Source organism: Gossypium raimondii, chromosome 4, assembly GCF_025698545.1.
Source record: "Gossypium raimondii isolate GPD5lz chromosome 4, ASM2569854v1, whole genome shotgun sequence".
NCBI lineage: Eukaryota > Viridiplantae > Streptophyta > Magnoliopsida > Malvales > Malvaceae > Gossypium > Gossypium raimondii.
In genome coordinates, this window is record NC_068568.1 from 48,264,644 (window position 1) to 48,336,732 (window position 72,089).

Consider the following 72,089-nt stretch of genomic DNA (forward strand, 5'->3'; position numbering starts at 1 on the left):
TGATCTCAAACTCAATCAAAAGTTTTATGTATACAAGCATAGTAATATTGTATATTTCAAACAGCTACTTGGGTTCCGCTTGGATTTCATAATTTAGATGCTTCAATATTGTGCCTTTTTATATTTACCATTATTCTTTACCACAAAATTTTGACAGCTGCTTCTAAACTAGTAAACTTTGAAATCTAAATGTCTATGTGGGCTCATGTCTCTAGTGTATCAATGATAATGTAATTTAATCCCTGGAATTGATGTTCGGAAACTCATTTTAGATTGAAAAACTGAAATTTTCTATGCATTCATAACCCAAAGGTCACGATAATCTTGACAGTTAATCAGGTGGTGGATGTTCTTACACACAGAAGTCGGCAAACTGTTTCTCTAAGTGCTTACTGTTTGGAATGAAATGGTGCAATGCATTTTGAACCATCAATATAGTGGGGCATGTGTGTTTTTTAAGTTATTGACCGGTTGGAAGAAGTCAGTGCTCTTTTCATCATTCTATTTTCTCATCTTTCACATTACATTCATGATTTATTAGTTGAAATCTAATGATGCCAGGCTAAGGTCAGTGATACTACCATAAAATTCTGAAAAAAAGGGGTGGGTATGAGTTATTTTATAGGCTGGATAACCTGCTTTGCAGCAAATTTTTTTTGGATAGATTCACATTCACTTAGACTTCAATGGAGAAAAGCTGAGTTGTAGTTTTTAACCTAAGAAACAAATGATTGTAGTTCTTTTTTATACTGTGACGGACTGACATAATTGGTGTATATATATAAGTTAAAAGAAAATTGAGGGTTTATGTGCTTTTGTAGGTAGTAGTTAGAGGAATAGTGAGAAAGTGTTTTAGTGGCATCTGTTTTTCTCCCTCGTGTTTCAATGTCCAACACCTTTTAACATATATACAAGGATGTCCAACTCATATTTATGTTTAAATTTTCACTAGTAGCTACTGTGTTCATGAGTTTTACTATATTTGTTGCTTTGCATACGTTATTGAGATTGCTTTCTCCCTTTATTTCAAATTCTGTTTTTTTCTTCTCATTTTTGTACTACCTGGAGTGTGTCCATTTATTGGTTCTGCCATGCAGGTACCTTATTGGCTGACATACGACTTCCCACCAGAAGTCAGGGAAAAACTGAAACATCAGTGGGGATCAGACTGGAAAGGTCAAGCTCAAAAGTGGTGAGTGCTTGAATCAGCCTTAACGTACATAATTTGCACTACATGTATGGACTGGAAGGCGAAATATTAAGTTGGCTGTATTAGGTTTGTAGAGAATGAGGCAACTCGTAAATGGTATGCTTTCTCAAATATGCATCAATAAGCCTCAATGTCCAAATATATATATATGTAGTAATGTAACTACACACACACAGCATGCATGTGGCCATGCACTTTTTCTGTGTCACTGTCTGTCTTAGACATCATAAAGCTTAACTTTTGATGAGTGAAGTTAGATTAGACCAATCATTCCATTGCGTCTTAAATTGGATTTTGGTAGAGAGCAGAAGCAAGTTGGAACCTGGCAACAGCTTTCCAAGTTTATTCCATAATTATATAGTAGATGCATGATGGCAGTGGTTTCAAAAGTGAGATGTCCAACTATTGATATAATATTCCCTGTTTGTTTGATTTTCGATGCCATGTGAAATAACAAACAGGTTTCTCCTTAAATTCACGGGGAAAGAAGAAGAAATCAATCTTCTGGGTGATGGGACTGAGAAACCTGAGTTTGGTGAATGGTCTTGGATGACACCAGAGCAAATAGTTGAGCATGTGAGTACTCCACTACTACTAAGTTAGTCCTGCCATTAGAGGCAGATTTTGGCTATTGAATAGTTTATTTGCTCATGTTGTTTCAGGCAGTGGATTTCAAGAAACCTGTTTACAATAAGGTTTTGGAAGTTTTCACTCCCTACCTCCATTGATATTTGCAAACATCACCATTTCTAATGTGTTGAGATCATAGTTGGATACAATAATTTGGATTCAGAGTCAGGATTGAGCACGATTACTACGGTTTGATGGTAAGAGGTTAGTTCTTACTATCTGTAAAATAAATGCTCCATGAATTTTGGAATCTAGACCTTGGCCCGGTTGGTTGGTGTTTATTTTACTTGGACTTGGATGTGTAATTTTTCTTTTCAAGTTCTTCCATGAAATTGGAAAGTCATTGGAGGTTCATATCTCCATACTTATGTTGGACACAAATATTGAATATGGGTACTTAAAAAAGAATTACACAGAGAGTTGGAACAACATAGGTTCATATAATCACCATTTTACTTTTTTAAATTTAAAAAATTCATTAAGTTGTTACCACAATTAAAATTATTCTGTTAAATTTATTAGTTTTATATTTTTTTTAAAAAACATTCACTTGGTAGTGATGAAGTAAAAAATAATATTGAAAATATTGATATGGATTTTTAAAAAAAAATTAAAACACTATTTGATTTCATCATTAACGGCAGCCATTATCACAATGTGCTACTCATCTCTTCCAAATTCATAGAAATAGTAAGTCCTCACATGAATCAAGCACTTTAGTAGCATAAATTTTGTAACTTTATAGCTACTGCAACATATATGAATGATGGTTATTTGTCATCTAAGGTGCATACTGCAACATTCAGTAGAAAACCAGCAGCAACAGCAGAGAGGGAGAGGGGGGATGGGATGGATTTTTATTTTATTTAATATTAATATAACTATATTTATTTAAAGATAATATAAATATTAAAATAACATTTAAATTTATTATATATTTTTAAAATTTTTTATTTTGATATGTTTTTTGAATTTCTTATTATATTTTTTGAATTTTTAAAATTAAAATCAAATTAATTAAAATCATTTGTAAATTTTGAGGATTAATTTTTTAAAAGTATAACTAAATCAATATAATACTCAGTATTGATTAATATTTTGAGGATTAAATTTTGATGACTAAAATTATTATTGTATTGATATTTTTTTTACTGCCACGTCACCAATTAGGCATTTGCAAAAGCTTTGTTAATTCTCCAATACTCAGTAGGCGAAAGGAAGCATACCTGTTAAATCCTTTTTGCTGCAAACCAAAAAAAATAAAGCGTTGCCTAAAACGAAGAACCCAAACAAGGAACACAATTTATTAACCCAACAACTGCTAACTGTTTTGAAGTTGTTACACATCAACATGTTGCACTAATATTACTTCTTTAACATACGTAAACCAGACTGTCCTTCTGATTATCATTATTAGATAATGAACAAAGCGTGAAGCAGAAATTTATTATACCCTTCTTCCACCATACACTACGTTTGTCTTGTACCTACTACATCTTTGACCAGAATCGGCTCAAGCTAGCTTCAATCGATCCGTGAGGTTCGTCCGTCGGAAGATATACATCATCATTGAACTGCACAAAGTCATCGCATGATAGCTTCATTTTCCGTATAAGTTTTGACAAAACCACAAAAACAAAATGATTTATGTATCTCCTACTTTTCCATTCTCGCTAAATAAGAGGATTCCAACTATTAGAAGCAATTGCATTTTCAGGTAGAAATTAATGAACTTCAACAAAATATAACGTCCAAATATTAAAAGAAAAATGGAAAATGTAAAAGCAGCAAGTGGACTACAGAAGTAGGTTAGGTGATTAAACAGGGCTATGAACTTGAGACTCCATTTGAACTTTCTATCCGACTTAACTCGAAAACTTCTTTATCTGCTTAGATTGCCAAATATCATTATCTGGAGATCTCTTCGATCCACTGCGTTATTTTTCATTATCAATTCCTTGTATTCTGAGTTCTACCAAACACCCCACACTCTATTCTTTCACAGCTCTTTAGGATGATCAGTTTACTTGCATTCTAATACCTATTATCTGGCAAAGAGTCGTACCTTTACAATGCTGCCGTGATCCTTGCTTGATATATTAACAGGTAAGAAATGGATATTCGGCATTTTTAGTTTAACTGATGATATGTCACCGAACCTAAAAACCATTAAAACAAAAGATGAAATCAGTTCGAGCATGTATGTGCAAGCAGGAGTTCACATGAGATGACGCATGAGAGTACACACAATATGTGCATATGTATGTGTATGTGAGAGAGAACCTGCCAAGTACAGCCTTTGCCATCTGCAAAAGAGTGCTTTGAACAGATGCACTATATACACCCCGTTCAGGAGGACCAAAGAAAGTATCAACCAAAACCTTTTTCACATTCAAGTATTGCTCATTGAAGTAGAGCGACTTTTGAGGAATGCTAGAGACAGATTCATAAGAATACCTGCTCCACAAATCACATTTACAGTTTACTTGGGTCAATAACTTACTCTCAAACAAAACGCCTAAGAATCAAGGCAACAAGCATGTTAAAAGCTATCTTTAGGAAAAGACTTTGACTGTAGCATATACTTGATAACAAATTACCCACATATACCTTCTTAAACTTAGCATCAATATTAACAAATAGAAAAGATATTTCACCTCCAAGAAGCTGTGACCTCTGTTGCCAGCATCCTTTCTCGTGTTTCAGGAAGTGCTGTGTATTTGTCCCTGATGAATCCTTCAAATCCCGACTGTTCATATTCAAATATGCCAAAAATCAGCAAAGAAAAAAAGATGTTTAGCTTAAGGGATAAAAATGAAAAGAATACCACTGAACCAAGTATTGGATCTTAGAGTCCTCAAATACCAAAAAAAAAATTTGTTGCAAGATGCAGCAAATGAGATAAAAAAAGGTCAGCAACAATGATTGCTTCAATGGGTTCCACATGGAGGCCACTTAAATAAAAAAAATAACCAGTGCATCTATGTAGCAATAGAGGATAAGGGGAAGTACTGAAACCCAATTGCAGATCAGCATTCGAGGACATATTTCACGTGATGAATTAGTAGATCCCATATAAGAGAAACTGCCCACTCATGCACTATGTTTTTTCACTTTGTAATTGCTTAGCCCAAGAAACTGCACCCTTGTGCACTATTGGCACAAGCCTTATTAAGGCTACAAGGTTAAATACCAGGAGTAAAGGAGGAAACAGATAAGAAGATACAGAATATTATCATTTAATAAACACAAATTTTTTGACAAATATATACATACTATTCTTCGGTTACTCGACAAGAAGAAGAGAAATATCTTATGAAAATAATAAAGCTCAGAATAGAACTACAAGTTTCTTCCTTATCACACAAATGAGGAGCTTGTTATAAGATCTAAGTTTATCAACCTACTTCATGTTGAGAAGACATTCTATTTGCCAATTTTTTGAAAAACGCAATAAACAAATGTTACATTCAGAAGATTTCACTAAGATCCAATAAATCATTGCCATGAGAAAACAAACTCTTTTTAGAAGAAAGATAGGAAGACCGGGAATGAGTTTCCTGATTCAGATGCAATAACCATTTATTGTTTGAGGGCACTTTTGCAATGTAACCAAAAAGATCCATCTGAGAATTATATAAAATCTAATTGCTTGACTACCATAATCTAAGTGAATTTTGTTCCCATTAGAGTCTGTAAGCAGATGAAGGTCTCATTATTGCTAAATACAGGTCATTAATAATGGCTACATTTGAATTTAGAGATGCTCATTTCATTTCTGCTACCATGGAACTGTGTTTCAACATTATATATTGATAATGAATGGATACTGCAATTTCTAAATAGCATTGGAGAGGAAACAGCAAGCAGCTTGTCTAGCAAAAAAAAAAAAAAACACTAGGAGGAAAACTATAGAAATTGCAACAATTTTATATTCCCTGGAGACAAGACCATGTTAAGAAATATAATTACTTTTACAAGAAGGTGCCTTTTTTTCCTGCTCAGGTAAAGGGATATTTAAAAATACAAGAACCAACCTATCATAAAAAAAGACTGACAACTTTACCTGGGTTGTCTTCAGCAAAGACAGGCCTTCAACACCAGAAGTCAGCTGTAAAACACCAGACTTCTGTACAATCGCTTCCGTTGTATGCTTTTCCGATCCCAGTTTAAAGCCTTCAATAAATAAGATACCAAAACAAATATCAAGTGGAACTATTGATGGAAGTTGATCCCAAAAGAAATTCATCAGATATTATGCAGAACAACTGCAACCTCGCCAAAAGTTAGGAAGACTAACCATGTTCATGTGGTTGACCATTGACAGAAATGCGTTCCCATGGCTTTTCCACTATCTTTACTATCGCAGTAAAAACCTACAAAAAAGTGATAACAAACATAGGCATCAGTCAAATAGCAAGCAGTATGCGGAACTATTAATGTGATACAGCCAAGAGTTATACATAGAGCTTAATGCTTCAAAAAGAAAAAGACATAAAAGGAATCAAGAAACTTGTCAACAAGCCAAGCAAGGCTAAAATTAAGATGGTCAACTACCAAATCAAGTTTATATAAATCATATGCTCAACAAATACCAAAATATTGTGAGATAGGCACTTTTTACACTCACAAGAAACTACTCAATATCAATTTTATAATAAAAAGAAGTCACAGAGAAGCATTTAAAGATGCATAAATTTGTAGAAGTACACATGAAAAAGAGATGGAAAGTGTGACAGGAAGAAGCAGATTTAATCCAATGTCAAGCTGAAGCTCTATTTAAAATAATGAGATGGAGGTCAAGAAAGAAAGTTTCGTCAGCTCATTCATAGACATCACCGACAATTTTAAGGTAACATATAGAAGTATATTCCTACTGAAATGCTCATCATACTGTGGCTAAAAGCAAACAAATAAAGCATATACTTTATTTTAAAAAGGACTTGATGAACCCAACAATGCTTTGTATATTATTTTAGGGTACAAAAGAAAATGAATTCCAGAAGTCTCTATGCTTATAGACGTAGGAAATTTAGTAATGAAAAATTATTTTGTAATGAAGCCCAAATAAGAATACATAAAAGATTCATTCTCAAACACTTAGCCAACGATTATCACTATTCATGATAAACACTTAGCCAACGATACTGAACTCAAAAGCCGGAATGCACATCTGTTATAAATCCTCAAACCTCAAATTGCCCAATCCACCAAATAGGATGCATTTGTAGCCTCTGTAAGAGAACTATGATACTTTGGTTTCTTCCAAATGTAGGGAATACATTACCCTACTGAAAAGCAAACTGAATTATCCTCATACTAAGAAAGAGAAGGAATCATCCAGCTCCTGACTACTTTCTTCATAAGATTAAAATAAATTTTTAAGCATCAAGAAACTACCTGTGGATAAAATGATGTGAAGTGCTTGCCAAGTAGAATAGCAAACTCCTCTGCTGAAAGTTGTTCTGAACATTCCTTTGCTTTGACATAAACCTGTATTAGTTTCAACAATTACTCAGATGGCGTAGCAACAATGCTGTTATACGAAGAATTTCTCAATCAACATGACTGCAAATATTGATAAATACTTAAGAAATTATCATTTGAAGATTAATTTTTATAGGGAGATACATTACCATAATCATTCTCCCTTCCCCCCCCCCCCCCACCGTCCTTTATCCTGAAGCTGATTTCTAAACTGAATTCAAAGAGTATCTTGTATTTACAAGATTATTTATTATTTTAAAATTTTAATTTCATTCTCTCTAGGTTTTCAACCACCACAAGCCATCCATATCCACTTTTTCATATTTCCTACCAAGCATGCTAATAAAAGAAAAATACATATTTTCTTCTCATTTTTCTGTCCTAATTTTATAGTACGTTTCTAAGCAAAAGGTTAGGAACTTTGAAAAGAAACATAATAAAGAGTGAACAGAGCGAACATAAAAAGTATCATGAACTGAAACGATAGAGAATTACAATACTTTGAAAGGGAAATCATGCTAAAATAATATAACAAAATTTCCATGAACTAGTAAAATGAAAAAAAGCTTCACGATTTAGCTAATTAAAAAAAAAAAGGAAAGCAGTTTAAGCTTACAGTGTTTTTCATGGTGTCAGTAGCGACGATGTCAGAGTTGTCATCGCGGACATAAGCGGCAACGCAATTGGAAAGCAAGCTGATGTTAACATTCCATTCGACCATGAAGTGGCGGCATCCATCTTTGCTCCTCCAAACTCTGCCCACTCTCACCCTCGCCTTTCCATGCCTTTGCTCGAAATTGAATCCTTCCAACTCCTTCGCCATTGATCTGCTTCTTCTTCAACAACTGGCCTTATAGACCTATTTCAAATTTTTTATGGGCAAAAAACTTGCACTTTTTCTGTCTTTCCGCCTGCTCCCATGTTGCCTTTAAATCTGCAATACAAACACTAATATTTTATTCATGATTAAGTCATCCTGTTTATTGTTTTCACGTTTACCGGTTTTGGTCGCGTGTATGAATCATAGCTTGCTTAGATGCTTAAATAGATCAAAAATTTACTGGTAGGTAGGTAGTTTTTTTTAAAAGCATTATCCACCAACTTTATAAAAAAAATTTATTTTATTCCTTTATTTAATTTTTCTCTTTTAATCCTTAAATTTATATTTTTGTCAAATTAACCAAAAATAGATGAAAAATTAAAATTTGTTAACTTTAGTGACATAACATACATACAAATTGCCATATAGATGACATATCAACATTTAATTAATTTTTTAAATTTAAAATTCAAAAACTTATAAAACTATTTTTAAAATTTAAAATTATTAAAATTGTAAATACTTAATTTAAATTATTTTAATTACATAGGGTATTTTCAGTAACAACTAAATTGGTGACCCAGTTGAAAGTGACGTCAATTCAGTTAAACACTTAAATAATAGTAAGTATAGATGTACAATTGATGGAAATTATAAAGTGTGCATAATAAAATAAAAATGTATAAGAATATTAAAATAAAGTTTTAGTTGAGTGGTAAATTAAAAGTTTTATTGATGCAATTAACATGACATAATTTTATTGATTTGTAATAAAAATATTAAAATATCCTCGAATAATATAACTTTTTAATTACAAAAGGGTATTTTCATAATTTAACAATTGAGTTGGTGACTCGTTTGAGGTGACACCAACTCAATAAAACACTTAAATAATAGTAAGTATAGATATACAATTGATGAATGTGATAAAATGTGCATAATAAAATAAAAACATAGAAAAATATCAAAACAAAGCTTTAGTTGAGTGGTAAATTAAACGTTTTATTGATGCAATCAACACGGGTCACCATATTGGTTTTTTTAAATGAAAAAATTAAAATACCCTTGAATAATATAACTTTCTTAATTACGGAGAGTATTCCCGTAATTTAACAATTGAGTTGGTGACTCGATTGAAGGTAATACCAACTCAATAAAACACTTAAATAATAATATAGATATTAACTAATATATAAAATTATAATATAGTTAATTTTATGGATAAAATATATTATTATATATTTTAAATATATTTAATATATTGTGGTATTAATATTCAGCTTAATATGTGTACATTTTTAATCATATATATTGGTTAAATAAATTTTATCTCTTTTATATTCCAAATATTAAATATATTTTAATAAATCAGATTATAATATAAATTTATTTTATACATAATTTAATAAGAAAAATAGTTATTTAAGTTGATATATTAACTAATTAACATAAAATTTATTATAGCTAATATATAATTAAATAAAAAATACTTAAATTAAATCAAACGAATAAATTATTTTATCTAATTAACTATTTATTTTAAATATAAACTATTTTAATTTAATGGATAATAAAATTATAGAAATTATCTTTCCAAAATATATAAATTATATAAAAGAAATATAATTACATTACTTATCGTATACGTTATATATATATATATATATATATATAAAAATAGAGTTGAGAGTTTTAAGATAAGATTGGATCCACGTGCATGAATTTATTAAAATGAGAAGAAAATCTGCAGAGATTGATGCATGAATGTGACAAAGGAAAAAAATTACAACAACAAAATTGACCCATATTTCATAGTCTTACCATCATTTCCCTTTTCAATTTTCTTACACAATAACAAAATATCTAAAATTATCCATAATCTTTTTAATTTATAGATAAGAGGATAATACGCCTCAACTATGTCCTTCTCGCATTAATAATAATACTTATATTTAATTTTAAATTACAAATTAAAAATTCAATTATAAAATACTGATATTCTTTTTACAATAATGATTCAATTTAAATTATTTTTGTAATAAACAAACGCACTATCAATAAACTATAATTTGGGTGTAATTATTTACCTTCTTTTAATACATTACCATTTACATTTACACTTTTACCGATTTGATGATTATTATTTATTATTTCATCATAATTTTTAAAATAGAAAATATGTATATTCCAATCTTCTAATGACATGCTTTTCAATATTTTAAAAATTAAGTCATTATATTAGAAATTAACTTATATAAAATCACCATATTGATATGGAATACAATCGATCTGTGTATCATATTTGTATGCATATCTGCCGCTAAGAGTAAGAGTTTCACGAGTTTGACGGGTAATGTTAGTCATTAAAATGGTAAATTTTAATTTAAGTTCTTATAATTTATAATATTTTAATTTAGTAATGGTAAAATTGTATTTTGCTCTATCAAAATAATAAAAATTTGATTACCCTTTAAAAATTATAAAAATATAGGCTATTAAAATAATAAAATTATATTTTTTTACTATCATAAAATATACAATTTAATTCCAACTCTCCCAAAAAAATTTCTAACTCTACCACTAGTTATATAGATAATTCTGGAATAACTTTTTTTAATTAGTCTACTTTAAAAGAGTAGTGCTACATATGCAATTATATCATTCTTTTTGTAAATGTATTTTTGTCTACTTTTTCTTCAAATTCTGCTCACAGTTTTGATGGTTAACTATGGGCACATAATAGATTTAATTTTATAAAATAAAGTTATTGGTTGATATCACCTTCAACTAGGTCATCAATTTGATTAAGAAATTATGGAAATGTCTTTTCATAATTAAAATATATATTATTCAAGAATATTTTAGTCATTAAAAATTTATATTATTTGAGGGTATTTTAGTCTTTTATTTTAATAAAACTAATTAAAATATAAACATGCGCTAATTAAAATTACTTAAACCTTAAATTTACCACTTAACTAAAGTTTCATTTTAATGTATTTTATACATTTTTGTTTTAACATGCACAAATTATCATTTCTATCAATTGTATATATGTACTTACTATTTATTAAGTCCCTCACAGAGTTAATGTCACTCTCAATCGCGTCACCTGTAGCAACCCGGTTTTTAACGATGTCATAACATTCAGTTACAGACTAGATTAACTGAGTTGAGTTAGTAAATAATTCAAAATAAAATAATTACAAATCACTTACAAATCGGAGAGGTCAAGTAATAAAGTGTTATTGAATTAAATCGATTAATAAAAATAGTATAAAGACTAAATTTATAAAAAAATACTAATAAAATTTAAATTTAAGAAAATGGAGAAAGAACTAGTTAGAAATTAAACTAGAATAAATAGAAGGGTTGACCTCGTAAAACGAAAAATTGTTTATTTAGGCCTTTTCAAAAATTTAAAATTTAAATTAGTAAAAGTAAAATTACACTTTGGCCCCTAAAATGATAAAAATTGATTTAATCCGATAAAATTTTATTTAATCATTTAAAAATTATAAATATATAGACTATTAAAATTAAAACTTAATTTCAACCACTAAAAATTTTCTGACTTGGCCTCTATTATTAACATTAATTAATAATTTCATGTTAATTGATTAATATAGATTAAGTAAACTTAAACACTTTCCTAATCCTTTTATATATATTTGTGTAAATAGTGGAAAGAAAAGAAAGGCATTTCTCTTCTCCACATTCGGCTAGGATGAACAAAACTAGAGAAAGGAAATTTTTCTCTCAATTTCTCACCATTGTCGAATCTTCATTAAACAAATTGTAAGTTCTTTCTTTTAAAATTTCAATAGAATTTTGGTTATAGATGTTAGATGTTGAGGACCCATTAATTCAATTTGATAAATTAGTGAAATTAAGTGTAAACTTCCATTCATGCATTTATAATGTTAAGTTGGGTAATGGAAAAACATGTTAAATTTATGAAAAAAATATCAAACTAAGTTTAAATCCTTTCATTAATTGTGAATTATTAGGGATGAAATTGTAAAAGATAAAAATTTTGAGGTTGGTAATAATTAATGGTTTTAGGAGGTTCATGTACTATATTTATTAAGCCAATTTAAATTTGATCGGTAAAATTGTCAAAAACAAGTGTTTTTGATATTAGGGTATGTAGGAACTAAATATAATAAAATGCATTCATGTGTATAATGTTTTTTTTTTGTGTATTTAAATTGTGTGATTAATGGATTTCCTATATCTGAATTTATTGTACGTAGCTAAAGACGACGTCGGGATGTTGAAAAGCAAAGGGAAAGGCAAAGTTGTTGATGAATGGTTAATCTAATTTGTGCTCTCATAATTCGAGTTTGTCACATATCTAAATATATTTGCTTGATTTGTTAAGTGATCAGAAATAGTAAACAATCAACATTATTATGTTTGAAAGGTACGTATATACCTAACTAAGTGATTTGTGGTTGTTGGTATGTGATTTGTATACATAAATGCTTGTTTGATGATATATGGACATTAATAATGAAATTTTCACTGTTAACATTATCAAATAGAGTTATGGGTATAGTTGACATATCATAGGGTCAATTTGATAGGTGGGAGTTTCAGTGCTTTACACGTGTTATATCAGCCCTTTGTGCATGTTACATTTAGCGCTATATGCGTGTTATATTTAGCACCTTGTGCGTGTTATATTCAGTGTTTTATGCATGTTATATTGGTGTGATTGGTGGGATCAATATTTTATTTCTGACTAACACTTTGATGTGTAATTGGTGTGTTGGTGGTTTGATTTGTGTATTCGTCATCTAATTCGAGTCAGTTAATAAGGGCCAAATAATGAATTGAATGCGATATGTGATAAGATACCCAAATTTGATAATAAGGATTAATAAGTGATATTATTATTTGTGTATACATGTGTGACTAAAAATGAGAAATAAATGTTGAATGATACATGGTTTGATTCCGATGAAATAGATGCAAATATAATAAGGGTGCATCGAAATTATATTGTGTAAACAGTATCTATATGTAATAAATAAAATTGATAAATAATGAATTATTGATTTAATGGTATATACTTATCAATGATATTGATATTGATATTGAATGATTTGTGATTTATATGTTTATGTTTGATATTTAGCAGCTTATAGGATTTTAGTTATGTTATATTTGAATTCGAATTATGTTAGCATTATTGAGTTTACTTTACTCAGCGTACAATTATTTTTGTTTCCATATGCCAGTTTGGGGTAAAAGTTAGAGTATATTCAAGGTCGTCAAGCATTCAACTCGAAAGCTCAACTCGGAAATCAACTTGTTTTCATTTTGTACGTAGATATGTGTTTTGGGTCATATGACATGTACTTAAGTTGATTTTGGTTAGTTGTTAAGCTAATGTTTTGATACCTTTAGTTTTATGACCTCTAATGTTTTGGTCAATGAATTTCATCTCTTGATTTGGAGTTAAATATACATGTTTTTAGGTGTTTGATTGCATAACTAGTTTAGTTATGTCTTGATGAAATAGATTTTAAGTTTTGGTTGGCGATTGAATGTGTTTATGTATGTTATATGGATGATTTTGCATTGATGCTAGGTGTGAGTATGTTTTAGGTACAAATTGGCATGATTTGAATAGTAAAAAATGTGCATTTAGGGTCATTTTTCCTTTGAGTCTCGAGACAACAAGAACATGTCTCGAGACCATTGGAATAAAATTTATCATATTGTACATTGGATTGCTTGATGTCTCCAGACTTGCCATGTTAGTCTCGAGATAATCTCAACGAGATTTGAGACAAAGTGGTCTTTGTCTCAAGGCAAAGATACATAGAAGCTAAATAAATCTTGCCTTTCTCTAGGTCTTAAGACAAGAACCCCTTGTCTCGAGACATCCAAACATTGAAGCAAAAATAAGAAAACATTGGAGGCTAGTATCGAGACCTAGTCCTGAGACATAAGAGACCTTGCCTCGAGACACATATATTAATGTCTCATGACAAGTTAACATTGAAGATAAAATTCCTAAAATAAACAAGTGAGTTTGGATTAGGGTCCTAAATTTAGTTTTAACTTAGCATGACCTTGTAATTAGATGAAATAAGATCTTAAACCATTATGCCGATAAGTGTGGATGATTTTATTAAACGTTTTATTTGTCAAGCTATTGATAAGTGTGAATTAAACCTGGTGTTATTATGTTGAAATAGCATGTGTTGCTCCAACAACGTAATGTGATGTCACATCCTTGGATCCGACAACCGAGTTGGGTGTGGGGTGTCACATCACCAACTTGGTCAGGAAAATTATGGAAATGTCCTATTGTAATTAAAAAAAATTATATTATTCGAGGGTATTTTAGTCTTTTCATTTTAACAAAAAACCAATTAAATTATGAATATGGTGGATTTGAACCCATGTCAATTGGAGTACTAAAACTTTAAATGTAACACTCCTATACTTGACTCGACCGTCAGGTCAAGTTATTGGAATGTTCTATTTGTTGCTGGAGCAACAAACAGTCAAATTCAATATATTTTAAACATTTACCCTAATCAGAATTAGGTCTATATGTATTTCTATATACCTCGTAATGATTTTCGAGCTCTATCTGGTTTATAATAGTTTTCTGAATAGTCTAGAGTCAAATAGGGACTAAATTGTAAAATTTACAAAAATTTTTGATTAGAAAATAATTTCATCTTGCTACCAGGGTTAAAGTATCAATAACCCTATCTGGTATCGATACCATTTTGAGCTTCTATGTTTAGAAAAAATTGAACAAAGATAAAAAAAAAAAATCGATACCATTAACAAAGTATCTATACCTTAGTCAAAATATTGGTACTATTTTACAATTCAATATTTTAAAAAATTAAGGGAAAATTTACCTGAGCAATCCACACAATTTTAACCAATCTAGCCCCTGATCAAAACTCGCAATTTAACTAGTCCAGATTACAATTCAAACATATAAACTCAACTACAATTCCAATAATCTCATAATTCATCAAAATCAGTTAATTATGATGAAGTTTATAAAACTAGCAAAATTAATATTAAAGTTTTTCAATTTATTACTTTCATCAATTGTATATCTATACTACTATTATTTAAGTGTTTTCTTGAGTTGGTGTCACCTCAACCGAGTTGGTAAAACTTTTAATTTACCACTTAACTAAAACTTTATTTTGATAGTTTTATACCTTTTTTATTTTATTATGCACACTTTATTAACTTCATCGGTTGTATTTTTATCTATACTTACTATTATTTAAATTTTTATTGAGTTGGTATCACCTTCAACCGAGTCACCAACTCAATTGTTAAATTATGAAAATATCCTCCCGTAATTAAAATAAGTTAATGTTATTCGAGGGTACTGTAGTATTTTTCATTTAAAAAAATCAATAAAAATATGCTTTTGGTGGGATTCAAACCCATGTCGATTGCATTAATAAAACATTTAATTTACCATCCAACTAAAACTTTATTTGCTGATTAAGCATTAGCTCAATTGGCATGAGTATTGACGCATTGTTGCCAATGTAGGAGAACGTGGGTTTGAGTGCGCTGAAGCGTATTATCTTCCTATTTATGGGTTGAGGAAGGGCAATGGGTAGTTCTAGACATTTTGTCAAAAAGAGCAGATATGATTAAAACTTATAATAAGAATGTTAAAAAATAAATAAAGTTTTATTTTGATATTTTCATACATTTTTATTTTGTTATGCACACTCTATTACCTCTATCAGTTTTATATATATATATATATATATTAATAATGTATTTGATTGAGTTGGTGTCACAGTTAACTCGACACCGGCTCAAAATTGATGACGATACCATGATAAACAATTTAATCTATTTTTTCATTTTAATAGCGTACATATTTTAGTGTTATTATTAATTAATTTCAAACCATAAATTTTATTATTTATTGTATATTATTTTTAAACACACATTTGTGTTTTAAATCTGTGGTTTCCCCACACATACTCGTGTGATAGGATTTCTAGTATCAATAATATTGTCAATTGAGTTAGTGTTACAAGCCCACTTGGCACTAACTCACAATTGATGACAATACCATAATAAATAATTGTAGTGTATTCAGTATTATTTATCAAATGTATTTATGTATTTAAATGTTGTTTTACCCATAATTAAATCTTTTTTATTTTAATAGCGTACATATTAATGTGTTAGTATGATTAATTAATTTCAAACTATACATTTTATTATTTGTTATATATTATTTTTAGACACATATTTATATTCTAAGGTTTCTAGTAATTTTATATTTCACAATTTTAATGTAATATTTTAATATATTTATATCATATTTTAAATAATTTTATAATTTACTCAAAAGAGACATTTTGCCAGGTAATACGAGGGAAGGATAGACTTGTCTCGAGTCAAAATGATATAAATATATATATATATATATATATATATATATTTTTTTTTTTGTTTTCTAATTATTTTTATAAAGAATATTTTCTTTAGATAACTACTTATATTTATTTTCGTTTTTTTCTCATGCATATTTACTTTATAATACTTTACCATAAATATTTGGTATCACTTCAAATCTGTTTTTTTTATATTTAATTTTCTTTTCTTGATTGAGTCTTAACGGTATTATTCTTAATGTATAAAGACGTGAGTTTGAGTATACTAAAACACACTATTTACCTATTTATAAATTATGAATAATTTTAAACATTTTATCAAAAAATAAATATAATCAAAACCTACAATAAAATTATTAAAAATATTATTCTTTGTTTTAAGCTCATTTAAGAAAAAAGAAATGTCTTTCTAGTCTACATTTCTTCAAATCCTACCCACAGTTTTGACAGTTAACTAGCGGCAAGCACGTGATTTAAGTTAGAAAAAGAATAAATTTTATCATGTTGCTATTTTTATGCAAAATATTATAAATTTGTATAACTCTTTCATAAGTTAATAATTTATTTTATACATAACAAACAATAGAGTACAATTAACAATTTCATACCTTAATCGTGAATACTTAAAACCGAATTAAATTATATTTTTATAAGATAATGAAAATATTATTTTGAAAATATTTATGAAAAAATTAAATTTTAAGAATAATATTCAAAATTTATAAAAAAGAAACTCATTTTATTTAAATAAATTTAAAATTCAAAACAAAAAAAATAATATAAAAATATCTAACCTATCCAAATCGAATTATAATCTAACATTTCTCAAAAATCTTTCTTCATTTACCCATCTACAACATTGAATTTTATTTCAATAAATAAACCTATTGTTAATATTTCTCGTCAACAAGAACCAGTGGTCTAGTGGTAGGATAGTACCCTGCCACGGTACGGACCCGAGTTCGATTCCCGGCTGGTGTAACCTTCAATGAAGCTGTGACGATAGCTGCGCTCAAGCGAAGATTGGGTTCTTCGCAATCGTCTGATTCCAAGACGATATCAACTGCGCTTCTGAGCTTCTTGATTTTTATTTACTGATGATGTTTAGTCTCTTACATAGCAAATCCATGGACCAACTCAAGCAAATCCCTTGCCGAGCCCTAACAAGAACACCCATTTTTTTTTTTTACTGAACTTTGATGTTCTTGTATAAATAAACTTGGTGACATGGACCATGTACTCAAAGTGTTCGATCAAATTCCGAACCGAAAACTGTCTTCCTTGGGAACACAATGACCAAAGATTACTGTAGGATAGATTGTCCAAAAAATGGGATTTCAATGTGTTAAAACTGACTGTTAAGCCTGATATTTACACCTTTCCAAAATATGGCATTTCAATGTGTCCAAAAAATACACTCATTTTATATTTCCATTTAATTTTTTTTCTCTCTTTTAAGCCTTAAACGTCAAATCATCCCATTGTCAGGAGAGGAATTAACTTACGTAGTGTAAAATTTAGAATAGTTTTACATGCTTCTGTAATTATTTATATGATTAATATTTAATAATCTAACCATTGAATATATCAATATAATTGCACTTATGCATATAAATTTTCAAATCGATTTGATATCTCTATCATAATGATATAAAATACTCTATATATTACTATATATTCAACGGTTAGAAATTATTTTACATACCGTCTAAGGAGAAATTATTAGATAAATCCATTCTCATATGTAGCACATTGTACCTTCACATAGACAATTTTTTTACATTTTCAATCTTCCCTTTTTCAGCCAAGCTCTTTCTCAGTTTGTGCTTCAATCATTGTCTGGTTTTTGTTAGTTGTTAATTTACAGAAAATGGAACAAAATCAAATATCTAAAAGTTTGGGATTGTGTTATGTGGTTCTACTTTTTCTAATTTCAAGTTTTGCAAATTATATAAATAATGAACAAAAACCCAGATGATGATTGAAGCAAGAAGCAGGAAGGAATGAGATTAAAGCCTTTGTAAATTCAAGTTTTGTGGTCTATATCAAAATCCAGACTGTAATTGATTTTGAAGCACAAAACCAGACTTTGATTGAAGCAAGAAGCTTGGGTGAAAAATACAAAGCTTCGATGAGATTAAAGTCTTCTTTACTATCATTGTATCACAAAATCGTATCGAGTATGGAATCAAACAACGCAAACTAAATCACAAAAAAAAAAATGATGTAATTACTTTCGATAGGAAAGGAAATTCTCTCTATAAAAACTAATAAATATCGTAATTCCTATAAAATAAAATTCATTCTAAGTAAATTTCATGATTTTTTGACAAAATAACTATCAATCTAATAGTATGAAGTGTCCTTTTTTAAGTCAACTGATGCTCTCTAAGGAAAGCTACAAGAATCTTGGTTGAATAGGACTTTAATAAATAATAGAATTTAAATAGAAAATACACTTCACTCTAATTAAAGTAGGGAGGGGCAGCGCACCCTTAATAATATTATTGGGGTTATTATCTTTACACAAGAACTAAGTCGAACTTTTTATGTATTGAGTCCAATTAATGTAATATTTTAATATTTTAATTATTTTAATATATTTATGTCATATTTTAATTAAATTTATAATTTACTTAAAAGACATTTTGCCATGTAATAGGAGGGAAGGATAGACTTGTCTCAAGTCAAAATGATAAATATATATATTTGTATCTAATTATTTTATAATTAGAAATTAAAGATTATTTTTTGGATAACTACTTATATTTATTTTTGTATATTTTAATAGTTTTTTTCTCATGCATATGGCAATTTTATTACGACTTAATTCACAAGTAGTCGCTTCAAATCTATTTTTATATTTAATTTTTTATTGGTGAAGTATTGAAAGTTGCAGAATAATGTGAGTTTGAGCATATTGAAACGTATTATCTACCTATTTACAATATCTATCAATAATTTTAAGCATTTTATAAAACAACAACTTATATAATCAAAACCCACAATAAAATTATTAAAAAAAATTATTCTTTCTTCTCATTTAAATGTCTTTCTGGCCTACATTTCTTCAAATCCTGCCCACAGTTTTGACAGTTAACTAGCGGCAAGCACGTGATTTAAGTTAGAAAAAAGAATAATTTTTTATCATGTTGTTATTTTTATTCAAAATATTATAAATTTGTATAACTCTTTCATAATTTAATAATTTATTTTATACATAACAAACAATAGAGTAGTAAGTAACAATTTCATACCTTAATGGTGATTACTTAAAATCGATTTGAATTATATTTTATAAAATAATAAAACTGGTTACTTTTTAAAATATGAATGAAAAAGTTTTAAATTTTAAAATAATATTCAAAAGTTATAAAACAAAACTCATTTTATTTAAATAAATTTAAAATTTAAAATAAAAAATGAATATAAAAATATTGAACTGAACCAAATCGAATTATATTCTAACATTTCTCAAAAAAAAATTCATTTACCTAATCATCTGTAATATTGAATTTTATTTTAATAAACGCAACCTATAGTTAATATTTCTCCCCTATCTCAACAAGCACCAGTGGTCTAGTGGTAGAATAGTACCCTGCCACGGTACAGACCCGGGTTCGATTCCCGGCTGGTGCAACCTTCGTAGAAGCTGTGATGACACCTGCGCTCAAGCGGAGCTTGGGTTCTTCGTAATTGTCTGATTTCAAGACGATATCGACGGCGCTTCTGAGCTTCTTAGTTTTTTAGTAGTCTCATGCACAGCAAATCCATGGACCAACTCAAGCAAATCCGCTGCCAAGCCCTAACAAGAACACCCATTTTTTTCACTCAACATTGATGTTTAGTGGTCTCTTGTATAAACTAACTTGGTGACATGGACCATGTACTCAAAGTGTTCGATCAAATTCCGACCGAAAACCGTCTTCCTTGGGAACACAATGACCAAAGATTACTGTAGGATACAACACTCGTTTTAGATTTCCATTTAATCTTTTGTCACTTCTAAGTTTTACACTTGTATTATTTGTCAAATTATCTCATTATTAGGAGAGGAATCGACTTACACAGTGTAAAATCTAAAGTAGTTTTACACACTTCTTTAATTATTTATATGACTAATATTTAATGATTCAACCGTTGAATATATCAATATAATTGCACTTATCATGTATAAAATTTTTCGAATCGATCGATATCTCTATCATATCAATATAAAATACTTTATATATTCAACAATTGAAATTATTTTACATACCATTCAGGGAGAAATTATTATCTTTTGTGATAAAATTTGTTCTCTTAACGTGATCCTATTTTATCTCATGGTATCTATTTTATCTCCCGATATGAAAAAGTAAATTACTAACACATAGTAATTAAATCATTTGACTTATCAGAAAGGACTCGTAACCATGTTGAGAAATCGGTTAAGAAAATTATTTTATAGTTACAACGGAAGTTAAAAAAATCTCAAAATCAAGCCCTCTTATGATATTTATGGTAATAAACCCCAATCAAAATAATACATGTAATTTGTGCGAGATGAATTTAGTTGATCCTGACTTTGTACTGAAAGACCTTCTTTGCTATCATTGTATCACAAATTGTGTCGAGTGTGGAATCGAACAACACGAACTAAATCACAGAAAAAAAATGATCTAATTACTTTTAATAGGAAAGTAAATTTTCTCTATAAAAACCAATAAATATCGTAATTCCCAGAAAATAGAATTTATTCTAAGTAAATAAATCTGACTATTTTTTAACAAAATAACCATCAATCTAATAGTATGAAGTGTCTTCTCTCTATTTATAGGAGAACTACAAGAATCCTAGTTGAATATGAGCTTAACAAATAATACTATTTAAATAGAAAATACACTCCACTCTAACTAAAGTTGGGAGGGCAGCGCCCCTTAATAATATTACTAGGGTTATTGTTATCACACAAAGATTAAGTTGAGCTTTTTATGTATTGGGTCCAATTATATATTTTTCTTAAACTTTAGACCCAACACTTTATTATTTAAACAAACCTAATATTTGTTTTCAATATGTCAAAATAAATATTATTTATTCAATTAATTTCATTGATTAAATTAAATTTACATTTTACAAACATGTCTATAAACATATAAATGAGTATGTTCAGAAGCAATATTCATGAATTAGATATAGCTGTAAAGGTAAACAAGTATAAATTTGTATAATTATATTATAAATAAAATAATCACACAAACAATATTAATATCATTAGTTATATAGTTATTAAACAATAAACAAATTCTAGACTAGTTTTAAATGATTTATTAAAGGAACATTAAATGAACATAAACAATATTATTCATAAACATAAATGAACTGAAAAGGTTTTATTAGTGTTTGATTCGTTTAATAAACTAGTCTCAAAATTTTGTTCATATTTATTTATTTAGCTTGATAAATGAATAAAAACCGACTTGTTCATTATGATCATACACTCTGTTAATCTACATCCCTATATTAGCTTGATAAATGATAAAAGCCCAATTGTTCATGAATTGTTGATCATACACCCTGTTAATCTACATCCCTATATTCAAGGATCATATCTTACCATCTGTAACCGAAAATATATCAAACAGCTGCAGCGATGCAAGACAAATGTAGTAAGAATGATATCATATTCCAGTATAAATATTGTAGCTATTCAATATATATATATATAGTAATACAGGAGCTACAAAAGAAATAAAATTTGAACATTACAACAGATTGATACCAAAATTTTCCTATGAAGTACTGCTTAGACTAGAAGATTCAGGTGGAAGTTCAGATTGAACCTGAATGTCTGAAACTTCGGGAGCCGAGTTTTCTGTTAACTCTGAGGAGGGCGTTTCAGTCACACTCGGTGCCACAGCCTGGATAATTTCCGGTGGCTTAAACTTGTTAATGTAGTAACTAAGTGTTGGTCCAGTATATTCGGCCGTCTTTACTGGAGGTGAGTTCTTGCCAACCTGAAGGACTATAGATGAAGCTGCAGCAACAAAGATAAGGGCGAATCCGGCAGCAACTGCAGCCGTATTCTCAGCTCCGTCCGCTGAAGAACCGGCGGTTCCCGAGCTTATCGCACTTTCGGCTACGTAAACCGCAGGCTATAGGAAAGGAAAAAAAACACACTTTGCTTACAACATAAGTTATGCAGGTAATTGAAAGATCTAGAGACTACCAACCTCTATTGAATAAATGTTGGTCTGCCCCGCGGTGTCCTTTTCGACATAGCCGGTCCAGCCCTTTCGGCGAGGCGGAAATGTCCCAACCACTTTTGTCTTATCCCCGGCTAACCATTCCACACTCACCTTCCCAACCTGTTCAAATCTAAATATTTAAGTACCTATTTTACTACTATATCAATTGCCTAATTATATCAAACTATACTTGCTTTGTAATTTATGCAAGACAGATGAATAACTTAAAGAGGTAGAGCTAAACTTAGGAAACATTGACAAGCACTAAGAGAATTGAAGTGACATCTTCTTTTTCCTACAAAGGAGGTCTCCATTTGAGGATGGGAGAAGAGGTTACAACTACAAATACTCATCTCTTAAGGGTAATTACATTAATCAAAGGGACTAAACTCCCAAAAGAAAAGAAATATTAAACCACAAGAAGTATTGGCACAAACCAGAATATGCACATACATGTATATAAACTAAAAAGTCTTTTAACTCAAAGAAAATAAAGAGCAAATAAACACATTCATGCAACAGAAGATTACTGGAAAAAAGAGATGTTGAAACCTCTTTATCGGGTGCACATTCCTCCTCATTACAGTCATCGGATTCATCAGAAGAAGCTCTAACAGTGAAGAAATGGAATTGCCTGGTCTTGTTGTTAATTTTGGAACATTTCTTCAAAAACAACAAGTTTGGGGAAGTGAAGGCACAGCTGTTGGTTGATATCATTGCCTGGGATGCAAATGCCATGTTGGGGTTGGAGGAAACTGAGCAAAGAGATTTTGGGGGGGCTGTTTTAATGGAGTTTGTGGTGGTGTCTGGTGATGAGTATTTTGTGGTGAAATTTTGAGGATTCGGCTGTCCATAAACTGTTGCGTATGGTGTGGTTGTATGTCGCACGGATCTGCTCACCAAAAATATCTCTTAACTTTGTACAATAGCCTTGTTAATATTTGGGCTTTTCTCACCGTAAAATTGGCTTGGGCCTATTATATTTGTATATACCATACACCATTTTTACTGTGAAGTTCTAAAGTAAATAAGTATTACAAAAAATTTTCTCTATTATATTTTGTATTACACCTTAATTCTTTTGTTGAAAAAATTGCATAAATTAGTGATCGTACATTAAATTAGTAAGAAAAACAATCCATCCGTTATGATTTATAATTTATGTATAAAGTATAATAATAAATTTAGCACTCAATTTTTACACATTTATTCAATTTGACCCTACTCTTTTATTTGAAGTAAATTAAATTTTTTGAAACTAATAATGCTAAAGGATAAAAAGGCTTTAGTAACAAATTAGAAAAATCAATTAAACCCTTTTAAAATTTAAAAATACTTAAAATCATAAAATTATAAACAAAATTTATAAAAAGAAGTTATAATTTTTTAACATTATAATTTTTATTAAAATTAACAATACCGATCCATTAAAATTTAATGGTTATAGTATTTTAAGAAAATTGACCATACTCTTTTATTGGGTCAAGTATTGTTGTTTTTGAATAAAATGTATAATTATAAAAATATTATAACTTTTTTATAAATTTTGTTTATAATTTTTATGATTTTTAATAATTTTAAATTTTAAAAGGGCTTAATTATTTTTAATCTTTTACTAAGGCCTTTTTGACATTTTAGTTTTATTAGTTTCAAAAATATAAATTTACTTCCAATAAAAGAGTAAGGGATCAAATTGAATATAAGTGTAAAGTTTAAGGATTATTTTTTATATAATACTTTATATATAAACACCAAAACAAACATTTAACAATACAATTTCAACGGAGCGATTGTTTTGCTCACTCATCTAATGTACATGACTAATTTGCCCATTTTTTTAGTATAAGGGTGAAAATGCAATCTGGGATATAGTAAAAAGAGTTTTGTGGTACTTTTACTGATCATTGGCTACTGTTTTGCTCACTCATCAAATGTACAAGGACTAATTTGCTCATTTTTTAGTAGAATGGCTAAAATGCAATCTTAGATATAGTAAAAAGAGTTTTGTGGTACTTTTACGATCCTTGGCTACATCGGGTTAAATATTTAAATATCATACTTATTTATATTATTTATTAAGTGTTACTAAATTGGTGTCACTCTCAACCGAGTCACTTAGTTAAGAAAATTACGAAAATTTTCTTCTATAATTAAAATGAGTTATATTATTCTAAGGTATTTTAGTTTGTTCTGGTAGCTTGGTTGCAATTTAGTGGCTTGACCACATGTATTCAATCTGGCAGTTTCAACTGCAAAATTCTTGTTGCATTATCCATAGTTATTTGTTGGTGTGATTTGGCTGAACGAGTTCTGGGGAAACTCTACTTTGGTGTGTAGTTGAGTTTGGTAGGATGTTTTGTGATAAAATTGCATTCTGATTGGCTTTAAAAAAATACCGCATCTGTATAAACATACATCCTTTGCGTAGCTCTATTCCATTTTGCTCTGTTCAGTTTTGCTCTACTCTGTTCTGCTCTATCCTGTTTTGGTGGGTTGTGTTGTTCTGTTATATTAGCATGATGACAACCTCTGTGATACTCTGGTCTGTTCCGTTTTGGTTTTATACTCGCTATTAAGTTCTTTGTGTTACTCTGATTTATATACTATGTTTTGTTAATTGTAATTGATGTTGGTTATACATTGGACTTTATATCTCATCTTTTGGTTTTATCTTTGTGTGTTTAGGTAAGTCTTTGACTTAAGATCGGACAGTGTGTGAGAGCTGGAATTATTTTGCAATAATGTAAAAGTGCTTTTGATCTTTTGGGTTTGTAGTCTGTTTCTGAGCTTGTCTTGGTTTTTGCTAAATTCGTCAGTAGTTGATAGTTTTTAACGCGAAACTATAAAACCACTAAAGTCGACAAAACAAATTTCAGTTTTCAACGTTAAACTCTAAAAAGATTTTCTGCCACGAATCAAGTAAAGTTTTGAATATTTTCTGGATAATTGCTGAAATCAGTTTTCAATACGTTTGTGTAACTCATTCAGATTCGGCTTAAAACTTCTAGGTCGAATTTAGGGTGTTACAAGAGAGAAGACATGTAGAATGTATGAGAAGAAAAAAGAAATAGAGGGTTTATGAAAGGCAAAAAATAACTCGCCCGGAGGTTGGCACAATCGTTGAGCAAAACAAAAAAGAGAAAACATACTACTTGGAGAAAAAAAAGAAAAAAATTTTAAGGTTTCATTCTCAAACATATTATTTTACTTTTTTATGAATATACTTTTCATCATAATGACAATTAAATGATATTTATATTTATAATAATATTAATGCTAGTTCATGATGATTATATATATTTTATTTTCTTACATAAAAAATTAAGTAAAAATTTCAAAATTTATCTAACCCTTTCAAAATTTACTTTAACATTTTAAAATTTTTATTTAAAAGATCACTTCCTTTATCTTTCAATTTTAAATTTAAATTTGTACTGACTGTTATAATAAATACTAATAAATAAGTTTTTTCTTATATAATTAATGAAATTTCATTATAATTTAGACTAATTATTATTTAATTAATAAATACATATTTTTAAAATATAAAATATATTATTTAATAAATTAAAAAAACAGGTAAATGTAAGTAGAAGTACATATGAAATGCTTTTGTATGTTAAATTAGATTAAAGATTGAGGGTAAAAAAAGGTTAATAAATATAAATCCATAAAACAACCCAAAACCTTATGCTATATAAGTTTTTAAAAGGGTTTTAGTCTTTTAATGAATGGAAACCAAAACCACCTGAAGTGGCGGTTTGTTTTCTGTATTAAGCAAAAATCAATCAAATTCCAGAAAACGCACAATATTTTCATCTATATGAAAAATGGGTCTTAAGCAAGAAGATATACTCAATAAAAACTCCAAGAAGTAAGCTTTCATTTTTGTATCATTTTACGATATATAATTTGATTTTGTTTGATTTCTGTGTTTAATTTTCTTTTTCTTGGGAAAACCCACTAGCTTAAATGTTTCCGAGATACCAGTGGACAAGCAAAAGCTTGCTGCTCCAATAAAATCTGCTGTTGACAAGTTTCAACTTCTCCCTGAGTTTTTAAAGGTGATTTTTTTTTTAATTTGGTATTTATTTTTATGTGAATATGTTTTCATTCTTGAACTGAATTATGGGTTTTGGGCATTTTTGTTTCTTATTATAGGTTAGAGGGTTAGTGAAGCAGCACTTGGATTCATTTAATTATTTCGTTAATACCGGAATAAAGAAGATTGTTCGTGCCAATGACCGGATTGTATCCGATATTGACCCTAGTATTTACCTCAGGTTTGAAAGCATTTTTGTTTATGTTTTGGTGATGAATGCTATAAAATATATTTTGCCATCTTGCCGATATAGGCTCTATTTAAATGCTTTTATTTTTAAAAAAGATTTTTTTAGAAGAAGCAGAATGTAATCTTTTTGAACAATTAAAAATAAATTAAAAAAAAAAACGTTCTTTTGGAATGATCACATACTACTTATTTAATTTTTTCTATTTGTTAATTTCAGATGTGTTTTGGCTTAACTATTTGCTCGTTTCTAATAAAAGTTGAGGAATTTTCTTTTTAGTAACATTTGAGGGAGCAAAAAGCAAGTGGTGGGTTAGTGCTAATAACAACCACACGGAGCCTTAGCTGTTTTACTGTCATGAATTAGTTTGGTTGCCTTGTATTTTGTTCCTTGATGTTCTGGTTATGACTTACCTGTACGGGGAATTAAGTTTCCTATGGTATAATTTTGATTTTATTTTTCTGATCTAGTTCATTTGTAATTTGTGTTGCTATGCAGGTTTAAAGATGTTAGAATTGGTGAGCCCTCCATGACTGTGGATGGGATTACTGAAAAAATTAATCCCCATGCTTGCCGGTTGTCGGAAATGACGTATGTACAAATGATTTTTCCTAAATACATTAGTAATTTTCTAGGTTCAACTATTTCATATAGACATTGTAGGAGTTTGTTATTTTTGTGGTGTTATAACAACTGAAGCTTTAAAAGGAATAGTGAGTGGTACATATTGTTTTGTTTTGTCTTATTAATATGCTGTTAATTTTTAAGGTATGCTGCACCGATATTGGTTAATATAGAGTACATTCAAGGGAGTCATGGGCAGAAAACTAGACTAGAAAAGGTACATCAGATGCTTCAATGATGTGTGTATGATGCAGAATGATAGATGCTTTTATGTAATACAACATCTGTTCGCCGCAGAATGATCTTGTTATTGGAAGAATGCCCATCATGTTAAGGAGTTGCTGCTGTGTGTTACAAGGAAAAGATGAAGCCGAACTTGCAAGGCTTGGTCTGTGTTCAGTAAATTCAAAATAATTGTCATTGCTTTTCTCACTTTCTTCTTGTTATAATATATATTTTTTTATTGTTTGATATTAGGTGAGTGTCCTCTTGATCCTGGAGGGTATTTTGTCATTAAAGGAACGGAGAAGGTAATTCAGACCATCTTTGTTGCATACATATCTGTTTGCTTTGTTCTTTACTTGCTTCACAGGCGCACACATATGCTCGTTCACTATAACATGCTTTTAGTTTGACAGCAATTGCCATTCATAATATTCAATTAATATTCATGATGGGCCAGAAAATTGTAGTAAAGTAGCTGGTGAATCGTACATTGAATGGATAAAAATATACGACATTAGTATTATGCTAATTTTTCCAGTTCTACCTCTTTTGATGTAGTATTTAGAATGGACCCATCAGCAAGTGGTCTTGATATTTTCTCTCTGGATTGTCTGATAGGATTTTGTTTGGATGCAGTGATGATATATATGTAGTTACAAATGTAAATGTACACACTAAATCCATTTGGTATTTTTCATCCTAAGTAATTTCTTCTTTACCTTTTCATTTCAATGATTGGAAGATAACTTCAAAATTGAATAAGAATAGTACATGTAAAATTTTGTTGCTTTAAGAATAATTCATATCATGGTTCTTGGAGTTATGATTGTTTTTGTCTTTTCACTTTAAGTACTTGTTTTTCACCCAGGCTCTTTTTTATGCGCATTCCGAGTTTGATTTACCTGAAATAGACATATTGACAGCCGTATTTGTTGATACTTTTTCTTTTCGAATTCTTCTCTCGTTGGAACTGAATTTTATTTTTCTCTTCTCTTGTTAGTCTCTTGTTTTTCAAATATTTATTGTTCTGTTTCCTGATAATATCTTATCATTATAATGTCATGATTCTGCCAATGTCTTTCAGGTGATTTTAATACAGGAACAACTCTCCAAGAACAGGATAATTATTGATGCAGATAAGAAGGGAAAGTGAGTTGTTCTTTCAATTTTTTATGACTTGCTAATGATTGACTCCTCCACTTTCTTATCGTGTGCAGTACTAGAATTTCCTTGGTTCCATATATAACTCTGCTTGTAATAGTTACCGTGGGTTGTAGAAGAGTGTAAAGTAGGGGGTTAAAGTCTTGTTGTTTGTCTAGTTGGTTCTTGAAGACTTTATGTAATCTGTCATATATTTTATTACTTGCTAATGAACTTACAACAAAATCAGAGACTTTATTAGCAAATAATCAATTAAAATGGTCTAGCTTATGGTCATTTAGCATCGCTGCCTGATGGAAATATGTTTTGAAGCTCATAGAAGGATTGGGAAGGAAACAATGACTTCTATTGATGCAATGCAATTTTAGTATGTAAAATTTTATATTGCTTTATTCTGCATAAAGTGTTTATGCATTCAGTTTGGCATATAGGATGAGCAAGGTCTTGTTATGGACTTATTGTTTCAACCTGGGGCTAATCTTTTTCTTGGCATTCTACTCGGTTGATACATCTATCTTTAGCTGTATTAGTATAGCTATCGCTTTGTTATAGTAATTTCCTTTCCTATCAATTTTCTCAGTGTTTGTATTTGTTCTAATTTATGTCAGTTCTACTTGATTATTTTTTTTCTCTGCCCCCAGTATAAATGCATCTGTGACAAGCAGTTCAGAGGCAACAAAAAGCAAAACAGTTATTCAGATGGAGAAAGAGAAGATATATTTGTTACTCAACCAATTTGTGAAAAAGGTCTTGTTGCATCTTACTTTCTCTTCTTTTCTTTTCCCCCCTGAAGAGTTATTAGTGTTGCATTACTAGACTTCAGTTTTTGCTGAGTATTGTTTTCTCACAGATCCCTATTATGGTGGTCATGAAAGCAATGGGGATGGAGAGTGATCAAGAGGTGGTGCAGATGCTTGGGAGAGATCCTCGTTTCAGTGCCCTTCTTTTACCTTCTATAGAGGTAAGCTATATGGTTAAGGGTGCGTAGTTGTTCATAATTTGTATTATTTAAAAGAATGGTAAATAGCTTCCCGAAAAGTTGTTTGCAAATAGCTTGAATGCTTATTAAAGGAATATAAGGACTTAAAAAATGTATATATTTCTTATTAAAGGGATTGTAATAGTTTGATTGATGAAGTGGAAGTTGAGGGAAGAGCACTTGAATGGTTTATCAATTTGCTGGAATGCATCAATATATAAGAGCAAATTTTATGATTGGATTACAAAAATGAAGCTAGAGATAGAAAATGACTTAGGTAAGAGTCTTGAAACTAGGATTCGATTTCTGAACTCCTATAGAGATCTTATGCAGATCATGGTGAGGTTCTTTATCCGTCTCAAGGTTTCTCAAGAAAATTGAGAAGTTTTCATGCGTTGTTACTTGGGTCTTGGGTGTTAGTGTCGGATAGGGATATGTATCTGACATGGGTACAGTTCATATTTTTTAAGATTTCCATGTATTTAGGGGGTCATTGGACAAACCCATGGTTGGATATGTGTCAAACACAGGTACTTCAACAAAAATGAATGGTCGGAGCAACATAGGTCTCAAGTCCACCCTCTACTATAAAAAGTTATGTAGTTTGTAATTATACTGAATTTAGATTTCTGAAATGAAATTCAGTTTTCCGTCATATCTCCTCTGTGTCCCATAATGTTTCATCTCTAGTATTTTTGTGTTCTTATAATCTTACACAAGCACCTCCATTCTAAAACCTGTACTTTGTACATATCTATCCCTTCTTACCCTGTCATTGAATGTCTGATATGTGTCTAATAGTTTTGGCATTCCATTAAACCCTGTTCAACTCCTATCTAGATCAGATGTTGCCTAAATTGGTAATGTGTCTACTGCTTAGCTGCGAGTTAGTGCATGTAAAATCCTCATTAACTAATTTCACAATTTTCTTTTTGTGACCCATCTTATTATTTAGTCATTAAGCATTGGCGTCATAAAAATGATCTGCATCTGGTATTTCAGTCTTGTAACATGATGTGTGCTGTCATGGTGTTGTTTAAGAGTTTTTTATGCAACGTGTTCTGGACTATTCTAGAGTTATTCTTGTCTTTGGATAGTGATGCTTTTTTAATTTATTTATTTGTTCTTTTCTAGGAATGTGCAGGTATTGGCATATATACCAAGGAACAAGCATTGGCCTACCTTGATACGAAGGTTCAGTACTCTTGCTTACTTTTGTGATAAAACTTATGAATTTAGCTTTTTATATCTAGATTTCAGTGGCCACATGGAACCTTATTTAGATGTTTATAAGTTAGTTTTACTTTAATTCTAATCTGCAGTTTTTGTTACTTTTATGCAATGTTTTAAAAGTGAAAATACTGTGAGGCCTTATCAGCTTATTGATCATGTCAGTCTTGAAGTATGAAAGGAAGTGGTGCATAAGTATTGAACTTTTACTCTTATGGCCTCTATTCTTTCATAAGGCTCCTTATTTTGCTGGCTGTTGGTAATTTACTTTTAAGGTAACAATCAAGCTTGAGCGAATCATTATGGTTGGTCCATTTGCATTAACGACTACAAGGAGTTTCTTAACTCCATGAAGGTTTCTGTAGTTTTTGAGGAGTTTCCATTTCTTTTTGTGGTGTTATTCTTTTACCCTTCTTCTCTTTATTAGGAAATCAACTAATTTATGAGTTACAATTAACTCAAACATTTATAATTGCGCTTGTTCATTGTTCAGCAGTAGTTTTAGCTGAACCTACAGGTTTTTATTTTTGAGAGCTTTCTTGTTAAAGTCAGAGCCTGTTTGAAGAGTTGATGCATCATTTAGTTTGTGGGTTTTCCCTTTTCTTTATAGTTGTTGTACGCTGTATATTGTCATTTTTGTGCCAATAATTCTGGTTGGTTCAAGTTTTCATGATGATTGCTTCCTTTTGCAGGCTAAAAGGCCTTTATATTATATTATATTATATTATATTATATTCATGCTCATTGTTCAGCAGTAGTTTTAGCTGAACCTACTGGTTTAAGTTTTTTTCCAAGAGCTTTCTTGTTAAAGTTGGAGCCTGTTTGAAGAGTTGATGCATTATTTAGTTTGTGGGTTTTCCCATTTTCTATATATTCATTGTTGTTGTACAAATATAGATATCATTTTCATTTTTGTGCCAATACTCCTGATTGGTTCAAGTTTTCATGCTGATTGCTTCCTTTTGCAGGCAAAGAGGCCTTTATATGCTAGTTCGGCATCTGACCAGGTTTTTCTTACTCTTTAGTCTTTCTCTGAATAAATTCCTGTTTTTGCACATGTAGATGTGATTGAGAGCTTTTCATCAATGGCAATGAAAAAAAAAAAAATCTATGATTCCAGCGTTGTTTTACTAATTTATGTTAATGGGTCAATTTATCTATATTATTTTGTTTTTTTTGTAGGATGGGAGAGCTTTTTGTATTCTTCGAGATGTGTTTATTGCCAATGTTCCAGTAGGTTTTGTTTTAGTTCTCAAATGACAGTATTTTGGCATCAACAATTGTTTTACATTTAATTTTCTCCTTTTAGGTGCGCTGCAATAATTTTCGCCCTAAATGTTTGTATGTTGCGGTAATGCTGAGAAGGATGATGGAAGCAATCTTAAATAAGGATGCTATGGATGACAAGGTAGCTATTCATATAGTTGAAAATGTTTCCTTTCAGTAAATTACCCTGGAACCCTTAGGTTGAAGATATTACACTCGGTCATTAATTGGGAAAAATTATGTTCCATCATAAAGAAATACCTTTTACATTATAATATAGTCCAATCATTAGAATTCTGTAGGCTTCCGTTAGAATGATGACATGTAAAATGATGATGAAAATACCCTTGATTAATGGTAATGCAAGATGCTGAGATTAATCTAGTGGTCTGTGTGGAAATTGTTTGATAAAATTCTTCAAAGAAAACAATAGTACATTTGCCTCTACCCAAAAGTGAATGCTCTTCAATTTAAAGATCTTCAGACTTTTGGGGAAAAAAGGCCAAGCAAGGTAGAAGAAAATATTTGGTGTTTGCATCAATTGGATGAACGACTACCTGGAGACAAAAGAAATTACCCACTAGTACAACCAAACCAAAGTCCTCTCTTTACGACTGACATTGATGGAAATTCCTTCAAAACTATCTTTTGATACTGTTTGCTGGGCAGTCTTGCAATCCTCCAATTTAATTTCTGTTTATGCCTTTTGATTTCAATTAAAGTTGTTCATACGGTTTCTTATATTTGTACTGTTTGACTCTGAATTCTGATATTCTTTTGCTTGAAAGTGGTGAAATTGCCTCTTTAAATCTCTTGCAAAAGTATTCTTTTGCTTGTATCCATTCAAACAACAATTTTAATTCCAGAAATGGGCATTTTAGTAATTCTAAACTCTGTTACTAATGTTAGCACAATTTCTGTGGGTTGTTAGTTTTCCGTACTCATGTACTTGAGTGTAATTACAGTCAAACCCAATGATTTTTAGGTAAATACCCTTCTATTTTTTAGCTTTTGGCAAATGTGAAGTCACTACTAGTGTGAACTGATAGTTACCCTTATTATGTAGCTATATAACTAAGAAAGTACTCGGAAGCAATCAACAAGAACTCCATTGCTTAAATGATAGTTCATCTAGAAAAACAGCACTAGAAGCTCTATCCTATTAAACCCATGCCAATCCACTCATTTAAAACTCCAAAGATTACATTCTTAACTTTACTGCAGCTGCTTCTCAAAGTTGCTACTGTGTTTAGTCCTTCCGGTCAAAGTGCTCTATAACATTTTTCTATTCTAACCATGGTCACCCCTGAGCAAAGAGAAAGACACGTGCCTTTAAGATAAACCAAGGTCATCCATCAGACAATTTTGCTGCAATTTATTGTTATAGTCCTTTTTCCATGTTTATCTTTCCAAGGCAAATGAGGTGTTGTGCTGTGTCATAGGTGCTAGCTATTCAGGCGTTTTAAGAGCTTGTGGAAGCATGAAAATTGATGGACATTTTACAGTCTGATATCTTCAAGCTTACTTGTGCAAGATCTTTAAATGGTTTCCTTTATTTTGTAGGATTATGTGGGGAACAAGCGTCTTGAGCTATCAGGACAATTAATCTCTCTTCTTTTTGAGGTATTATTCATAATTCTGCTTGTTCCTCAAAACTTATTTACATTGCTATGTAGTTCTCAATGTTTTCAGCTGTAATCATTGACTTGTTAATGTAATAGGATCTATTCAAGACCACGCTTGCCCAGGTTAAGAAGTCGATTGATAGTGTCCTATCAAAGACCAGCAGATCTAGTGCATTAGACCCTTCTCAGGTAAGTGGCAAAAATAGCTACTTTCAAGGCAAGTGCTTTTGCCAATCCCAGTGTGATTTTCAAAGTTTTGGGAATTTCTTAGCTTTAAATCCTGTCTATTATCATCTCAGATTTGGAAAAGTCAATCTATTTTGTACTGGTGGTAGGTGGCTGTGGAGTTAAGGATGTGGGGAGGGTGTTAACAAGGAGAGTTGGGGTTGTGAAGAAAGATTTTTTATTGTGAAAGTATCTCCATTGAGTCACATAATTTGCTTCAGCTTAGGCCTCTGTGGATTGTTTAAAAAACTTGAACATGCTAAACATTGAATAACAGTTGAGTTATTGCCCTATTGCTAACAAAGTAACAAAGGTCTGAGCCAAGTATCAACTGGTTGAAAGTCCAACTAGTGTGACTGTATAGTTTGAATTTTAATTGGTTTCATATCTACAGCATAACGAACTGGAATCAATGCAAGCACCAACTAGCTTGGCTGTGTAGTCAGTCCTAGTTCTGTTGGTGTTTCACATTAACGACATGAAGAACTGGAATCTCACCCATGCAAATTGCCCCTCTTATTTATCCATTATTCACTACTATGAAGAGAAACATACATATTCCTTCTTCTACCTAGGAACTGCCTAGGTTTTTTATTTGACTAAAAAAATAAAATCTTGAACTCAAAAAGAGAAAGAAACTGTAAAAAGCTGGTTCTACATGTAAATACATGCAAATTGCTCCTATTATTTATGACTTATTAACTATTATGAGGTGTGTTATGAGAATAGGAGCAGATGAAGTTTTACTGAGAAGAACTTCTTGTATTTACATCTTAAAGGTAAACCAGTTTGTACAAGTTACATAAGGAAAGAAATCAAATAAGATAAAAAATAAAAATCCCTAAGATTATGCTAGAACATTTACATAATATTCTCTAACGTGAAGCATACAGAATCATTCTTCCACCAAGGGTTTAGCATTTAGGAACTCCTAGGTTCCATGAGACAGTTCTTGTTGGGTTGAAAATGTAAAAGCTTAAAAAGAAAAGAAAACAAAAACCTGTAAAAGCTCGTTCTACATATAAATATATGCTTTAATCTCCATATTCATTTTGTTTCGCACTGATTTGTTCTTTTTTCTTTTAGATCTGTTTTCCAGTTTTACATTTTAATTTCTCAATCCATTGTAACCTTTTTTTCTTTAAATTTGTAGTTTTTGCGTCGTATGGAGTTCATCACTACGGGGCTTGAAAGGACCCTTTCTACTGGAAACTTTGATATCCAGCGGTTCAGAATGCACAGAAAAGGCATGACACAGGTGTCTATCATCCTCCCAATTGGTTTTTATTTATCCATTTTTCTCCCGTATGTTCTTGGTACAATCTCAATTGATGGAAAATCTTTCACTGATAGGTCTTGGCAAGGTTGTCCTTTATTGGAACTTTGGGCTTTATGACAAAAGTCTCACCGCAGTTTGAGAAATCTCGGAAAGTAAGTGGACCGAGGGCCTTACAACCTAGTCAGGTGAGTGTGATGTCTCTGGTTTCATTCAAAATACATCAACATGGATTATTCACTAATAGTTACTTAAGTTTTTTCAGCCTGCTTATTTTTTTTTTCTTTTCTTTTTTTCTTTTTAATTTTCTCTAGTGGGGAATGCTTTGCCCTTGTGATACTCCAGAAGGTGAAGCTTGTGGTCTGGTTAAAAACTTGGCTCTAATGACTCATGTTACTACTGACGAGGATGAGGGTCCATTGGTTTCTTTGGTATGTACTTATTCATTTGAAATTGCTTTTGTTTGTGAAGTCATTGTCATAGTGCATAAGTCTAAAGTAAATAGTGAGGAGATATTTCCCGTTGATATCAAACAGTCTTTGGTTCTAAAATATAAAAGTTCGGTTTGCTAATGGAAATCCATTGGGTAACAAGATACTAAACTATCAAGTATTACGGGTGTTTTTAGTTTGATTCAGTTTTTAGTACTTCATCAACTCTAACCACATGGAGCCTCTATGTTCCTTAATGTGAACTTATCTATTTTCAGGGTGGTTATTTTATTTATAGTTTCATCACATTAAGTGATTTCTAATCAAAATAGAAAATACCTGCATAGCTTAAAGAAATTTGATTTAAGGAAAAACAAATTTCTTTCTGAGGATCAATATGTATTTCTTGAAATAATATGAGAAAAAATACTATGAAGTAGAGAACTTGCTTGTGTAGTATTTACCACGAGAAAAGAACCAAAAGCAATTTGATGTGTATTTTTGACTTTTTAAAACCCCACTTATGAAGTTAAATACTCCATATATAAAAGGGGAGATTTGATCAGAAAAGAACTAGAATGGTTCAAGAAGAAAGCAAAAAGAGGAAAGAAATTCAAAAGAACACCTGGATATTTAAAGGAAGAGAAGTTCACTTCAAAAGAATGAAGTAGTGGGGATCTAAATTGAGTAAAACTAAAATTAGTAATAAGTATTAATTCTTTTCACACATTTGGTTTGTTAGCTAATATTCAATCAATAGCTTGAATTAGAAAATAAACATCATGATTGTTCATACAAGTTTAATACATGGCTATCATATTGCATTTAGATCTCTTTTTAATTCTTTGATCAGAAAAATTCTGTATTCTTGTTGACATTTTATTTTACAATCTAAAATTGTTTTGTTCATTTGATTTTATTATATGATTATAATTTTGAAAGATATTAAAAATTAATTAATTAATTCAATCACATAAAACATTATATTTGGTTAGATATTTTACTGCAACTTGTTTGTAACTAAATTTAGAACAAACTCAAAGAAAAGAGTTATTTTGCATCTCAAACTGAAAGGATGCAACCAATTTTTAGTCCTTATCTATTTTTTGATACTACTTATACCTTATCAATATGCCTAGTGCTATCATTATTTTGCCTATGTTTTCATTTCAAATTCATTGTATTCTTTTTCTATTACAGTGTTATTGCTTGGGTGTTGAGGACTTGGAGCTACTATCTGGAGAAGAGCTTCATACGCCAAATTCATTCCTGGTTATGTTGAACGGGCTCATTCTTGGAAAACATAGAAGGCCACAGGTGCTTCTAGTGTTCCTTTGAAGCCTAAAACAATTGATATCCAAATTTGGAGGTCACTCAATTATACTGAAATATAATTCAAAACTGGTCTAGACTGTTGGACAGATTGTTTTGCCCTTTGATGCATGGAAAAAGAAAAATGAAAAATAAGATGGTGATTAAAGGACTTCATCAGTAGAAATTTATGTATTAATATGCAAAGGCAGCTTAGTCAACTTTAATCTCAATCACTTTGCTGTCTTTTACCTATGTAATGTTTCTTTTTGTGCTTGATTTAAAGATATACCCTCCAAAAAGTGTTGAGATTACAAGTTCATCCTTGCTACTTTTATAAATGTATCTACTTGCATTAAATCACTGTTGTACACTAGTACATACATGTTACTGTTTTTTCATGTCCTTCCTTACATGTTTTCCCAACTAGTAACTTTGTAAGTTAATAAGGATAAATTAATGTTAGTGCTTGTTTGTTTGAAATTCTGGGCCCTTCTGCTTTGGTATGATAGCATGTTTATTGCCCGACTCATTAGGACAAAATACTTGGTCGTGTCCTCATTATATGGCAGCTCTTTTTCAGGTTGGAAGGCTTCCTTTAGCATTTGATGAACTTCTCTATTTTTTCAACCCGCTTCTTGATATAAATAATATTTTCTTTTAAGCCTTTTAACAATTATCTTATATTCAGAAATTAAAAAAATTAGGAACTTCCCTGTTGTTTTTCAATTCCTAGACATGCATATTTGTTTTGTAAAATGTATGCATATGTTTATTAACTTTGTTCCACTAGTTCAGTAATATTGTCTCCCCTTTATGTAGCATTTTGCTAATGCTCTGAGAAAGCTGCGAAGAGCTGGCAAAGTTGGCGAGTTTGTGAGCGTCTTCGTAAATGAGAAGCAGGTAAAATATTCTTTCACTTGAAAGCTATGTAACTATTTTGCATGTGATTATATACCTTTTCTTTCAGTTTGCATAATCATGCTATCTAGTCTTAATAACCCTTACACTCATGCTAAGGTCTAGATCAGCTTGTAGATTTATCTTTGCTTTACACCAGAATTATGATTGTAGTTCATGTTTGGAATCAAAGCTGTAATGTTTGCTCGTGTGTAAAGATAGATTATTTATTTGCAATCGTCTCTGTTGGTTTTGGATCTAACAATCATCCAGTTGTGCGCTATACCCATATATTGTGTGTTTTACAAGCATGTATGGTGCAGGAAGTGTAATTAGTTGCTGATCCAACAACTAAAGAGTCATGTCCAATGTTGATCCTGTGGTTAGCTCCGTTTTCAAGGAAATGGAATATAATGTGAACATGTAAATAGGTTTGATAATTAAATGTGTTCATTATCATATACTTCTTGGAATATCTTTGATGCAGGAGCATCTAAATTAGTTAATTATTTACTATTTTATTTTAGTTATAGGAGTATTTGTATTAAAATTATTTCATTAAATATTTAATGAGTTATTTAAGAGTTCTAGTTTAAATAATCTAAAGAAGGTAGGATTGTTCGAGTTTTACTATAAATAAGCTGTAAAATATTTACAGCCAGATTATTATTCTTATTATTTTCTTTGATTTAATACAAAAGGTTTTCTATAACCCTAATTTTTCTAGAGTTCCATCTTGCCTATTTGCTTGTTCAGCTCTTTTATTCACTGCTGTTTTCTCCCTTAAACCACTTCAATCTTGTATAGTGAGTTATTAATTTTTGTTTTATGGGATATAGTTCTGTAACTCCCTTATCCTTCCAAAATCTGATGTAAGGGTGGGTTGAAGAGAATCCTTTGAGTTGCAGGTACTATTTTGAATATTTAGCTGAAACAAGTCTGGTTGATCTCTTTCTCACTTTAATATTGTCCCTGATAGAAGCTTCTTTATTAAATTTCTGGTCGCCTTGTCAGTTGTATTCAGATATTTGTTGGTATTCATGTGTATGTCCGTGTATTTTGTAATTTTCTAAATAAATATGTTTTAAGAGGGTTAGTTCAGGAATTTGAAATAAATGGCACCTCAATAGATGTTTAAATCCTCACCTGTCATGTGGAGTCTAATAGATAACAAATATACTGTACAAAGGGTAGAAGATAAGTACTTTTATCACATTAAATAAGTGGTGAGATTCTATTCGGAGAAACTGTGGGGTATACGGTTAATCCGACATATTGACAGTTGCTCCAAAACTGGCTCCAATTTCCAAAATGAAGAAGATGAGATAAAAAGATTATTTTGGAAAGGAAGTCATGAAGCTTGACCCACATATAAACAAATTTATGGATGATTTCCTTTCCAAAGGCCAGGTTCTTCACATCATTAATTGATATGCATGCATACATCCACACATACGAATTAATGCTGAATCCCACTGAGTGCATGTTCTATTCTAATCCCTTTCAAACAGTTGTGTTGCTGTATCCATATCTGGTTCTATTTGTTTTCTATGATCATGTTGAAATTGGACTAGAGTGCAGATGTAACTAGTGGTTTTCATCGTGCATGTCCTAATATAATCCCTTTTGAACCAGCACATTGCTGTCTCCATATTTGGTTGTATTCGTTTTCTATGATCATGTTGAAATTAGACTAGAGTGCAGATGGGACTAGTGGTTTTCATTGCTCCTGTGTACTGTATTTTTTTTCTTTTATTTTAAATTTTTACTGATCCTTGAGATTCAAATATATTGATCAGCGGTGTGTTTACATTGCTTCTGATGGTGGTATTCGTTTTCTATGATCATGTTGAAATTAGACTAGAGTGCAGATGGGACTAGTGGTTTTCATTGCTCCTGTGTACTGTATTTTTTTTCTTTTATTTTAAATTTTTACTGATCCTTGAGATCAAAAATATTGATCAGCGGTGTGTTTACATTGCTTCTGATGGTGGTCGAGTTTGTCGACCATTGGTAATAGCTGACAAGGGAATATCAAGGATCAAAGAACACCATATGAAGGAGTTGTTGGTAAGAGTTATGTTTCCTATTTATCCAAAGAGAATAATCTTGTTTGAAATTTAATTGTAAGTTTTGTGCTTATTAAGGATGGAGTGCGTACTTTTGATGACTTTTTAAGTGATGGATTGATTGAGTATCTTGACGTCAACGAGGAGAACAATGCTCTGGTTTGTTTAACCTAATGTTTTAGAGGTTGCTTCAATTTATAGATACTTTAATTTTAACAACATGGTTATCTGTTTAGATTGCTTTGTATGAGGGAGAGGCAACACCTGAAACAACCCATATTGAGATAGAGCCTTTCACAATATTAGGTGTTATTGCGGGGTTGATTCCTTATCCTCATCATAATCAATCGCCAAGAAATACCTATCAGGTTTTTTACATCACTTTCTGATATCATGAACTTGACATAGTTCTGAACTGTAACTTTGCTGTTACCCTCTCTAAATGTTTCTGTATTCGTAGTGTGCAATGGGGAAGCAAGCAATGGGAAATATTGCATATAACCAGGCAAGCCGTATTATTCAGTATTCTGTTAATATATATTTTTCTTTCTAAAAGAGTCCTTGTATTCCACTAAATATGTAATTCAGTTTCTTGAATTCAAGAAGAAATTTATGAAGGTTTTGTCAGTCTAATACAAGCATTCACTGTTTTCCATAATCTGATATTGCACTATGCAAGTTATATGCTCACGTATCATATAAACTCCACTTTTGTTTTCTGAAAAATATCTATCTTAAACTTGAGATGGGTTTTTGCCTCAAGAATTTGAGGCATAGAGTTGTTAAAAATAACGGTTACTCTCCTAATGCTGCAGTTAATGTCAAGTCTCCTTATGTGTTTGCATTTTGTTTGTTGATTTCTGTCTCCTTAAAGTTCATTAAGATATTTCTGTTTTTTTTTTGGTGACATGTCTCCCTGCTAGATATTCTAAGTTTTCTATTTCATCTTTTATGTTTGAGTTTAGCTTGAGCCTTCTGTCCATATGCTTTTAGCTAAATTTTCTTTATTCCTGGCTGAGGTGGTCTCTTTTGTGCTGTAGTTGTGCCGGATGGACACGTTACTTTATCTATTGGTGTATCCTCAGCGACCATTATTGACAACAAGGACAATTGAACTGGTCAGTAGTCTGCATATTGTAGTGTATGAGCACACCATTTTGTACTGTAAATTGACTGTCATGGCTTTCAGGTCGGATATGATAAGCTTGGAGCTGGTCAGAATGCAACTGTTGCAGTCATCAGTTATAGTGGTTATGACATAGAGGATGCAATTGTCATGAACAAGTCTTCTCTAGACCGTGGTTTTGGTCGTTGTATTGTCATGAAAAAGTATACAGCTTTTTCATCCTTCTGGGGGATTTTCTTATTTTTCTGATTAGAGCTTGTAATCCTGCATGGCTTAGCAATTACATATTATCTTCTGTGTTCTCTGTTGAGCAGGTCTTCTAACGTTATTCAAAAATATGAAAATGGTGCAACCGACAGAATTCTTAGGCCACAGAGAACTGGACCTGGTTCAGAGAAAATGCTGGTAATGCATTTGCTACATTTCCTGTTTGGACGAATGAACTGCCGCATTGTCAAATTACTGGTTTTTAAGCATGTCTTATGCTGCTCAAACAATTATTTGTTTGCTGAGATTACATCTTTCTCTTTTTCTGTAATTTCTCACTAGTTTTTCTGTAACTTGTGTCCCCTTCCAATATCGATCTATAGCAATCTAGAATTCTGTTGGTAGTGAAATTCCTCCTTCAGTATGGTGGATAACAAGTTGACAATTAATTTTGGAAGGCAACTTTAATAATTTCTTTTCCAAATTACCTTTCAAAAGATGACCTTCTAAAATTAGACACTTTGAATCTTTTTTCATTAAAAGAGATGGCTTGGGTAATAGAACCCTCAGGATTTTTATTTTCTTACCAAAGGGGTTTGTTAATAGTTGAAAGAGGAAGCTATATATTTTCTGCAGTCATACAGAACATAACTAGGGTTCTAGGACTGTTTCACATCTTGACTCAGAAAACAATTAGACGCGTGAATGGTCTGGTTTACTATAACTTGCTTTATATCTAAGTTACTTTAGCTCAGGTGTAAACGTTGGATGTGGATGTGTTCAACACAAGTATGTTCAACATTTTCCGAAAATTTCCATGTATATGGAGGATCTTTAACTAGTTCAATTATATTTAAATGAGAATGCAATGCAAGTAAAGTTTTTATTGGTCTGTTAGCAACTAGTAATTAATGGACATTTGTCTTTGAGTTTTTAATGTGTTCTCCTTATGCAAAGAACACTTTCCATATTCAAAGAGAGGTAAGGCAATATTAATGCTCGATCAGTTTGAGTTTCTAATGGTGAAAATGAACTAGCTACCTCGTAATATCCTTTGGAAAGTCCCTTTTTCTTGCCTCAGGTGGATTCCTTTGCATATAAGAAGTTTAACTTTTTTCTTTTCTTTTATGCATCCCAACTCTCAAAGTAATGAGTAATCTGGAAATATAGCTCATTATTAGTAATTTTTGGAAACTTAGCAGGGTAACTTTCTCTGTGCAATCACTGTTTCTAATTTTATTAGATTTTTTTTTGGGGAAAGGGGGGGTGATGATTTCCGTCAAATTACAATTGTGAAGTTCTTTATGTAGATATTAGATGATGATGGAATTGCTTCTCCTGGGGAGATTATTAGACCAAATGATATCCTCCTTAATAAGGAGGTCCCTATTCATACAAGAGGGACTCGCGTATCTTCAGACTCTCTTCCAGATAGGTAAGTTATTCGTTTTAATTTTTCACTAAGCCTCTTGTTGATCTTGTGCTGCTATGAGAAGTTTTTTACCAATTTCTATTTGCAGTGCCTATAAACCTGTAAGGCAATCATACAAAGGTCCTGAAGGAGAGTCTTGTGTGATGGATAGAGTTTCTCTTAGCACTGATAGGAACGGCAATCTATCAATAAAATTTTTAATACGTCATACTCGTAGACCTGAGGTAGGCAATATTGATTTGGCTTCATTATCATTTTAATATTTTTCCTCAGAAAAGCAGGTTTGACCTTGTTTTCTTTTTGTTACTCCTTTAATATGTATTTTTTTCAGCTTGGTGACAAATTTAGTAGCAGACATGGCCAGAAAGGTGTCTGTGGTATTATTATTCAACAGGAAGATTTCCCCTTTTCTGAGCGTGGCATTTGTCCTGATTTAATTATGAATCCTCATGGTTTTCCAAGGTAATAATTTTTTTGTTTGTCATAATTTTATGATTTGAATGACTAGAATCTAAGGCATTCACCCCTATCTCTAGCTCCTATTGGCTAAAAAAGACAGTTTCTTGGACTGATAAACACCTGAGAAGGCATTCACTTGTTACTATTTCTCTCTCTTTCTTTTCTCATTGAGACATGTTGTGACGCATGAACACTGTGGGTCAATTTAAGCATGATTTCCCTATCCCGCTCTACCCTAAAGGAAAATAAAAAAGGATAGGTGGTCACCTTCATAAATCACTTGTTATTTGTGAGCTCTACCTTATGATTTTGCATGTAATATATAGCATCACTGTACATGTCCAAGAAAGATGCATAAACAACCAAAATAAATGACTGTTTTTGCTTATTTGGGTCATAAGAAGAAAAGTGTTTCTGATCTTACAAAATGCGTACAAATGGGAAGGGAGATGGATCTAACAAGAGATCTGTTTTGGGGTGGAATGTGGAGAAATTAAGTGCTTGACTTTGGAGCATCAAAGAAGCACTTGTTGAATTTTGGTTTGCTTGAGGTGGTTTGTTGATTTTATGAATCTAGGCAACTTTAATTTGTTTTCTGATGCAAGTTTTGATGTCTGGTTTTTGGTTCTTCAACTATTGTCCTGGACCTCATAGTTTTTATGCATACCTCAATGAAAGAGGATATACATTTAAACAACATAAAGTAAAATGCTGCCAACACATCATAAGCTTCTTGTTCAGAATGTTATGGAATTTTATTTTATTATTGTATTATGTTGCTAGCATTGCTATCTTTCTACTTATTGCTTGATGCATGTTACTGCTCTTTTTTGTTTTTGTTAGTCGAATGACTGTAGGCAAGATGATAGAGCTTCTTGGTGGCAAAGCTGGAGTTTCATGTGGTAGGTTCCATTATGGTAGTGCCTTTGGCGAGCCTAGTGGTCATGCGGATAAGGTTGAAACCATAAGGTTACTTACTACCTTCCTTTCCCTGACCCTTCCTCTATATGGTTTCATTTCTAGCATAGCAAATTTATTATATACTCTTGATCTTTGTCAGTGAAACTCTTGTCAAGCACGGTTTTTGCTACAACGGCAAGGACTTCATTTATTCAGGTTTTGCTGCTTACTATCCTTCCCCCTCTCCCCTTTTCTTGAAAGTTGAAGCCTACTGCAGCTGTCAAGATTACTAGAGTTACGTTTCCTATTTCAAATGATGCATCTGGAATATGTCTACACTATAATAAAAGAACTAGAGTTTCAAACTCATTATTTTAAGAGGTCACAAATATATTGGATGCATTGCTAGAGAATAAGTGTTAAGAAGCTTATCTTTATTGACACCCATCTTGAATGATGTGGATTAATCTGTTTCAGTATCACTGACAATTAAACTGACAGTAAGTTATGGTTCAATATCAATATGACTGAATCTATTATTGCTTACCAATATTGATGCCTGTCTGATTATGGGTGATATACACAGAAGAATAAAACAGAATTTAGGATTGAAGTAACTGGAGATTAGAGAGGGGTGTCTTGAAAATTCAACTATTTTGTTTTCTAAAACCAGGCCTTTCACCATCAAAGAATGTGAAATTCCCTTTCAATCGTTGTGCATAGGATTGCATCTAGAACAGTGATATCATTATATAATTTATATTTTAGGTCCTTCATTTGAACTTTTTGGTAACTAAAATGCACTTCCAACTCTAGTAGAATCTGAAATGATCAATTCCCGAGGATTTTTGCCTCTGAATTTAAAAGGATGGAGTAGAGGAGATAATATATCATAACCAGATGGAAATCGGAATAAAGCTATGTTACTCAAACTCGTTTGTGAGTATCAGGCAGAAGTCCTATGTGTATGTTTGAACATTTTCCAAACTTTCCATGTACTTGGAGGCTTCTTGGGGGTTCATGTCTCTATATGCTTGTTCTGATATTCGTCCAGCATGCATGTCAGTCACGGTTACTGCAAAATAGGGAGTTGGAGAACATAGGAATGAAGTGTAACTTTTACCATTAATTTTATTGTTCTCTATCGCTTTTTAACGCATCTTCCCAGATTGATTTGTGACCTTGGATAATTCATCGAGAGGCTGGAAACTTTTTCTCCGTTTTAGATATTCATTATTCTGATTTAGGTTCTTAAAATGATATAATCCTGACATCTGCAAATTTTCTTAAGGTATCACTGGTTGTCCGCTGCAAGCATATATTTTTATGGGACCAATTTACTACCAGAAGTTAAAGCATATGGTCAGCTTTCATTTCTTTATTCTAATGTACATCTTTATTGAGTTAAACTTGAATCACAACAAAAAATTTTATGGTTAGTTTCTTTTGTACTCTGTACAAACTGATCGTTGGATTCTGGGACACGAGATGCATACTTTAATCTTTTTAAGGTTTCCATTTATTTCAAGAGTCCTTGAAGGATCATATCCCTTTATCCATGAAGGATATGCGTTGGAGATAGGTACCCCAAAAAAAAAAAACAGAAGTGTTGGAGTAACATAGGGGTTACTTAGGGCTGTTGGCATAACTGCCTTAGTTTTTGTGCTGCCATGTTTCTAGACATAATAATGTACAAAGTGCTTGGTTATATCCTAAGGATAACACTTTATGTGACACCATGTACCCCATCTACAGCTTGACTCTGTGTCCATGGAACAGCTGCCATAACTTCCATTTTTTGGTCCATTTATTCTCCCCTTTATTTCTTTCTTTGACCAAAGAATTAAATCTAAATATGAAGTTTTACGTGCCGAATTGTTCATAGTTTCCAATCAAAAAGGAGAAGAAAAGGAAACAAATTCAAGTTTTTTATACAGGAACATTTAACCTTTTCCTTAAGTTCTTGAGAAAATCTTTTATGGATTGCCAGATACTCAAGTCCATGAGTAACTGAAGCCATGGAACAGCCAACATTCCTCTCTGATTTCTTTCTCCTTCTCTTCTCCCTCTTTTTGGAAAAAAATAAGTAAGATGGATACCATTTATACCAAGCTAAGTGGTAATGTTTGAATACCATTTCAAATATCTGCTTTTGTTTTAAAGCAGTGACTTCAGTTCTGTTCTTCAAAACTAGCCTGTTCATTTTCTCTCATATCAGATATCTTCTTGCGTTTTCTATTCTTGTATTTAATGTCTATTCTAGGCAAGTGGGGGGGTGGGGGTGGGTGCCTTGATCTCAATAGTACCTCACGAGAAGCTTTTTTTTGTTTTGCTATATTACTTTGATCGGTTAATGTGTTATCACGGCTAAATACATATATCATTTTATGTTTATCTAGCTTGCTTGATGGTTGTCTAATACTTGCATGTTTTCCTTTCTAAATATGATATGCCTATTAGGTCCTTGATAAAATGCATGCTAGAGGTAATGGGCCTCGAGTTATGCTTACAAGACAGCCTACAGAAGGGAGAGCCCGAAAAGGAGGTTATTTTCTTACAGTTATATTATTTTTGCTGTCATTACTTTTTACCTTAAGAAGTATTATTTGTTCTAATAAGTGTGGGCTCATGTATGTTTTCTCCACAGGGTTACGAGTAGGTGAAATGGAACGTGATTGTCTAATTGCTTATGGTGCCAGTATGTTGATTTTTGAGCGCCTGATGGTATCTAGCGATCCTTTTGAAGTCCAGGTATTTGATTATGCTTTAAGATATCAATTTTTACATGCACATACTGTTCACAATTTGTTTAGAATTCTCAAGCAGTGGAATATAAAACAATGCTGCATTGTACTGCTAAAGCAATAGCAGCAAAAATAATGCTTGAGGTATATAGTGTATATCATAATATTTTCCACACGTAATTCACTTGAGAAGTAATCCAGCATCAAATCACTCCTGGAAATGGCTATTGAAAATAGGGCCTTCTTGCTTACTTAAATTACATCTAGTCTCTTACGACCACAGGTTGCAAAGGTTTTGTGCTTTTCCCAATCAGAAAAACCTAGAGTAAATTCTCGTTGAAGTTTGCTCATATGAAACATTGTAGTTCAGTTCAAGAATAACTGTTATTTTCATATTTCTTAACATTGAATGAATCGTTACCTGTTATTTATCCACAATTTTCTGGCAATGGTGAAGTAGGGTGCTTTTGTTTTACACTTCTACTTCTGGGATATTGACCATAATCAGCTGTGATCTGATAATAACCTTCTTTGGATACAGGTCTGCAGAAAATGTGGATTGTTAGGATACTACAGCCATAAGCTGAAAACAGGGATTTGTTCTTCATGTAAAAATGGAGATGATGTTTCAACTATGCAACTACCATACGCTTGCAAGCTTTTAATCCAGGTAGATTCGGTAAACATTTATGTTATACAAATGATGTGTTTGAATTATCTGTGACAGTATTGCACTAGGACCTGATCAAATAAAATATACAATTTCACTTAAAATTGGATGCTTATTGAAATTTGATTTTTAAATTAATACTCACTTGGTTCTAATAAAATAGTCAACTTTTCACTTTTGTTGGTCGAAAATTTTGAACTTTGACTCATCATTTGAAATTTATTACTGATAACATCTAAAAGAAAATAGTTTCAACACTTTGAATTAAATAGCTTTTAGATATATGTTTTTTAAATTTTAATTAATTAAAATATTTCATATAAAATTTCAGTCAAAGTTTAAAAATTGTGTAAAGAAAGTTAACTGTGACATTTTAATTTGGACATAGGAGTATTAATTAGGCCTCTAATGTAATTGTTTTCCAAGAATCACCATTCCTATACTGCATATTGATTCTTACGGTTTAGCATGGGACTTGTTAGTCCCACTCCTACCGAGCACTTGTAGTTGAAAGGTGTGTATTTCGTCTGTCACTCGGACTCTGATATAAGTGTCTGATATAAGTGTCGCATATGGGTATGTGCTGGTTTTTGTATGTTCAACTTTTTCAAAGTTTTTTCATGGTATTTGGAGGGCCTTAGGAGGGTGTCATATGCCTTTATCCATATCCAGATATGCCTTGGAAATGGGATATTTAAAAGAAGATAAAAGAGTTAGAGGAACATAGTATCTCCTCCTTCTGTCTCGGTTAAATCGGCAGATAGCTCATTACTTTACCAACAATTCCCTTTTCCTTGTTCATAGTAGAAGTTACAACGCACCTGACCTGTCATTGTCCATGTTATTTCCTATTTTCTAAAAACATCGGAATACAAAAGGCTTCAGATTCAAGTCCTCAACCAAAAAGGATGGAAAAAGAAAAGTTAAATGACTTGTGTGTACTTAAGATTTCTGCCCTATATTTTAAAAGAACACTGTTTCTATCGAGTTTGAAATCGCAGTCTCCAAATTCTCCTCTCCATTTTCTCTCTCTTTATTTTACAGTTTCCCGTTCCATGTTCAGTGCCTTAGTTTTGAACTTTAGTAGCGATTGTATAAAGTTTCAGGTATTTGGATAACGAGCTGGTTTTCTTAAGTTTGTTGTTTGCTCTGGTTATTCGAGGTGCTGTAATATATTCATGACTTAGCTAAATTTCATTAGTAAAGCTTATCAAAACTGCATATGCTTCTTGGATATAAAAGCTTTTAGTTTACTTTACTTGTATGCCTTCTGGTTTTTCATTCATATTCGGTTCAATGGCCATTGAATGCTTTGTTCCTTGCCTACATTTTTATGCATTCATCAGTTCTTTGTTTTGACTTTTGTCGTTAACATTCTTCCCATTTCATGGCATTCTACCAGGAACTCCAGTCAATGAATATCGTTCCACGTTTGAAATTAGCAGAGGCGAATTAATGGTATGTTCAGATGATTTTGTGTTGATGGTGTATCATCTGAAAATTTGGTAGCTATACAGCAGATGGTTGGAATGTTTTTGGGAGGAAGAATTCTGCACCTTACCGATATGCCCAGCATCAAGTCTGTAGAAATTGTGTTAGGAAAATAGGGAAGTGTTAGAAATGGATTCTCCATGCATGTCACTACTATTTTATTTTTTATTTTTACTGAAATCTTAGCTTGTGCTGTATGTAACTCCTCCCAAGCTAATGTGATTTTGTATTATTTACTTAAAGTGGTTTACAAATATAATCATTTATTATTATTATTAGTAATTTCTCAATTCAAATTTCATTATTCTTTAGTCTCGACCAGATTTGTTTATTCTTATCTACCATAGAAAGTAAAAAGAAAAAAAAGTTAAAATACATTTCTCTATTTAGCTTATGAGGACTAAAATTTGGATTTCAAAATTGTAACTTTAAAATTTATGAATTCATTATTTTTAATTTTTTGTTCGAGAATTAACATATTTGAAATTTAAGATTTTGAATTGTTAAAGAAAACTGCTGCTGTTGCAGCACCATAAGGAGAAGAAAGAGAATAGGGAAAAAGCTTAGATTTTAGATTAGGTTATACAAAGGCTATACATAAATGATTTTGTAATATCGTGCTAATTAATATTAGAATTATGATATAATTATGCAAGATGTCATAGTTATTCACACTACCCTTCAAGTTGGTGAATGGATATTTTCCATCCCAAGCTTGCTAATAATATCTTCAAACCCAGTGCTTGTCAGTCCTTTTGTGAGTACGTATGCCAATTGATCCTTGGTTGAAACGAATGGGGTGCATATCAGGCCACAGTGCAGACTCTCCTTGATAAAATGTCTGTTATATTTCAAAATTCGGTTTAACAGATTCAAGTTAGTGAATCGGGTATTTGATCAGGATTTCGGAATTAATTTCAAAATTGTAGCCTAAAATTAGGTTCGGAAAAATGAAATTAGGAGGCCGGGAATCATTTTTCTTAAAATGGGTTTTAGAAGTAAATTCAGTTTTAAAATGAGTTTATTCGAGTCTTTCAAAATCTTACTTGAATGAAGCGCAATTGCTTTAACTTTTTCCTTCCCATCCCTACGATGGTTGTTTTCTATGTTGCTTGGAATGTTTGTACCAATTTACCTGTGGATATCACTCTTCATGCTCATCATCTAGGTCATTTGGTCATTTAACTCAATCAATGGTTCACTTAGATTGTGTAACATCCTCAAAACCCCCTTGGTTGTAAATAATGAAATAAAACCTTAGCGAAATAAGGTATAAGATTAAAGAAAATGAAAGTTGCAATATATCAAAAGATAGTTAACTCAAGAAGCATGACATGATGTATTAAGGAAGGGACTAAATCGTAAATATGTGAAAAGTTTTCGGCTCAAGTGTAAATATTCAAAATTTAGGGGATCAAAATGTAAAAATGACAAAGTTGAAGGACCAAAAGTGAAAATAATATAATTTACTAAGATGTGGAATTGACATGCAGGGACTAAATTAAATAGGTGAAGAATTGTGAGGACTAAATCATAATTTTACCAAATTAAATAATGATTCAAGGATGAAATTTTGAAAGATCATAAAGGGTAAAATGGTCAATTAGAAAGAGGAAGAATTCCAGAATGTAATGATGATGTTAATGATATTTTGGTGATTTTTAATTAATTAGTTAAAATTATTTTATTAATATTTTACTTAAATATTTATTATTATTTTATTTAGAAAATGGTAGTATAAAAAAAAGGAAGGATGAAGGAAATTTATCATCCTTCCAACGTGAGTGAAAGGATGAGAAAAGAAGGTTTTTTTTTACAATTTAGTCCTTTGCCATGAAAACTTACCTTTTTACCCAAAAATTTTGAAAATTTCCTTAGATATTAAAGAGAGAAGATGAAGTAGAGATTCTAGAGAATATGTTCATCAATTTAGAAGCAAGAAAATAGTAGATGAAAGTGGAGAAAATGAGAAGAAAATGGAAGGAAAGTGGTGAAGATGAGAAATGCATGGAAATGAAGAAGAAATGAATAAATTCTTGACAAAGGAGGTAAGTTTCATACTAAACCTACCTGTATTTCAATAGATTGAGTTAAAGATATTTTGAGTGAGATGTATGAAACATGTATTTAATCTAAACACTAGAAATAGAAAGTACTTGATGAATAATAGAGACTTAAAACACTAAATTGGTAAGAGAGAATGTGATTTGTATGGTGAAGCGTACTAAGATTAAGAAATGAATATGTAATCTACACATAAACGTAAATGTCTAAATTGTATAGTAATCAAATGTATAACAATTATGTGTGAATGAATGAAAGATAGTGCAAAGAACCATGGAAAAGAAAATATTTTTTCATTAAAACAGTTTGGACAGCAGCAGTAACTTAACTTTAAAATTCACCAAAATTATAGAAATTTAGTTAGAGATTGAATTAAATATGTAATTAAATATTACTTAGTCTAGTTTTATATGGAAAAACGATGAAAGAAACAAAATTTTATAGTTTGAGATATATTAATTTTCGTGAAACAAGGTTGGAGTGGATTCGGGTCCCTTGTTCCGACTTTGAAAAATCATAAAAAATTGTAAAATAATTATTAGGGTTTTAAATTTGCATGTTTAAATTCTTAATGAGTCTATTTTCAAGAGAAATAAACAGAGACATCATCCAAACCCCGTAATAAGAGATAACTAATTTTTAGTAAAGAAAGGTCGAAGCTATCAAACAGCAGAACAGAGACAAATTTGAAGAATTTACTGTACTTATTGGATAAATAATAAATTTTGAAATTTTTATGGTAAAAAGATACTTGAGTCTAGTTTCAAACAAATCAAGCGGATCTTAATTTCGAATTCTTTAGCTCTTTAGATCAAGATATAAATTATTTAGTGACTATGACTTAAGTGGACAGCTTTGATATGAACACATTAGTAAATAGTGGAATTATAGATAATGTTACATATAAGCATGTTATATACTAAAAGTAAAAGATTCTAACAAATATATACATAAAGGATGTGGAATGGAAAGGAGGAGGAGGAAAAAATATGATATATATATATATATATATATATATATATATATATATATATATATAGTAGATGAATTTGAAATGTTTGAAATGATTGTAAGTGATGGAATGATTAATACATGTGAGTATGTTTAAGCGAATTGATAAAATAATAAGTGAATAATTGTTACTTGATGTGATATTGAATTCTTTGTTAAAATTTTATTAAGAATTAAATTGATTGGCACAATTTAGAAATAAATATGAAATATATGTAAAGTGGGTAAACTACTTTTGAAAGTGCAAGTCCTCCAATGGTCTTATCGTAAAACTTTAATATTTGTGTTAATTTTATATACTTTGTTATCTTTGATTGAATATCTTGTTTCTATGAGAACTTGATATTAGAAATAGATGTAAGTGGGTGATATGTAAAATGAAGTGGCGGTTATGAGATCTGAATATATATTCAGGTAATGATATAAAAAATAAATAAATAAAAATAAAGCGTGGAACTTGTAGGAAAATGGAGATGACGTCACGATGACAAGTTCGCCATGTCACGACATGGAAACCCCAATGTCGCGACGACAGTTCAAATTTTTTTATGAACTATACAATTTGGCCTTTGATCAATTGTGGATGTTTTAATGAGCTCTTTTAACTCATAATTAGTTCTATTGTAAATTCAATTATTACTGAAATGAGTTAATGATTTATATTAATTAAATAATATGATACATTGATCTGAAATTTTTAGTAGTTGCTTCGGCAACGAATGTGACATCCTGATGTCTTGACTCGGCGACTGGGTTGAGTATGGGGTGTTACAGATTGCACTTGTCTAATGTCTGATTTCGTTAACTGCATCTCCCCTTCAATTCGATCTAACCTTTGATCACATACAGCATGGTCAGCCCCTATGGCCTTTTCCTGAGTTATTTGCATATAAGAAGGTTGGTAGGTAGGACTCTACCGATTCTGATTCGAGTTGCCCCCTCCTTGATTTCCACCCCATATTAGATTTGGGTGATCCTTCCATCTGAGATTATAAGTCATGAAGTATAGGTTTCCACCCCTATTTCCCACATAATTCACTTCCTCAAGTTGGTTCTCAATATATTGACCATAAATGCGAGCTAATTCGTTTATCACCAGTCTAGTAGATTTAGTCATCAACCGGTTAAACTTGTCCAAAATCTGTTGATACTTTTCCTCCTCGTGGATAGCTTTGGTAGTGGGTGGTTTTGGGCTGTAATTAAACCTTTCATTTGGCCATATATACGAGTTCATAGCCATGTCCTCAATCAATTGACAAGCTCAATCCTAATTATTGTTTATAAAGGCCGCTCTCCATGCTCCATCCAAACCGGACCTTAAATTACCATCTAGACCTTTGTAGAACATTTGCATTTGCAACCATTCCTGCATACCATGATGTGGAAACTTCCTCAATAGTAATTTGAAGGATTCCCATGCTTCATATAAAATTTTCCCCTTCTATCTGGCTGAAGTTTACGATATCATGCCACAATTGGATAGTCTTATTGATGGGATAGAATTTGTGTAAGAACTTTTCCTCGAGCTCGTCCCATATTGTAATTGAACTTGGAGCCTACGAATCTAACCAAGAGAAAGTGTTATCAACCAATAAAAAATATAACAGCCCGATTTTGATCCTAATCGGAACGGTGGTTTCGGGACCACGAATCCGAGTCAAAAAAATAAAAATAATATTTTAAAATTATTTTTGGTGTTTATAATGTGTGAATTAGTATGTGCTAAAATTTTGTTTAAAAATTTTATCGTTTAGATGTCCGATTTAATAAAAGGGCTTAATCGCGTAAAATGAAAATTTGGTGGTTTAATGTGCAAGGGCCGAATTGCATTTGTCTTTTTAACATGGAGTGTTTAAGTTGAAAATTGGCCATGATTTAAGTTAGTGGACGGTTTTGACTTATTTATATAAAGGTTTTATATTTATTATTAAAGGTTAATTAAGTAAATGATTTAATATATTATATGTTATAATATAATAAAATGAAAGTGGTCATTCATTTTGTCCACTAACTAGCCGAAAATGCTAAGAAAAAATAAGAAGAAGGGTTCATACATTCGGCCATTGTTGGAGCTAATTCAAGGTTAGTTTTGTTTCAGTTTTTGATAATTTTTACGTTTTTGAGATCGTTGCTTCGAATACTACTCGACCCATGCTTCAATTTCTGATTTTGATGAATATTTTGAGTTATGCCATTGATGAATAATTGTGTTTTGTGATGTTTGATGATGAATTATTGAAGATATGTTTTGGGTTAGTATGTTTTGTATTGGAAATTTTGATGAATTTGAGTAATTAGGGCAAAATTACAAAAATAATAAATTGAGAGACTAAAATATGAAATAAATGAATTTTGTGGGCTTGTATGGGCATAATGAATATTTGGCCAAAGCTTGTTATGTGTAAATTTTGTATGTTTTGTGTTTTATGCAAATTGGACTAAATTGTAAAAAGTATAAAATGTCAGGGGTAAAATAGTAATTTTCTCATTTATGTGTTTTTGGATTAAATTGAATGAAATTGTGTTTAAATGAGCTTAATTTGAAATTTTATAGATCAAGAACAAAAGAAATCAGACTTGGATCGGGGGAAAAAAATAGTTGTTGAATAGTCGTTCTATATACCCGTCGATATTCGAGGTAAGTCTATAAGCAAATATATATTGTTTATTTTAATTAAATATGAATTTTATATGCTGAAAGGAAATATGTGAAATTATACATGTGTTAACCAAATGAAAATAAGCTTGGAAGCTATGTTTATGAATTCGTTTCGACTGAATTACAACGTCCGAAAGCCCCGTACGAACCTTAGGAATTGCTAGGATACATATGTCATGACATTCGATTTTCGATATGTGTTCTCGTGTAAGACCACGTCTGGGACGATGGCATCGATATATGTGATTACGTGTAAGACCATGTCTAGGACATTGGCATCGTATTTGATTCGTGTAAGACCGTATAAGACAATGGCATCGATATGAGATAGCATGTAAGACCACGTCTGGGACGTTGGCATTGTTCGATATATGTGATTATCCGAGTATCCTATTAAATTCCGAATGGTTCAACGGGCAATGATAAGTTGTGATCGAATGTGTAAAACGAGCTAAAATGATCAGGTATGAGTTACTTGACTACCTATTTAAAAATAAGGTAAGTTGGCCAGTTGGTTTGTGATACAAATTATATAAGTTACTAATGTGAACATATGTACATTGGTTAAGCATATTCGGCCATGTATTTTGATTCAAAATTATATGTATATGTGTGTAAATATATATATTCGGATATATAATGATATTATATCTTTGAATTGAATGACACTTTGAATATATATATATATATACACATTCGGTTAAGATAAGATTTACTTAAGAAAACACATGTTTTATATGAAACGTTAAGCTTGAGGTTAAATGTGATTATGCTAGTATAATTTAATTTGGTTAAAAATGAGTTGATAATGTAGTTTACATTCGGTCAAAATTGATATGTAATAATGAGGTTAAAATGAGAGCTGCACATGTGAATGACATTATATATATTCGCCAAATGTTAAACTTATGTGTATTCGGTTAAATATGGATTTGATGTATAGTATGTGTTTGATAAATGTATTTTTCGATTATGGAAATGGATATGAACATTGAAAACATTATTTGATTTTGTTGTAACTAATTAAATGTTGTTAAGTTATTTAATTGCTCATGACTTACTAAGTCGTAATAGCTTACCTGTGTGTTTTCCTATATTTTAGAGTTCCAAATACTTGCTCGGGTTGGAAGTCGTTGAGTAAATCATCACACTATCTGGTTATCGCTTGTAAATTATAACTTTGAGTTTTTGGTTATGTGGCATGTATAGGCTAGTTTTAATTTAGTTATTGTATATATATCCAGCCATGCGAAAATGGCTTGATCTAATGCTAATGATCCAAGGTTTAAGTAATTTTGGTCATAGTAAAGGCGTGGGGTATGCTTGTTATATGAATTTGGTAAGACGTAATGATATATATATATATATATATATATATATATATATATGGTTTATAATTATTTTATTTTGGTAAGCTTGATATGGATGAGGGATGTGTTATGGTTGTGGTTTGTTAATGATGCTAATGATAGTGATTTTCATCATGTATTAGCTTAATTTGTAAGTATGATTTATGGTCTAATTTGTGTGATGGAATGGTATTGAGATTTGACTTGATTAAATAGGTAAAATATGATATATATTGAAGATGAAATAATGGTTATTTCTATTTATGTGATGTAAATATAGGTGATGGTCATAATCTAGTTTGTGATTCGGCATTGGTGATCAAATCATGTAGTTAAGTACTTAGTTATATGTTAATTTTGAATTTGGTTGTATTCATTATGTGTGGACTATGTTATGCTATGAATATTTGGTAAATTGAAATGGTTAATTTGAGTAAATTTGTATTGGCATGAGTACATTGGTGAAATGGATTGAAAATGGAAATTCATATATTATTATATATATTTGGTTGATGAAATGTAAACAAATGTATATATGTCTTTGATAAGTTATTTGATAATTCGGTATGTAAAGGGCTAATGGTTTTAATGTTTGAATTAAAAAGAAAATGTGCTATATGTATACATAGTGGTATGATCGATTATGGTAATTGACTTATTATTGTAAGTATAAAATATTTGCATTGTATGTGTTCTTTTAAGTTTATGAAATGTTTATGTCATTATTATGATTTGACTATTTAGGCTTAATATAGGATGGCAAAGGTTGTATGTGATTTAAATGTTATATAGAAGTTAATTTGCATGACCGGATATATATATATATAATAAATTGATTTGGGTGTGTATATGAAATTTTGACATGATTTATACTGTATGGAATTGGCACATTTTGAATCGGCCAAAGCACTTGGAAAATGGCTAATGTTAGTCAAGTGAGTAAAGTATGAATTGGTTTTATATGTATTTTAGGCTTAATAATTAACATGCGAATTGGGTGTAAATTGTATGGTTAGTTTGCTAGTTAAATAGAAGATAAGATGAATGGCAAAGCATACACATGTTTTGGACTTAATGGGAAGTTAGGCATTTATGTCTTATTAGTTGAGTTAAAAAAAAGTGCTTATTTGATAAGGTTAAATGCATTTGTGGCTAAGATGTTTATATGTTAAACTTGACTATTTGGTTAAATTAATTATGCTGCATTTTCTAATGGACAATAAGTCGAGCGATATAGATTGTTTGGTTTTATGCACATGAATAGAAGTATGAACTAATATGTTTGATGTATGCGCATGGAATTTGTAATGTGATGAGTCATCTTATAATTTGATTTTTGAATTATAGGAGTAAGAAGTATATATGTTTCGAATGGTGGGTTTTTAAAGCATGTGTAATATGACTATTTTGAGCCGTGTTTTATATGGTAATGCGTTGTAACCCTATTCCGGCAACGGATACGGGTTATGGGTACAAAAAAGGGAACAACTTAAGACGAATAACGTCATCAGTGACCACATTAAATCTAAATGTATCGCAAAGTTGGAGAAATCATTCTAGATGTTGGTTTGGATCATCCATCATTGTGCCACGAAACTAAAAATTATTTTGGATCATCTAAATCATGCCCAATTTAATTTCAAAATTGTTCTCATTGATTATCGGCCTTTCCATACTACCTTGCACAATATCTAGATTCAATAGCGTATAATCAAGCAACGTACATTCTTCTTGAGCCATGGGTGGCTCTATCAGCAAAGTTGGTGGTGGTGGTTGTTACACTGGTGGCTTTTCGTAAAGCGAATTATCACATGGTGGGTCAGCTGCAACAATGGGTTATTTTGGGTTCATGTAAAAAGAGACCTTGAGCGATAAAAGTCAATTTGATGGTCCAACTTTGATGAGTGAAAATTCCTACGAGAAAAAAATAGAGAGCTCAATTCAAATTGAAAAAGGGAAGAAAGAAAGAACCTATACAAATGAGAGGAATGATTTAATTTTCACTATCCCTAACTTGAATTTGGTTGGTGGATTTGTTTCTTTCTTTAAGGAATTTGTTGATCCTTTGAGAAGAGCGCAATTAAACCATTCCACCTATAATAAAAATTCCTTCTTGTTTGACCAAATACAAGATTCGAGGATGAATCTTTTCGAGAAAAGGGGGACCGGTATTGCACACTGACGAAGTAAAATTTATTAAATTTCATTCACTAACGCTATCAATTTTAAAATATGAAAAATTAATCGACTTGATATGACTTTTTAGATAGTATCCAAGCATTTCACTAATAACTAATTTCTAATGAGACAAAATATAATACTAATACAATTAAGATACGATGGCAGTGGGCAAAAAATTCACTATCATCCTATTACCCATTTTTTCCTCGTGCAATATAAATAAAGTAAATCGATTTTAATAAATACCTGTAGGTGGAAAGTCATTGAATGCAAGGGGCCTCACCCTCCCAATTTTCAAAAATATCTTCATTATATAAACAAAATTTATATTTGTTTAATTTTAAATATTTTAAATTTTATCCATCTACCATTATTTATAATCACTTTAAACAATTTGTCTTATCTATCATTAATTAATATGAACATAAAAATATTATCCTTCCACTATGTAAAAAAAGGAAAATATTTTAAGTTTATTAAGGCTTTTAAATTAATTTTTTATTTTCTAAAATAAAACTCCACTTAGGTTCTCTATATAAATATTCACCATGGTAAAGCAAAAAAAAATTAAATTAAATTATTAAATCATATTTTTATTTATAATATCTTTATTAATTGTGAAAATTAAATTTACAAGAATTGTTTAAGGTTGAGCTTATTGGTCAATCATTTTAAAAGCATTATTTAAAGTTAAATTATGGTATAAATAAGATGAGGTTGAAAAATAAAATTATTTACAAATAATTTATATAAATAATAAATGAAGTTTTGATTAAATGGTAAAAAATGTAAAAAAAAAACTAAAAGGTATGGGTTTAAATTTTATAGTGTATTTATTTTTTAATTTTTTATATAAATTAATAAAATATACCCTCAATATAATATAATTTACTTTGTAAAGTAAATATATTTTCATCTTTTCTCGATTAAGTTAATGTTGTTTTATAATAAGTGTTGATATAATAAAATATAAAAAAATATATTTGTAGGTTACCTACAGCCAACTATTTAAAAGATCTCATTTAAAATTAAATAAATAAGCCGATTGAGTCTTAGCTCAATTGACATGGGCATTGTTGTCAATGTAGGAGGACGAATTAAATAAGTAAGCCGATTGAGTCTTCTTAGCTCAATCGGCATGGGCATTGTTGCCAATGCAGGAGGACATGAGTTCGTGTGTGTTGAAGCGCATTATCCTCCTATTTATGGGTTAGGGAGGAACTATGTGTAATTCTAGATATTGTGTGAAAGTTATTAACTCAAAAAATTAATGGGATAAATCTCAAAATTATATATGAACTTTGATTTAACGTGTAACTGTATACATGAACTTTAATTTGGTGAATTATACACGTGAAACTCTAATTGTAGTTCAAATGTATACTTAAAACTTTAATTTTAATTTAATCATACACATTTAAAGAAATAAATACATCAATTTATTTTTACGTTGGATAAATATAGTTATTTATGTACGTAATATATAAACATAAAATTCTATTATACCAATAGTGTGTCAATAATTTATAAAATTGCATCAAATCAAATTTTAATATATAAAATTACACAAAATTAAAATTCATGTTTACAATTACACATTAAACTATAATTCATATACAATTTTGGTATTTATCCCAAAATTAATAGAATAAGCCGACATGATTTTATTTTCTTCTCTTTCCTACATTCCTTTCTTCCTTTATTTCATTTTCTTCTCCTCTCATTTCCTTCTCTCTCTTTATTAGGGAGAGTAGGTCTATTTTAGCTGCCTTTTTTGAACTTCTCAATCCTCTTACTAATTTTGAAATTTGAGTTTTTAGATTTATTATGACAAATTAAGCTTTATTATATGACTTTTGACAGTATTTGGTAAATCATAAATATTATTTTTAAAAATAATTTTTCAAGAAAAAATGAATAACTTTTATATAATATTTTTAAAAATTTTCATTATTTTAAATACAAAATATTTATTTTACATCATATAAAATTAAAATTAATTAGAAATTAAATTAGAAATAAAATTCAATTCAATTAAGATAATCACAAAATTTAAATTATATAAATACTCAATTTAAATTAATTTTCGATTTCTCAATTTTCCTTTTTTTTTTCTCCTCACACGCCTCACCCCAGCGGGAAAAAAAATTCATTTGAAAGGATTAAACTAGAGGTGTTCATGGGCCGGGCGGCCCGGCCCGGCCCGACGGCCCGCCCAAAATATGGGAGGGTTTGGGTAAAAATATAGGCCCGAAATATGGGCTTGGGCAAAAAAACGAGGCTCGATTAAAAAACGGGCCGAGCCTCGGGCACCACTTTTTTGGCCCAGGCCCAATTAAAAAACGGGCCGGCTCGATTAAAATACTTTTTTTAAATTTTTTTAATTTTAAAATTTTTTTAAAATACTTTTTTTAATTTTAAAATTTTTTTAAAATACTTTTTTAAATTTTTATTTTAATTTTAAAATAAATTTTGGTATTTATTTAAAAACGGGCGGGCCGGGCCCGGCTTATAATTTTTCAGGCAGGGCACAGGCAAAATTCTAGGCCCATATTTCGGGCCGGGCCAAAATTTTTTTCTGAGCCCAGCCCGAATCCGGCCCGGCCCGGCCCATGAACACCTCTAGATTAAACCCAACCATCTACAGTATTTTTCCTATATTCTCTAGTTAACTCCACCACTTAGCCAGGAAATTTATATATATATACTTATAAATTATCATCAAAACCTTTAAAAAACATTATTAAAATTAAATAAAAAATATAAATATTTTATTTTATTAGTTATTAAAATTATTATGCTTATTTAGAGAGTTATGAATAATAAATTAGTATGCAAGATGATTTGTTTTGACTAATTTTATTATATCTTCTGATCATATCTGTTTTTTTAACACAATGTCTAGAACTACCTGTCCTTCCCCAACCCATAAATAGAAGATAATGCGCTTTAGTGCACTCAAACCCACATCTCATACCAATTAAATTAAGACTCGGTCGACCTGGAAGAATATTTATTTTAAATACATTATTTTAAAAGTCTAAGAAATTGTTTAACAAATTTAACAAGTTTGTATAAAATAAAATTCTTTTCAAGTGAATTGATGCAAATGCTATATATATATATATATATATATATATATTGGAACAATTTAATTGTATGTTCTAATCATATCTGCTCTTTTTGAGATAATATCTAGAACTAGCTATAACCTCTCCTCAACTTATAAATAAGAGGATAATGCATTTCAACGCACTCGAACTCATATCATCCTATATTGACAACAATACCTATACTAATCGAACTAAGATTTAATCAACAATGTTGTATCTATTTATAAGTAATCACATGAATTAACTCATTTAAATATATTATCTAATAATAAATAAATAAAAGTTGGTAAGCAAATCGGATACCCGTCCAAAATCCAAATCAAATGCATGTGAACATTTAGACCAAATCATTTAAATATATCATTTAAAATTGCACTTTTTAAAAAAAACAGTTTACCCTAATTATTGAAATCTTAAATAGACCTATAAGTCAATGTACAAACTAATTACTTCAAGTAATTATTTTAAAATAATATAAATAATAATAAAATTTCTTTCGTATAAAATTATAATAATAAATATATAATATTCCACATAAAATAAAATAAAACAAATATATATTCTCACATTTCCTTTCTTTTTGTCTTACCTTTCTCTCCTACTAGGGCGAAGTTAAAAATTATTTTAGGGATAAAAATAAAATAAAATAAAAGGACACATGTCCATTGATGGAGACTAAACTTCGGTGCATTTGTGAAATTTCCTTAACGCAAATAAATATATGACATGTGAAATTTATTAGATGCCACAATTGATGTTCTAAATTCACTATTTATTTATTAGGGCCATTACTTAATCTATAGTGGATTGAGTTAAAAAAATTAATTTAGATTGACTTGATTACAATTAATAAAAATAAATTTATTTACTAAATGTAATATCTCACACTTAATTTAATTAATTTGGTTGTTGAATTGAGATGTCGCATTTTGTTATCGAAAAATAAACTCTAACATACTACAATGACAACCATACACCTACCTAAAACATACTTAACAATAGTAACAACATGTAATAACATAAAATTAGCTCCAAAAGACTTATGCTTCGTTTGGTTACTAGTGTAATAACATGAGGAAAAAATCATTTATTACATATATATGTATTACAATAATTAGACATAAAATAAAGAATAGTTAGTATATTTTAAATATAAAATTAGAAAATGAGTAAAACTTTTGTAAAAATTATGACCTCTTCAAAATAAACGAAAATTATTCCTCTCTATTTTAAAAATAAGTCATGAGAATGGTAAATATTACCAATTGAATTAGTTTATTGATAACTTATGTACTAAAACATGTGTTAAAAACAGTACTCCTACCCAACTTAGCATTACAAATTTATCATCAACTTTTGATAAACACAATAATAAATTAATATTGGCTAATGACAACTTTCATACCACTAATTCATAAATTATGGGAAAAAAACATTGAATTGATTAACTGGGTTGTGGGAATTTTCGCAAGTAGCTAGAATGATTTTAAGAGTTTTTCAGGAATGATTTTTCCTTTTGTTTTTACATATGAAGGGGAAGGGAATGGGGCAGCTTAAGTTTGCATGGTGTCGACTTCTATGGATCACAAAATGCCTAAATTAGATACTTGTAAAAGTAGAGATCTTGTTCCATTACGTCAGACCTCTATTTGTAGCAGGAAAGTACAAATTCTTGAGAGGAAAAGATTCTCAAGAACACTTGTGGGTGTAGTTCATAATAATGTCTTTTCATCATTATCAAAAGATTAAATAATAGATTTCGCACATATTATTAAACACATATAGTGAAAGTCGACATCTATGGGTGTTGAGGTTATCTTAAAAATATATTCTAAAAATAACTTTTGAAAAACCAAAATAAGAAATAAAAATATAAATAAATAAGAATAAGTTAAAAGAAGTTTGCTAGAGCATTTCGTGGTCAAAGTATTTAAATACTTAATAAAAGAGACAAATTACTTTAAAAAAATCAATCAAATATGACCATCTTTACAAAAATCTAAGCCTAAAGATCATAATTCTTAAGTTCGAGCTCAGTTCAAAATTTAATTTTAAAATTTAACTCAAGCTTTATTTTAAAACTTGAGTTCGATTTGAAATAAAAATCAAATTACTCGATCAATTTTGATTAGACTCATTTATCTGAAAAATATTAGCTTGATTCTCGAATCCAAGTAAAATTATTTAGATTCAAACCCAATTTCAAAATAAAAAAAATAAAATAAAATACTTATTTACCCATATCATCTGAAAATGTTAAAACCAAATTTAAATAATTCTAATAATTTCAAAATATCGCAGGAAGTGGTGCAAAGAGAATTCTAAACCTTGGGGACTCTGAGAAGTCTTCCATTGGCATCCTATTTCGTTTTAGGATACTTTTAAGGGAGGCTAATGATATTGTTGACTCCTCTGCGGAATTAGGTGTATCCATTGCCATTCTTTTATTACTCAATAAAGTTTATTTACTACAAAATAACTATAGTATCGTTATATCATTTACATTGAAAACAACTTTTTCTTTCAGACAGCTAGATGAAAAATTATATGAATTGATGAGCCTAAATATTATGACATCATAATTATTCGATTGATATCTAGAACTCATCGGGTTAAATTATGTTGGACTTGTTGAGATAAGAATTGGTTTGAATTATAAAATTCGAGATTTTCTTTTTCTATTTTAAATATATGAAATTATTATTTTTGTTTGGTCAATTCAGGAGGACGTGGGCTCGAGTGCGCTAAAATACATTATCCTCCTATTTATGGGTTGAGAAGGGGATATAGGTAGTTCTAGACATTGTGTAAAAAAAAACAGATATGGTCAGAACTTATAATAAGATTGTTAAAAAAATATTAATTAAAAAAAAACTTGATTACTTAAAAAATTTTAAAATACTCAAAATTGACTTGCTATCATCTGAAAGCTGAAACCAAATTTATTTACTACAAAATAAATATAGTATTGATATCTCATTTACATTGAAAACAACTCGGGGTGATTTGAGCAAGAATATAACGGGACAGTTCTTAATGTTATCCCTCAGAGATGGTATGAATTGATGAACCTAAATATTATGACATCATAATTATTCGGCCGTTATTTAGAACTCATAGAATTAAATTATATTAGGTTTGTTCGAGATTTTCTTTTTCTATTTTAAATATATAAAATATTATTTTTATTTGGCAAATTTAATAAATTTGGTAGCAATTCATGCATGCCCCGCCTAATTTGGTGAAAGAAAATATGAAAACAAGATTCTCTCATAATTTTTCATTTAAAAAAGAACTTCCTTAAATTTTTATATTAATCTTTTGTAATTTTGTACTCCTTACAATTACCGGTGATCTCTCATGATTTTTGGTATGTTCTCAGAAACTTTTTTATCCTTACAAAATTAAGTTGACATGAAAAATTAATTTTCTGTAAAAATATTTTTTACGTATATCACTAAATTTAAATATTACGAGAGAGTTAGCCATGCAAGTATCTATACGTGGATGTTTCCCCCCAAGCTAACTCACAATCCGATTTCATTTTTTAAAGGAAAATTGCCAATTTCTACCTAACAACAACTTCAATGGGCAGTCCCCAAATCACTGAAAACCCCACAATAGCTGTTGATGAGGATGAAGAAAATGGAATTAGCGCAGAGTGTAAGGAGTTGATTCATGGTTGTCGCAAGGAGAAAGGTTGGAGAACTTCATTCCTGTATGAGTTCCAAGGGTTCTGGTGTCAGCCCAAAGAGATTGATGCCATACTTTCTTTTCAGAAACACTACCTGGCAAGAGACTCTGATGTAATCCTTGCTACCATTCCTAAATCGGGTACAACATGGATCAAATCCTTGACTTTTGCCATCATGAACCGCAACAATGTCCCCGTTTCTGATGGAAACCACCCCTTGCTTGCTTCAAACCCTCATGATCTAGTACCTTTCTTTGAATACAAGCTTTATGCCAACAACCAAAACCCCAACCTCTCCATCCTTCCCAAGCCTAGAATTTTCGCCACTCATATTCCGTTCGGTTCGTTGTCGGAATCGATTAGGAGTTCTGATTGTCGGATCGTATACGTATGCCGAAACCCTTTGGACACGTTCATCTCCTCATGGCATTACATCAACCAACTGAGGAGGGAATCCCGACCTCCGATCCCATTAGAAGAAGCTTTCGACATGTATTGCAAGGGGGTGATCGGGTATGGACCCTTTTGGGAGCATATGCTAGGGTATTGGAAAGAAAGCCAGGAGAGGCCGAATAAGGTTTTGTTCATGAAATATGAGGACATGAAAGAAGATGCCATGTCCCATGTGAAGATGTTGGCAAATTTCTTGGGCCTCCCTTTCTCAGTTGAAGAGGAAAAACAAGGTTTGATAGAGGAGATTGTGAAACTATGTAGCTTCAAGAAATTGAAAGATTTGGAGGTCAATCAAAATGGGAAATCAATCAAGAATTTTGACAAGAAGCACTTGTTTAGGAAAGGAGAAGTTGGAGATTGGGTGAATTATCTTTCCCCTTCAATGGTTCACCAGTTGTCCAAAATTATGGACGAAAAATTAGGTGATTTTGGCCTAAAATTCAAGGTATGTTCAACTGTATCTTGATCAACATGCAATCGTTTAATGCATGGTTGGCCGTTCATCTAAGTTCCTTTGAAAATGTTAAAAATATCTAGTTTCTATAAGACTACTTTGTGAGATCAATGTTCAAAATGGTAATGGTAATGGGAGTGTGATGTGATGTTATTTTATGTTTGTAATGTCAATAATAATTTTGTAGTGTGTAGAAGGAGATATAAATAGAAAATTATCATTAATTTCTAGATAATTTCTTGTGAAAATTATTTTTTATACACTTTTACCTATAACTCTTCAACCCTTAAATCAAAAAATATATACATTACTCAATCGGCATGAGTATTATTACCAATGTAGAAGGACGTGGGTTCAAGTGCGCTAAAACGCATTATCTTCTGATTTATAAAAACAAAAATAAAAAATTATTGTTTTCACCAATAATCTTTATGGCCTTTCGAAACGTAAGTTCTAAAAAAACTACTAATAATAATTATCCACGTAAAAGAGCTGCATAGCCTAATATCATCATACTTGCGTGCATTATTAACCACGGGGATTAGAGAGAAGTGCTAATATTGCACAGATTGATGCAAGACCCGAAGTAGCAAAGCCTTGAGTAAAAATAGTATTTAGTGCGGTAAAAGTAGAGCAAGTGCTAATATTGTTTTCACGTTTATTTTCTCAAGACCATTGGGTATGTATATATTTTTATAGCTTTATAATGAATTAACTCGATCCCACCATTATGACTTCTGAAAAATTAATACACAGAGAACAAAATTTGCTCTTATAATGATGCCAAACATTTTTATTGACTATTGAATTCTGTGCCTAGACTATGACTAGTGAATAAAATATTTAAATAAATAAAATCTAATAAATATTGTATTTAGAAAGTCGTTTCTGTTATCAGTTAAATTTTAGTTTGATTGGTATAGGTATTGTTAGTAATGCAAGAATATGTGAGTTCAAGGGTGCTGAAATGTATCATTCTCTTATTTATAAATTAAGGAAGGGCTATGAATAAATCTAAACATTATCTCAAAAAAAAAAGATATGATCCTCCACAACTCATAAATAGAAGGATAATGCGCTTTAACGTACTCGAATCTATGTCCTCTTACATTGACAACAATATCCATATCAACCGAACTAAGACTCAATCGGAAAATAAAAATATATTCTTAAATAAATAAAAATAATTATTTTGTATCTTCCCTCACATTGAGTACATAAAATAAAAATATATAATTAATTAAATTAAATTAATTAAATGTGCAAACGTGGCAATGTATCAAACCTGTATATATAAAAGCAGGTAGTTGGTTAGTCACCTTTATGAGATCACTGTTTAATATAAATATTTTTTAATGTGTTAGTGTTTTTTTACTGTATTTATTGTATTATATTTAAAAAAATATTTTTAAATAAAAATTAATTTAAAAAAAAATTAAATATAGGCGGGCTGATTGGGTCGAGTTGGACAAAAACCAAGACCATTTTTTTAGTCAGGCTTGAAAAATTGGTCTAAATACCTTGCATGGACCTAGTTCGATCCATAAGCACCTCTAATCATTACTCAACTGATCTGGTACTCGATTAACTCATAATACTAAAATTCAAGGTACACAAACATTTTAAGCGAAAATCCAATGTGTTATCATAATATTGCAAGTGACTCTTGTAATCTACTGCACATCATTAAAAATTTTTATTTTTGAATATAAATCTTATTATAGGTTCTTATCATATCTGCTCTTTTTGATACGATGCCTAAAACTACTCATAGCTCCTTTCAACCCTTAAATAGGAGGATAATATACTTCAGCGCACTCGAACCTCGTACTCTTGCACTGGCAATAATATCGATGCCAACCAAGCTAATACTCGATCGGTATTAAAATTTTTTGTTTTAAACGAAAATTATAACAATTAATTGATAAATGCTATTTAAAAAAAATGATTTAAAAGCATTTTTAAAAAATCAATTATTATAATTTTTAAAGAAAAAAAAAGTTATCTACTCATTGAATTTTAGTTTTTTTAAATAATTGATCATTATACATTTATATTATCTTCAATATATTATAAAAATAACATTATCGTTTTTCAAGCATTATTACGGACGTTTGTTCTAAAATACCTAAATATTTAAAACTATCAATTTAAGTGATTAAAATTTAAGATTTCAAATGAAACTACATTATTGGCCTTTATTGTATGATAATTAAATAATTAAACATATAGTATATTTCATTTAAAAGAAATTAAATTATCCAATTTAACTATAAATTTATGTACACGTTTATTTTAATGTTTCAAGTTTTTTCTCATTATTCCCTACGGCTGTGGAGTTTAGTTTAATGCGTTCTTCAATGAACAATAAAAACGCTCTCAATACTTAGTACATAACCTTATACAAGTTTCTTAATATAGAAGTTCTCGAGGCTTGCTAACATATTATAGATTAATTATAGTCTAATCCCTTAAAAGAAACAACTATAAGATAGTTAAATACGATATCTAATTAATACCAATGGAAAGAGGACTATTGGAGATTCGTTCTTCAATGTTATCTCCATTCGTTCTCCACAATCCAAGGGATCTGATTGCTTGGTCTAATTCGATCCAATCTTCAAGGAAAGTTGCTTTAAATGGATTGGTCTTCAAAGTCAGGCTTGCATCCATCCAAAATATCACTAACATTCAAAGCTCAAAGATTTTGTTTCAACAAATTGCCAACTTCAAAGTTGGCAAGTATTTGTCTGTCACGGTGTTGATGGAAGTGGCTCCTAGCCAACCACTTCAAAAACTTGCATCAACAATCTCTCCCTTATGCAATTTTTTGAACAAAACCAAACAAGCCACAAAGCTGATCAACAAAATAGCTCCACCTCAATACAATCCTCAATCCAACATACCCAACTTAAAGCATAATTAAGCATATTAACCATCAATACTTTGTCTAGAATTTGCATCAATATGCAAAATACTATATTTATGTCTAAGTAAGGTGTGGATAAGTAAATATGCATTAGAGTAAAATTGTCCAACCAATTGATAATATTCAAACTTTTCAATTTTACAAAAATGTAAATGCACTAGAAATAACCAAAATAATAGTAAAAACTCAGAAGCAGTGAAGCAATAGTAGGCATTGCTTCCTTCACTAGCTCTACTCCTCCCTTTTGTTCAAAATATGTGCCAAAATCTTACTTTCAAATTCACATATAACATACAAAATATTCATTTCATTATCTCATTTCTTTCTCGAATCTATTGATTCGTTTCATTTCCATATCGACCTTCAAGGCTCATTTTTTCCGGTTCGCATGATCTTTTGCATGCTATTATTTGTCACATTTCACATATATGTTTATGATATACCGATTCCAATCAACATTTCATATCAACTATCATTTAGCAACTTCATGTTTTATAACCTCTATTAATTGGACTACGATTTAATACAGATAAATGAACCATCCAACCATCACACCAACTTGGCACCCTGTGCCTCATCAGTACGTTCAAAGTAAAAATTGTGCATCTTGCCTCATCTGTAATCGAAGCAATATGTGCTCCATGTTGGATCTGGTGCTCTGAGTATAATATTTTCGTCAATATACACTTGCACTTTTTTTGAATAGATTGGTTAATAAAACAAATTTGTTGATCACACTAATATACTTTGCATAATTGTCCTCACATGGTTTTTGCGCGCAAAGAAAAATAAAAACAAATGTTGCTCATTGGTTATCTATTGCTTAACTAATACTAAGCAGTATTACGTGGTCGGATCATAATACTAAAAGACATCGGGCATTAGTAGACGAACTTAATATGTTCTTAGTCTAATCAGAAATTAGCAAACTGATTAAAAGACTAATATGGCCGTCTATCAAGTCCAATTAGGGAGATGCCTTTTCTTCGGTACCGGAGTGGATGACTCCTTGAAGATAGAGACATAGATGTGACTGACTGGACTGACAGTCCATCGGACAGAACCCAAGCAAAATAGATCCTGAATTTGTTTATGGATTTATTCGCTTTTGACGTTCATAGTGTGACATACTTAAATTATGAGTGGATAGCGGACTATGTATGCATGACTCTTACATTTTGATGTAAGTAAAAGCTTGAGTTCAAATAGGTAAGGAATCAAAAGCTAGTGCATTGGGTGTACAACTTCTGTAGTATGTAGCATCATTCACAACAGTGGAATTCATAGCCCAAAACATGGGTAAATGATATCCTCTCATTGACATTATATGGTTGATGAAAAGTAAGCGTGGTCACAGGTCGTCCATATTTGTGATGGATGACTTGATCACTATTTGATAGCGATTGACTTTTCATGAAGGAAGATGTAATAGTTACTGTTGACACCTTTTTTTTGATAAAACGGGGTCGACTTGGATTTTGAAAATGAAAATGAAAATAGGAGTCGCCACCAATCCTTTTTGATAATGTGTGATCAGGTCACCTTGAAAAGTGGTTGTTTTTAATAAACGATTTGATTTTATTAAAACAACGATTTTGGTCCACGAAATTTAGAAAAATAGGTTCAGGAGTCGGTTACGCACAAGGAAGGATTAGCACCCTCGATACGCCCAAAATTGGTACCTAGTTGATTAGTTAAAGTCTTAATGTCGAAAATTGAAAATTTTGAATAGATTTGAAACACGATCCTTTATTTTAAAAACTTATATAAATCAAGTTACTCGTGAAGACCCTCTCAGTTCAGAAAGAGAACATGTCACACCCAATGAGTTAGGGCACGATATTTTATCTCTTCAGAAATGAGCTTGTCTAAAAACTCGTGCAATTAAATTTAAAAGGATATTCAATTGTTTAAATCAAATAAAAAAATCGCAACCCAATACGTTAGGGCACAATTTCTCAAAATTCTAAACATCGAATATTGCCTTTATTATTTTTTAGAAAAAATCCTCATCTCAAGAAAACAACGTGTCATATCCAATGCGTTAGGACACAAAGCATTGAATTCCCAACAATGAGCTTTTTATTTATGTTTTTTTTAGAAGAGTAGTCTCGATTATTTAGATTCAATGGAGAAAATCGAAACTCAATACGTTAGGGCTTGATTCTCTCGAAGATCCCAAATACCGAGTATTACTTATATTTGTAAAATTTCTTTTTTTTTTTTGAATCTGGGTAAAAATAGACGTAATGGAATGACAATTATGATGATGTAAGTAAAATAATACAAGCAAGGGTGCAGAATAAAATAAATACAAGGACAAACTAATATAGTACACAATAGCAAGCGTATAAGCAATAAAATTAAAACATTCATTCTAAACAACGTGAATACGAATAAAGAATTAAACAAAGAAAATGAATAAAATTATGGAAATATAAAAGATATATATGTGTGCAAAAATTTATGAAAATATGAAAAATCTATGTACGTAAAAATATATGTAAGTATGTATGTGTACATTTATGTATGTATATAAAGTTATGAAATATATAAAATATAAAGGTAGGTATAGGTATATGTATTTATAAAAAAACGTATATATATATATATATTATGTGCATGTATGCATTGTAAAACATATAAAATATATGTATACATGAATTATAAACTATGGAAAATACATAAGAAAATATAGATTTTAAAATATAAAGAGTATGTATAAGTATGTGTACACATATATAT

General features: G+C 30.6%; 5 protein-coding genes, 1 long non-coding RNA gene and 3 other non-coding genes across 12 annotated transcripts in view; 7 read left to right on the plus strand and 2 right to left on the minus strand.

The window, feature by feature from the left end:
- Positions 1–2,269, plus strand: part of LOC105779786 (nudix hydrolase 26, chloroplastic) — a 3,850-nt gene extending 1,581 nt beyond the window's left edge. For all 3 annotated transcript variants that reach the window (XM_012603707.2, XM_052629778.1, XM_012603706.1), the window contains 3 exons: positions 1,098–1,192; positions 1,672–1,786; positions 1,873–2,269. In XM_012603707.2, the coding sequence (XP_012459161.1) occupies positions 1,098–1,192; positions 1,672–1,786; positions 1,873–1,938 (276 nt within the window). In that variant the 3' untranslated portion in view covers positions 1,939–2,269. The remainder of the gene's footprint in view (positions 1–1,097; positions 1,193–1,671; positions 1,787–1,872) is intronic.
- An 843-nt stretch (positions 2,270–3,112) lies between these two features.
- On the minus strand, positions 3,113–8,354 carry LOC105779785 (uricase-2 isozyme 2). 2 transcript variants are annotated; one of them, XM_012603705.2, is made up of 8 exons: positions 7,944–8,352; positions 7,241–7,333; positions 6,141–6,216; positions 5,907–6,016; positions 4,498–4,589; positions 4,124–4,297; positions 3,906–3,999; positions 3,113–3,414 (listed from the first exon to the last, which is right to left on the minus strand). In XM_012603705.2, the coding sequence occupies exons 1-8, from the start codon at positions 8,148–8,150 to the stop codon at positions 3,331–3,333; spliced, it is 930 nt and encodes a 309-aa protein (XP_012459159.1). In that variant the 5' UTR covers positions 8,151–8,352; the 3' UTR covers positions 3,113–3,330. The 2 variants fall into 2 exon arrangements, with proteins under 2 accessions (XP_012459159.1, XP_052485739.1); XM_052629779.1 differs by lacking the exon at positions 4,124–4,297 and having other exon boundaries at positions 7,944–8,354.
- A 9,204-nt stretch (positions 8,355–17,558) lies between these two features.
- On the plus strand, positions 17,559–17,646 carry LOC128040857 (small nucleolar RNA snoR114). The gene has a single exon (XR_008195663.1). It is a non-coding gene; the product is annotated as a small nucleolar RNA snoR114 (small nucleolar RNA).
- Positions 17,647–20,135: 2,489 nt separating this feature from the next.
- TRNAG-GCC (transfer RNA glycine (anticodon GCC)) lies at positions 20,136–20,206 on the plus strand. Its single transcript has one exon. It is a non-coding gene; the product is annotated as a tRNA-Gly (tRNA).
- Positions 20,207–20,216: 10 nt separating this feature from the next.
- Positions 20,217–20,304, plus strand: LOC128040858 (small nucleolar RNA snoR114). Its single transcript, XR_008195664.1, has one exon. It is a non-coding gene; the product is annotated as a small nucleolar RNA snoR114 (small nucleolar RNA).
- A 1,910-nt stretch (positions 20,305–22,214) lies between these two features.
- On the minus strand, positions 22,215–23,661 carry LOC105780701 (protein MAINTENANCE OF PSII UNDER HIGH LIGHT 1). Its single transcript, XM_012605179.2, has 3 exons — positions 23,350–23,661; positions 22,783–22,917; positions 22,215–22,704 (listed from the first exon to the last, which is right to left on the minus strand). Exons 1-3 carry the CDS (start codon positions 23,533–23,535, stop codon positions 22,342–22,344), a joined length of 684 nt encoding a protein of 227 aa, XP_012460633.1. The 5' UTR covers positions 23,536–23,661; the 3' UTR covers positions 22,215–22,341.
- A 2,851-nt stretch (positions 23,662–26,512) lies between these two features.
- LOC105780069 (DNA-directed RNA polymerase III subunit 2) lies at positions 26,513–49,727 on the plus strand. The gene is made up of 38 exons (XM_012604174.2): positions 26,513–26,671; positions 26,765–26,861; positions 26,959–27,080; positions 27,585–27,677; positions 27,855–27,927; positions 28,008–28,098; positions 28,188–28,240; positions 29,020–29,084; positions 29,738–29,843; positions 29,947–30,057; positions 31,210–31,269; positions 32,274–32,312; positions 32,488–32,538; positions 32,615–32,713; positions 34,135–34,194; positions 34,293–34,385; positions 35,575–35,679; positions 35,775–35,885; positions 36,012–36,128; positions 37,329–37,445; positions 38,262–38,342; positions 40,305–40,409; positions 40,487–40,567; positions 40,645–40,776; positions 40,869–40,913; positions 41,449–41,526; positions 41,598–41,737; positions 41,849–41,939; positions 43,052–43,176; positions 43,262–43,397; positions 43,505–43,635; positions 44,476–44,601; positions 44,693–44,748; positions 45,824–45,894; positions 46,993–47,077; positions 47,180–47,283; positions 47,818–47,946; positions 49,349–49,727. Exons 1-38 carry the CDS (start codon positions 26,628–26,630, stop codon positions 49,400–49,402), a joined length of 3,477 nt encoding a protein of 1,158 aa, XP_012459628.1. The 5' UTR covers positions 26,513–26,627; the 3' UTR covers positions 49,403–49,727.
- Positions 49,728–54,541: 4,814 nt separating this feature from the next.
- LOC128040371 (uncharacterized) lies at positions 54,542–56,336 on the plus strand. Its single transcript, XR_008194997.1, has 3 exons — positions 54,542–54,594; positions 55,067–55,150; positions 56,274–56,336. It is a non-coding gene; the product is annotated as an uncharacterized LOC128040371 (long non-coding RNA).
- An 8,993-nt stretch (positions 56,337–65,329) lies between these two features.
- Positions 65,330–66,663, plus strand: LOC105778761 (cytosolic sulfotransferase 15). Its single transcript, XM_012602522.2, has one exon. The coding sequence runs from the start codon at positions 65,402–65,404 to the stop codon at positions 66,425–66,427; it is 1,026 nt and encodes a 341-aa protein (XP_012457976.1). The 5' UTR covers positions 65,330–65,401; the 3' UTR covers positions 66,428–66,663.
- Positions 66,664–72,089: the final 5,426 nt, after the last annotated feature.

What these genes read in the sequence shown, in the direction of transcription:
- LOC105779785 (XM_012603705.2), bottom strand. Translation starts at nt 8,150, where the DNA reads ATGGCGAAGGAGTTGGAAGGATTCAATTTCGAGCAAAGGCATGGAAAG. An exon ending in GAGGTCACAGCTTCTTGGAG is followed by an intron (nt 4,298 to 4,497) that starts GTGAAATATCTT and finishes TTTGTGGAGCAG; the next exon opens with GTATTCTTATGAATCTGTCT. An exon ending in ATCACGGCAGCATTGTAAAG is followed by an intron (nt 3,415 to 3,905) that starts GTACGACTCTTT and finishes GACTTTGTGCAG; the next exon opens with TTCAATGATGATGTATATCT.
- LOC105780069 (XM_012604174.2), top strand. Translation starts at nt 26,628, where the DNA reads ATGGGTCTTAAGCAAGAAGATATACTCAATAAAAACTCCAAGAA. An exon ending in GTGCATTAGACCCTTCTCAG is followed by an intron (nt 34,386 to 35,574) that starts GTAAGTGGCAAA and finishes TTAAATTTGTAG; the next exon opens with TTTTTGCGTCGTATGGAGTT. An exon ending in CAACAAGGACAATTGAACTG is followed by an intron (nt 41,527 to 41,597) that starts GTCAGTAGTCTG and finishes CATGGCTTTCAG; the next exon opens with GTCGGATATGATAAGCTTGG.
- LOC105780701 (XM_012605179.2), bottom strand. Translation starts at nt 23,535, where the DNA reads ATGGCATTTGCATCCCAGGCAATGATATCAACCAACAGCTGTGCCTTC. An exon ending in AATGTGCACCCGATAAAGAG is followed by an intron (nt 22,918 to 23,349) that starts GTTTCAACATCT and finishes AGATTTGAACAG; the next exon opens with GTTGGGAAGGTGAGTGTGGA. An exon ending in CCAACATTTATTCAATAGAG is followed by an intron (nt 22,705 to 22,782) that starts GTTGGTAGTCTC and finishes CCTTTCCTATAG; the next exon opens with CCTGCGGTTTACGTAGCCGA.
- LOC105778761 (XM_012602522.2), top strand. Translation starts at nt 65,402, where the DNA reads ATGGGCAGTCCCCAAATCACTGAAAACCCCACAATAGCTGTTGATGAG.